Consider the following 72,089-nt stretch of genomic DNA (forward strand, 5'->3'; position numbering starts at 1 on the left):
AGTTAGTAATTTTCATAGTTTTATGTAACTTAGTTGCCGTCTCAATTATTGTAGTCCCATTCATTAGTAACCGTGTAAGAACAATCAGCAAGAGTTTAATTCTTTGTGTTCATTGTAGCCTTTATCTAAAAGATTCTGTATCTGAACACCTCTCACTAAAAACTTATTTTCGCTTCAGAATTCCCTAAAACTCCCCTATTAATTGCGTTAGAGAAATTTTCCGTTCATGTAGATATCTACAAAAGACACATACAATTATTTTAATTGTACTTTCTATTTGTATCAATGTAGGATATATAGGCGTCTACTCTAGATACCAAAACACTGTCCAGCCTAGCCTAGGCTAGTTGTAGTAGCAGTAGTTCTACTAGGTTGGTGGGAGCCTAGTACTTGTACTACGCCTATGTTATGGCTATATGTTGTTTTTTGGTTTTTTTTTCCTCCAAGTCCAAGCCAAAAAAAAAAGGACAAAAATCCACTCATATTAATCAGATTTTAGAACTGAAATGGCTCTTCTTGGGACCTTGCCTCAACAAGCAATAAAAAGAAATGCTGTTCGCTGTCACGTGGAAATCTGATGGAGGCATTTGAAAACGTGCAAAGTCTATGGTAGAGTGATTTTTGCGAAGCTGATATCTGGTGTGTGCATTACTATACTAACAAGAGAGGGAGAGAGAGAGAGAGAGAACAGTGCGTGTAAAAGAAATGTATCTCTAGTCATGGTGAGTGGTTATTGCAAAAAACCACTCACCATGACTAGAGATTGTTCAGATTCTAGAGTTATCAAGTTGTATGAAAAGATAGATGGTCTGGTTGGACCTTAAAATCAATCAGGGTATTGTCATTTAACTTGTTTGCGTTCAAGATCATACATTTTTTAAATACAGAGGTCCATTTGAATAAGAAATATGTAGATTACAACTTCAGTGTCATTGCAGTTCATACAGTCAAATAATTTTATGTAGGAAGCAAATATCAACAATCAGAATTTGATTTAGTAATGGGTTTTATCTTAATGATGATGTTAGGTATTTATCTTTAGATATCTTGAGCTGTTCTAGTGTCAGTATACTTACATAAATGGATATAGATTATTACAAAACTTGTACTCTTAGGTATGAATTCACGAAGGTGGTTTAAATTTAGACCATGGTTTATGCAATTCCCTCTGCGTAAATGCATGTGACAGCTTGCATACACTGGCAGATGCTCAATAACATTAACAATCGCTCGTTGATCAGCACTTGTCAAAGGTACACCCATTTTACGCTTATTTTGTACCATGGTCTAAATTTAAACCACCTTGGTGAATTTGGGCCTTAGAGCCAAAAATCAACTTTTCTATCAAAATGAAAGACCACTTGACTAACCACTTTCAGAAAGCAGGGGGAATAATTGCTACCCAAAACATATGTCAGTCAAGTTGATGGAATGTGTTGTTTTCATTTTTTTAATGATTTTTTGTAGTAATCCCTTTATATTTTCTTGATATTGTTATCCACGTACATCATAAATTACATGTACATGTATAACATTCAGGCTCTTCTGCATGGGATTATACTATTTGTACAGCTTGTGCAAGCCGAACAGACCAGGGGCAGAGCAGCCAGTCAGAGGCAACAACAGCACCAATCGGCAACTGCCATGGCACTGGTTTTCAAGACCACAGTGCTCCTTCAATACCAACACTTGGTCCCCACCGTGATACTTGTCTGCAAGGGCACAGCACCCCGTCAATGGCAGGAACAGTGCCACTTGCTCCCTACCATGGTACTCTGCAAGGGCACAGCACCCCTCCACTGGCAGTGACAATGCCACTTGTTCCCAAGCAATTAGTCTTCAAGGGCAGAGCACCCCTTCAATGACAGCGACAGCATCATCATGTAATTTCCACTATGGCACTGGTCTACAAGGGCAGAGCACCCCTTCAATTTCAGGAATAGTACCACAAAAGGTATCCACCCAGATTCTATGGCAACAACTGCAGATAAGAAAAAAAAATGGTTTAGTGCTTCAAAAGAATTCTTAAATGTGAGCTAGGGATGAAAATCATGAACCTTAAATGTTTATCTGTATTTATTTCATGGTAAGTATTGGGTATTGCAAAATCTAAAAAATGTGGACAATAGTTTTATCAAAATTGTTACTAGAATAAACCATCACTGGGACAATATTGCAAACTATTTAAATGCTGTGTTTTGCAGTGCAACTGAAGCATACATGTGCATCAAATGTGATGATTTTAGCATATTTTTAATCACTGCGCCCAATGTTAAAAAGTGACTTTAATTGTCCCACTCAAGGTACTGGTCTTCATGTGGAGAGAACCCCTTCAATGGCAGCTACAGCACCACTTGGTCCCCACCACGGCACTGGTCTGCAAGGGCAGAGCACCCCTTCAATGACAGGAACAGTACCACTTGGTATCCACCCAGGTACTGTTTTTTCAAGTGCAGAGCACCTCTTCAATGGCACTTACAGCAACACTTAGAACACCTTGCTAACATTTGCAGATGAAGAAAACAAACTGTTGTCGTGCTTCAAAGTAGTTTCTAACTATGTGTTAGGGATAAAAAAATCACCAACGTGAAAATATTAATCTCTATTCAATCAGTGTTAAGTACAGGGTATTGTAAGATAAACAAACAGTTAACAATAGTTGAATAAAAACCGTTTCTAGAATAAACCATCACTGTGACAGTTTAATGAGAAAATTAGTACTATCTCCTGTTTGTGGTTTTGTTGCAAAATTTTTGTTGCTAAGGTGTTTCGTGACACAAATAAACCATACTTGTGCGATAATATGAGCATTTCTTTTTGATCACTACTCCCAATGTTAATAAAGTGGCTGTAATTGTCCCTCCAAAGGAACTGCAAGGGTACCACTCTACCCAAGGATACCACATTGTCAGGTGTCATCTGTTCCTGCATTTACTTTTTTTTCATGTTATAGGTCAATTGCAATTATAGTGAGAATGGACAAATATGACATTGCCAAGATATGATGTGTAGCAGATGTGAACAGCAGGGCTTAATTGGCAGATTCACAAGAATGCACTCATCATGAATCCATGTCAATATTCTTATGATCAATGCAGTGATATTCTTTATTAGCCTTATTCTTCATTCAAATTTTTGTATTTTGTATTTCCCTCACAGCATAAGCATTTTGTTTATCTGCCATAAATCTCAGAAACCAAAAAATAAGTTGAGAATATCAAACCAGCCCTTGAGTTGTCTTTAATGATTCTCATCTTCATCTATTCCATGCCTGTCAATTTACCATTTCAGCATAACACACCTGACTTTTTTCCCCAAAACTTCATCCATGCTTTTAATTTCTCATTTGCTGCATAGCTGCCAGCTTTCCAGAATTTTCTTTAATTAGTAGTGCTGAGCCTGGAAACATAATTCTGGTTCTCCTTTACTGTAAATATCATAATGTTGTTTTAAATAGGAAATGTACGTTGTAATTGAAAGTGTACAAGTGGATTTCTACCTAGAATTTGGTACAGTGTTGTTTTGATTGGTTCATGTTGACGGCTGCGCTATTGTACAAATGTCAATGTTGCTAAGATACAATATAACCCAACAGTCTTGCTTTCTTTTCCTTTCCCTACCCTTGCCTTGTTGAACTTATTGTGGCTCGTCATGTTTTTTTTTTTATTCATTTTTGTTTTGTGTGTGAAATTTCCCTATTCCCCACATGCACACAGCCAAATACTAGTAAGGCTAAGAACACACGTAAAATGCATTGCAACGCAGTACTGTAAAAATTTCTAAGAAATCCATGTAGGAATTAGAAGCTTTAGTAATTCATTTCTTGTGACTCTGTGGCCATCAAGGAATACATTCCACTGGTGGATTTTTCAGTTGAGTGCATTATGTTCTCTTGAAAGATTTGTGTGTTATCAAATTCATTCTGGAAGGGAAGCTAGTGTGTTTTTGCTCCCTGGACATGAATGTTCTAATTACCAGGGGCCCATTGCATAAAAGTTACTATTGTGGTAACTTTGCCATCCAATGGTAACTACCATGGCAACAATACTCAACAGCCAATCAAAATCAAGAATTCCATGGGAGTTTCCACTGGATGGCAAAGTTACCATAATAGTAACTTTTATGCAATGGGGCCCAGCAGTGGTGGTGGTTGTTGTTGTTGTTTTTGTTTTTGTCTTTCCTGCGTAGCGGAAGCAAGACATAGGTGTCACTGTAGTTGTTGTCATCGTCGTCAACTCATTAAAGGTCAAAGGTCCATAAACTTATGTTGAAATGTACTCAACTCACAAACTGCAGCATGCAGGTGAGATGTTGCTTGGCATTTGCCTTTTTATTTTTTTAGTCGAAATATGCCATGATACCACATGTTGAAATGGACACTTCTATTTGACTCTACCGCATGCTTTTGTTGTGACATGCTGTTGAACTGTGGCTAAGACTTGCTTTTGCAATGCAATGATGCTGCATTTGCTGGATTTCTACTGCTTGACAGACTTATTGCACATTTTTCTTATTTTAAATGCAGTTGTGATTTTCTCCATTTTTCTACTCTGCTTGTCATACTCTTTGCTACTGTATTCATTTTAGCTACTGTAACAGTAGATACATGCTGCTCACACTATTGCTATCCCATGTTAATGGTAATGTTTTCAGATTACGAACATAATCACGTTATATCATCACTCTTGTTTGTACAAATTAATTTGTCATGTATTTGTGCTGTAAGCTCATTGTAGTGTCCTCTAACAAAATTCTGTTTATACATGTACTTCATCTACCAACTTATATTTTAATTTCAATTGAAGGTCAGTCATGTTTCTGTATTGTATGTTCTGATGATAGTAAGTCCTAAGTAATATTGTTGACACACAATTTGTACTATGTATACAACTTTGTATTAGTATCTACCGGCTACTGTTAATAAAAGTGTTCAAAAAAAAAGAAGATAATAATTGTACAGTGTTTCATGTGTAAAGATGTGTGTGATGGATGAGCGCACGTGTTGTCATGTGGAGATTTTATTCTCATTTTGATTCACTAATATCCAGATTGCTAGATAAACAATAAGACAGTTTCAGTATTGCAAACTGGTTGTAAATCTTGATTTGTCAGAGGCACCATCTTGTTTTAAAGATGAGATCAAGTAATACATATCTTGACCACTATACATGTTTAATGTGAAATGATTTTGAATGTAAAAAAAAAGTGAGTTTGCTTTTGTGTTGTCTCTATCAATTTTTCCATACTGTTAGCAGTGATAACGTACAAGAGATCACTTAAGAAATGAAGTAAATGGTGTGGTAACTGAATGCTCACCATAACTTGTAAGTATTATACATGTTTTGTTTTTTTCTAATTTTAGAAAATTTTCTAATTGTTTAAGAAAAAAAATGTCACTCCACTTTTATCATTATTATTTTTTTTTTAAATTTGGACGATGCATAGGAATACATGTACATAGGGTGTCACAACTATGCCTCTACTTTTTTTCTCTTTTTTCTCTTTTTCTTTTTACCACGGTAGTGGAACTAGAAAAAAGATGAAACCCAAAGTATGAGCGTGATAAGTCCCTTTTTTTTCCCCGCTGAAGGCCTTTTGATTATTACTATTATTTTTTTTTTTTGCATGTTAGTTGATGTAACACGGAAGTGGCAACAAAAGAATAAAGTGTCCCCTTTTTTATTTTATCATCATTATATATTTATTTTTTATTTATTTATTTTTTTTTTTTTGGGGGGGGGGGAGCTGGGCACCGGCGATGTAAAATCCCGAAATTGGCGTAATTTGGCACTACTTTACAAGGTTGATAGCAGCAAGAAATAAGAGATGCATAATTTTCTTTACAATGTTGACAAAATTCCAGTACACACTGGTACAAGTCACCTCACATAAGCACTTTAAAAATAAAGATCAATACTGTATTGCATATAAAAAGTAAAAGTAATCGTTTGCTTCATTTAGCGATGTCACTATATACATTCGCTTGCCAGAGCAATCTGTCAAATTCTTAGTGTAATTTGTTTGGCACTAAGTGAACTGTAATAAAATATGAAAAGTCATAGGTATATACACCGTACATTAAAATCACAAACATGTTGAATTTTTCAGTTAGAAAACAGTAAATATTGTAATACGCAAAGACCCAACCAACGTGTGCCTTCGAGTCTGCAGAAAAGTTCGTTGACCCATATTGAGCGCCTGTGTAAGCATACCCATACGAGACGGTGCTTACGCTACGCGTTCACCTACTGTGCGCGGATGAAGCGACGTATCTAAGCGTATACGTCTGTTTACAACCAGACGCGCAATAGACTTGATGGCATGAACCGACGCAAACCTCCTCGCGCGCTGTAACGGGCAGAAAAACACTGTCCGAAATTTCAACCTAATTTTCCCCACGTCAATACTCACTGCATGCAGATAATCATGTTATAAATTTACAATGGTTAGAAAGAACAGGTCTTGGGCGTTCTTGTGGTGTAACGTTTGTCTAGATTAACAGTCGATAACTACGTGATTTCATCCGTTGAAAAAGTCCATATTTTCAAACGCGTTTTTCTCCGATTCACATTTGCGCACTTGCGGGTCGGAAACGTCGGTTCATGTTTTCACCGACGAAATACAACGTTCGTTGAAAGAAAATGATAATAACTTTTGCCTTAAAAATGTTACGATATCATCCTGTCTGTTTCGTCATTGTTTGTAAAATACACTTTTTTTTTCTAGTTCCTTTGTCCTATACTGTATAAGGTGCTGTAAAGTATTGAGAAAATCATAAAAGGAAACTCCGCTTTGTGTTCAGAATTAGCTTAATGAGAAAAACAGAATCAACAAACATAACAACTAAAAGGTGTCTTTAATATCAGGGCAACAACAAGAACGTCATGTACACATTGCATAAAGCTTGACATATTTACGTCATACAGTGATATCGATCACAATCACGTGTGAAAATTAGAAAAGGTTGAACAGCAAATTTAGATGATGACATCTTCTCACGTGTTCACATTTGTTTGCACATCAAGTTATTATCATAAATGAAATAGTAAAGGGAATTGGTTTTGAGTTTGTTTACTTTTTGACGAATTCAAAACTGTGCATTCCACTATACGATGATTTCTCAACATCCGGAAACCACAGTTCATCGCATCCTCCAAAGACGACAGTACGAGATGCGGTGCAAGACATCTTCACGTTTCACTATCTTCGGAATCATCACTCTCGTCAAAAGCAGACTGACAATCAACTTGCCATCGCCTGAGCTGCCTGCGCTCCTTTGCGGAGCCGGGGACCTCTTTCAGGATAAACTCCCTGAAAGTGTCCTCTGCGGCCGCCAGCTTGTAATACGTCATAAAGACGGACTGCGTTCTTCGCGCCATCGCTTCGGCTTCCCTAGCAACGCTATCGGCTGCCAGACACGTCTGGGCAGCGTCGTCGCTTGGTCCTGCGCGATGCAGTGCCGCCCTCAGGCGGGAGTCCGTCATACCCAAGTAGCGGATGATGAGCCTAGCTGCCGCCACGGCATCCTCCATAGCAACGAAGGCGTGGCTGATATCGCGCTTTTGATCCTCATCAACTGTTTCCTCTGGCCGATTTTGACGGCGAACCTCTACGTCGTCCTCAATGACAGGAGGGTAAATAGCACCACTATCAGGCTGTGCCGACTTTGATCTGGCTGTTGCCTGTACTCTCAGCGCGCTGTGATTGACGCTAAAGGGGATGTGGTTGCCCAAGCTGTCATAGCGATGATCTGTTATCTCCTCGTTGGTCAGAGTGAACAATGACAGTGAGGAAAGAAAAGTCTCTTCAGACTTTGAGATATGCGGTTGAGTATTGGGATCTTCATGAACGAGTGTCACGTTGCACTCCGTGATCGGCCCTACTCGGGTAGCAATCAAGTTGTCTATAAGGCCCTGAACATCCGTGTTATCTCCGACAGTTTTAGGACGCTCCGTTGGTGAATTGGTAACCACGTGTTTTCCCGGTTGATCCTCTATGACTTCTGAGAAACCTTCGGAACTACTTCCAGGTTGTGATGAAACAATGGCGACAGGTGTCGAGGTAACGGCTCTCAATTGGTCTCCTTGCCCCAGAGTGTTAATCGACACTTGGGACTTCGTCGGAGAAGCTGTCAGATTGTCACCTCCACTGTCCTCGATCAATAGATTTTCATCTTCCCCACGTAGCCGAGGTGACGCCAGATCATTTCCGCTTCCAGGACGCTGTGGATGCGGTGACGACACTTCGGCGACATCAGCACCGTCGTTTTCGTCTTGTGCGTCGTGCATTTCTCTACATGCATATGATATGAATTGATGTGATGAATGCTCGTCATTTGTTTCCAGGTGATCAGGGTGTGGTCCGTCGATCTTTTCTTCACATGGAGCTTCTGAGTCCTCCTCAATTCCCATGGTCTCCCATTCTTCTGCAGTCGGAGTCATCGTTCCTTTCGATGTTGCTTCGTGAAGGCTGCTGGCAGAATATGACTGTACTGGTTGTTCGCCAACGACGGATTCCCGATGGCTTGATTCATCCCTTCGCAAGTCATTTTCAGCACACCGATCAAATGCCACTGCCTCTAGATCCTTCTCTCTCGATGATGTGCGGCAGCTACGGCCAGGGTGCCCCTCATTGCTTAGTCTCTTTGAGTCCTCCAACCCGACAGAAAGTTTATCTGAGCATTTCGTATCAAAGAGTAACTCTTCTCCTGTTTGTACTCCGACCGAGACGCTCCCAACTCGGGTGTTTTCGGATGTTGTAACCTTGTCTGTGCAGTCTTCGTTCTCACGTGGGCAGCTAGATTCTTGAAGATGTAGATCCTCTTCAGCCACTGTGACGCAAGAGGAGTCAAAGGAAACGTGTGACACAGGAGTTTCCATCATCTTTTCTATCGAGCCGTAAACCTTGATGCCTACCGGCGATTCAGACTCTTGTTTAGCATCCTCAGTTGAAAGACTTCTTGCGTCTCCTTCCATCTTTGACTCTGAGTCAACCTCAATGATCGGGGTCATTATCCCATTTTCATTGCCAGTTTCGTCTACATGAGCTTCTGCAGCTTCAAGTCTTTCTGTCGAGAGTTTTTTGATGTTCGCATTTTCGGGTTCAGACCTCTCGGTGACCTCGTTCATCGGATGGGCTAGGTCATTTTCTTCTTGATGGCCGATTGGTGTTGGCTTATGATCTTCCTGTTTCTTTCCTATATTTGGTGTGTCCTCTTGGTTGTGGAATTTCTTTATTTTGACCTTGGGATCACCTCCGCATGCTGGTTTCTTAATCGGAGGAATGGGACTCAATCGTCTCTGCCAGTGATTCTTTTGTTTTGTTCGGACATCGCCGCTGTCTGTATCTCGCCGGAAGTCGAACCCTTGACCTTTGCCTACGGGCACCCAGAAGGCCTGTGTCCTTGGCGCCTTTTTCGTCTGGTTCCGCGTGACCAATGTCGTAGTCTTCTTGAGAACCTCTTCGAGTCGGTTCCGCTCAAGAGTAGCGATGCCTGGATGAAAGAACGTTCTCGGAGCGAGGCGGGGTGCGGGTTTCGATGGCGGTCCGTCAAAAAGGGAGCAGCAGTGCTTCTTGTGGTTACTACCTGCTGGTGGTTCTATGGGTTTCTTCCTTCTTGGCGATGGGCAGCGGAACATGTGATTAGTGTGGATGTCGTCGGATGTTGGCGATATTTTTCCAGCTGGGGGCTCTGTTTGTGTTCGCTGAAATAAAAAAATAAAGATACTTTCTAGACCGGAGTAATATAGCGTTATTTATCATTTGATGTTTAGTGTCATCTCCCGCACAAGCCATCTCCACCAAGATCCATATACCAAACATTACTTTTGTAAAAGACTTTTGACATTACTTTCCTGTGAGCCGCAATAAGCGGAAACCTCTCCGGCGATCTTTAACTTTATGAGCATGTTTTGAATCGGCACTTGCCATCAGACAACAAGTGCACATTGGATAGTCTGGCAAATTTCTAGAATACTCATTTTCACATTTCATTTTTTTTAATGTCACGCTTTTCGTGCCCATTTGAAAGCACAAAAAAAAAAGTTTTACCCTATCTTTATAGCATAATTGAAAACTGCTGGATATGAAACACAAAGTTATATAAATTATTTCTACAATGTATTTGCAGTATAAGACATGATAAAATCATCATCATATTTTATGTTCAATTATATTTGTATTTTTTAATTTGAATCTGAAATATTCATGGAGAAATCTGTCCAGTATTGTAAAAATATCCCTTTATGTATAAATGATCGCTGTCTGAAGGTAATGAAACTTTCGATTGAACTCCCAAAGCTTTTGCACTTTGCTTCCATGTTTTTTTTTCTACGATGGAGTATGTGACAACTTTACACACACAAAAAAAAATGCAAACCACGATACTGTAAAATTATTTTTAAAAAGTTTTTTTCTCAGCTCACTCACTGTTCAATATCTAATGCTTTTGCTCTCTGAACACAACATTCAGGTAGCTCATGGCCTTGTGGCTAAACAGTTTAGCCTCATAAGCCACATTGCTTTGAGCAACATAACTTCAAGGCCTTTTTGAAGTCAAAGATATTATCTCTATTTATGATAAGTCACGTTATAGAATGACCATCTGAAAACTTATACTTGTGCAGACCGTTGTGCAATTCGTTACTCCTTGCGGTAAAGGCTCTTTTTGCATAACATTAATTGGTCACAGTTTATGTTTTCAGTGCATTCCGGATAATCTCCGAGAACGGTCAGTGAATCATGAACAACAACACACACTTGCGACGATCTTGCTTGCATAAAACATGGTAATCTTCAGTTTGATAAATATGAGTATATCAGTTATATTATATTCTTTGTTTTATACTCCAGTTAACGAAGTGCCAAATAAGTAACCATTTTCAAAATATGATGCCGATAATGATATAGGGTCTAAATAATAATGATCATCATCTTCATCATGTAAGAAGACGATATATTGGCTTGTTCTGCTCTTACCCTTTCCACACGCGTGTACATCTTCGGCCTCCGGAAAGGGTTCTGAATTGGAGGAAGATCTGCACGCGTGCCGGCGATGACGTCATAGTGACGATCATCGTTGTGGGGTTTCTTTTCCTCAACCGTTTTGTGAATCTGTGCGAGACAAACATCAAAGACAAACATCATCATTAATGAGTTAATTATTTCGGGGTCAGCAGCAAGGCAGGATGAGAAACGTGTAGGACCGACTGTTTGCAGGATATGGTAAGGGTACCACTTATCGGCAGGGTACCTTGACATCGCCACCCTGCCTATCATGGCTGTTTTTCGTATAGAACGAAAAAGGTATGCGCGGGATTAAGTGCAACTGAAAACAATAAAAAAGAAGAAACGAAAATCAAACTCGTAAACAAACTAACAAACCAAACTAAACATGTTTCAATTACACATCCGCTCAGTAATGACACATGACTGTGAAATTAACGTGTATTACCTATGGAGGGAGGGGGTGCCGATCGTGAGGTACCCTTTTAAGCCGCGCGAAGAAAATGGATCGCATGCACTAAAATTGCGTTATTTTACAATGGAGATTCAGAATCAACAGGACGGTTGATATTCGAAACTGCAGTATTTATGGCATATTTGAGGTAAAGATTAGGCGAATTTGATTTACACTTTTGGAATAAACAAGCTACAGATCCTTAGCCCTTACAAAAATCGTCAATGGTAATTGAATGGTAATGAAAGGTAACTGTCAATGGCGAAGGGTAATTGAAAGGTAATGAAAGGTAACAGTCAATGTTGAAGGGTAATTGAATGGTTTACGTTTCCAGTGGTCAGTGGTAACTGTCAATGGTGAAGGGTATTTGAATGGTAGGTTTCCAGTGGTCAGTGGTAACTGTCAATGGTGAAGGGTATTTGAATGGTAGGTTACCAGTGGTCAGTGGTAACTGTTAATTGTGAAGGGTGTTTGAATGGTAGGTTTCCAGTGGTCAGTGGTAACTGCCAATGGTATAGGGTATTTGAATGTTAGGTTTCCAGTGGTCAATGGTAACTGTCAATGGTGAAGGGTATTTGAATGGTAGGTTTCCAAACTGTCAATGGTGAAGGGTATTTGAATGCTAGGTTTCCAGTGATCAGTGGTAACTGTCAATAATGAAGGGTATTTGAATGGTAGGTTTCCAGTGGTCAGTGGTAACTGCCAATTGTGAAGGGTATTTGAATGCTAGGTTTCCAGTGATCAGTGGTAACTGTCAATAATGAAGGGTATTTGAATGGTAGGTTTCCAGTGGTCAGTGGTAACTACCAATGGTGAAGGGTATTTGAATGGTAGGTTCCAGTGGTCATTGGTAATTGTCAGTGGTGAATTCTTAAGGGTATTTGAAGCTATCTTTCCAGTGGTCAGTGGTAACTATCAATAGTGAAGGGTATTTGAATGGTAGGTTTCCAGTGGTCAATGGTAACTGTCAAAGGTGAAGGGTATTTGAATGGTAGGTTTCCAGTGGTCTTGACAACTGTCAATGTTGAAGGGTAATTGAATGGTAGGTTTCCAGTGGTCAGTGGTAACTGTCAATGGTGAAGGGTATTTGAATGGTAGGTTCCAGTGGTCATTGGTAATTGTCAGTGGTGAATTCTTAGGGTATTTGAATGTTATCTTTCCAGTGGTCAGTGGTAACTATCAATAGTGACTTCAAAGGGTATTTGAATGGTAGGTTTCCAGTGGTCTTGACAACTGTCAATGTTGAAGGGTAATTGAATGGTAGGTTTCCAGTGGTCTTGGTAACTGTCAATGGTGAAGGGTATTTGAATGGTAGGTTTCCAGTGGTCCATGGCAACTGTAAAAGGTGAAGGGTATATGAATGGTAGGTTTCCAGTGGTCTTGACAACTGTCAATGTTGAAGGGTAATTGAATGGTATAGTTTCCAGTGGTCAGTGATAACTGTCAATGGTGAAGGGTATTTGAATGGTAGGTTTCCAGTGGTCAGTGGTAACTGTTAATGGTGAAGGGTATTTGAATGGTAGGTTTCCAGTGGTCAGTGGTAACTGTTAATGGTGAAGGGTATATGAATGGTAAGTTTCTAGTGGTCAGTGGTAACTGTTAATGGTGAAGGGTATTTGAATGGTAGGCTTTCAGTGGTGAGTGGTAACTGCCAAAGGTGAAGGGTATTTGAATGGTAGGCTTCCAGCAGTCAGTGGTAACTTCAATGGTGAAGCGTTTTTGAATGATAGGTTTCTAGCAGTCATAGGTAAACTGTTAACCGAAGGGTTTTTCAGTGGTCAGTGGTCAGAGGTAAATTGAAAATGGTGAAGGTCTTTGAATAGTAGTTTTCCAGTGGTCAGTGGTAACTATATGGTGAATTGGCTTCGGATGATAGACTTCTAGTTGTCAGTGGTAATTCATGGATGAAGGGTACATTTGAATGGTAGTTGGCCAGTGGTAACTCAAAGGTGAAGGGTATTAATTGAATGGTATAGGTTTCCAGTGGTCAGTGGCAATTGTCAATGGTGAAGGGTACTTCAATGGTAAGGTTTCCATCAGTGGTTAGTGGTAACAGTCAATGGTGACTGTTATTTGAATTGTAGGGCCTACATTTGTAGTTGTCAAGTGGTCAGTAGTGACTTTCAACTATATATGAAGGGGATTTCAATGGTAGCTTTCAGTGCATTGTCAGTGGTATTTGTTACTATGATCATTTCATTACCTGTGGAATTTCGCCTCCCGTTATCTATTGCCTTACTCATAAGCGTGTGATAGTGTTAAGAAACTTTTTTTTTTCACTGATCAGTGCAGTCAGATTGATATCCTTCAACCGTCTTAACAACATACTTATAAAGACCATGCTCTAAGTTTTAAGATCTAAATCGATTTACTTCAAGTATTACAAAGTGTAGACATGCGTCCACGTATCATGTAGTGGTGAAAGGAGTTTCAACGAGCTTTGCAGTGGTTACTGGTAACTCTAATGGTGAAAGTTATTTCAGTAGGAGGTTTCGAGTGATCAGTGGTAACCACTGTCAATGGTGAAATATATTTGAATGGTTGGTCTGTGATAACTGTTAATGGTCAAAAATATTTCAATGGTTGGTTCTAGATACATGCTGAGAGTCATGCTGCTATTCTGTAGGTTCTTTATACCGCTGGTTCTCTGTTAGTATTTATTGGATTAGTATTAGAATGCATGAAGATGACACATGTTATAGATAGAGCTCTAAATTTTAGTGATTTGTTTTCTTCTTGTGGTTGTTTTTATTTTCCCCCAACCCCCAACTGTTTTAATGAACACTTTTATATGCAAACTATATTTTCATTTGATATGAATGCCCGTTTTGGAATCATTGTTATCTCTTTTGAGGTTGGCATTCTTTGAGCAATTCAGTCTATGATTACAGTGGGACATTAATATCTCACATCTATAATCATTTATCTATTTATGAAATACATACTGTCTCTATGAATATGGTATGGTGTATACGGCTCCATTGGGTCTGTGGCCGCTATAGACAGGTTAAAATCTTCCGCGAAAAATAATTAGTGGCCGCTGCATGGCAACGTTAGAAAGGTGGCTGGCCCGTTGCATAAAACTTACCGTTGAATTTCAATGGTAACTACCGTCAAAATTAGGCGTCACAGCCAATCAGCATCAAGGATTATAAAATTTACCGCTAATTTGAAGACTTACCGCTAGAAAGGAGCGGTAAGTCCAGCGGTAAGGGTTTTATGCAACAGGGCACATGACTTTTCTCTCGGGGGATTTTTCAGTGGCCGCGAGAGGCAGGTGGCCGCTATAGACAGGTGGCCGCTAAGGCAGGTTTGACTGTATCATTGAAATATATAACGGGTACATTTTTATATCCGTTACATGATATGCCCCTGTATAAATGAACACGAGACCAATGGTAGATGAAAGGTAAATGAATGGTAAATGAATGGTAACAATCATGAACATTCAAATTAGTTAAAATCCAAATTTCGAAAACTTAAGGAAATCGATGAAAACATTGTCATTTTTCATATTCATGCTGGAACTGAGCTTTAACATTGTTAGGAATTGTGTATGCATTATGTTTCATCACAAACTGTGATTAAGCAGCACTTGTGGATATTAATAATAAGAGCATAATGAATATCGTTAGTAACCATGCACAAAAATAATATGACTATTCTCCCATTATAAGAGTGCGATGCGTGATAGAGGGTGAGTGGTAGGCCTAATCCAATGGTACATTGTATACCATTGGGATACCCTTCAAAGATGCTGAATGGTTAAAGTCAATGGTATCTGGTAAGTCAGTGGTGGACACATGATGACGGCCGAGTGAAAGGTGAAAATGTTGAATGGTAAGTTCCAGTGGTAAATGGAAGGGTGGACCAATGGTGAATGATGAAGGGTATATCAAAGGTATGCTGAATGGTAAGTTCAATGGTATATGAATGGTAGACCTTGAATGGTAGTTCTAAATGGTGAATGGTAAATGAATGGTAGAGAAAATCAGTTTGAATGGTATTTCTGAAGGGTAAATGAATGGTATACTGAGTGGTATTTTGTAAATGGTCAATGGTATGCAAATTAGATGTTCCAATTATTTGAATTAGTTTCAATGGTAGTTGTGAAGGGTAAATGAAGGGTAAATGAATGGTATGCAAATTAGATGTTCTAATTATTTAAATTAGTTTCAGTGGTAGTTCTGGGGCCCATTGCATAAAAGTTACTATTATGGTAACTTTGCCATCCAATGGTAACTTCCATGGAATTCTTGATTTTGATTGGCTGTTGAATATTGTTGCCATGGTAGTTACCATTGGATGGCAAAGATACCACAATAGTAACTTTTATGCAACAGCCCCTGAATGGTAAATGAAGGGTAAATGAATGGTATGCAAATTAGATGTTCCAATTATTTAAATCAGTGTCAATGGTAGTTCAGAATGGTAAATGAAGGGTAAATGAATGGTGTGCAAATTAGATGTTCCAATTATTTAAATTAGTTTCAATGGTTATCTGAATGGTAAATGATCGAAGGGTGAATGTTGAATGAAGGGTGAATGGTAAATGAAGCGTTAACTTCTGAAAGGTAAATGAATGGTAGACTGAATGGTATACTTATACCATTCAAAACCAGAATATTTCAAATGGTAGATACTGAAGGGTAAATGAATGGTAACGGGGCTTCAATGGTACACCATTCAACTTTTTTTGTAAGGGACGATAGGTGGTACCCTCAATCACACACCGTACACGACTACCTGGGGGGCGTTTCATCAACGAGTTCGTCGGAGTTTTCACCGACAAATTTGCCATCAGCCAATCAGACGCAAGGATTTACACTGACAACTGTTAAAGCTAATGAAATCCTTGCGTCTGATTGGCTGATAGCAAATTTGTCGGTGAAAACTCCGACGAACTCGTTGATGAAACGCCCCCCAGGTGCTGAGATTTTTCTAGTCTGTATATAGGAGAGATTATGTTTAACGGTTTTACGTTATCCCACAGTCATTTACGCAGTTTCGCGGCCCTCGAATATCTCACGAGTTATTCTGTAAGTATTCACTGAAGACGACTGCCCTTCATCGCATTATGTATACGCAGTTCCAACGACAACGCAGGCACATATAGGCCTACCATATCCACTCCAAGAGTTCGAAAGCTATAATAACCGGACATCAACCAGTATTAGGGAGCTTTAGATTTTAGACGCGCGGACGTTCAAAGGAAAAAAACATGTTCTGAGCTTGCGCAGTAGCGCGCGTAAAGTCAATCTATTTTTAGCTTGCGTCGCCTGAGTTGTTTACTACGCGTACTGGGCTATTTTCACGTCCGCACAGTTTACGACGTAGAGAGCTTCTTCATGCACTGATCATATGGGGGCGCGATTTTATTTTTTATACGTTGCGTCCCAGCGTAATCTAAAGCTACCTTTCCACACGACGCAGGGAGAGGAGAACGTCCAGCGCAAGCGTCGGCTCAAACGTCCGAGCGTCAAAATCTAAAGCTCCCTATTATCACAATAACCAACTCCACCGCAACGGTATTTCTTGAAAAGAGACATCTACAAAGTGAAAACGTCCTAAAAAGGATATGAACTAAACGAAAAGGGGCCTTACCCGATCCTCCATCTGAGTGTGTGATAGTCGAATTAGTGTGTGATAGTCGAATTACACACCTAATTTGGAAGAAATCATCTACGTCCGGAAGTCAGCAATTCAGTCAGTTTGAAGACATCGCTGGCTTTTGTAGGATTGTCCTACAACAACACTGTCTCCAGCCGCTTTGTTTACATTTTTGCGCACTTACCCCATCCTAGCTTGCGCTCTTGAACAATTTTTGTACGCGCAGCAATAAACGCGCAGCGTCATCATCGCTACTATTGTGACGCAACCTGGTGACCGTTGCATGATGACGTAACAATAATGATTTAATTTTCTGAGGAGCTGCGCCCCTCAGAAAAAAATAGTGCAATGCCAGCCACCTACAATCCATTGAATTTCAACCGGAACCTCTCAGTGTCGATGGTATATTTGATTACTACTGTTAGTCATGATGGTAGGATATAATACATTTTGACCTACACGTCTGTATGGGATCGAGCAATTTGTTTGATTAATTACTGAATCATGATACAGTTATCAATCTCTTTGTTAGAAGGGAGGGAGGGGAGGGGATAGTGAGTATTCCATCACCTTATCATTTCTTTCTTGATGACACAAAGTAAGGCCTACGTAGTGTACTTTGTCATTTTCTTTGCTTTCCAAAGAAATACGAAATGTTACTAGCCAAAGTTCAGTAAACGACTAAAAAAATAACAAGCAAAACATATACGCGCGCACATTCCTGAGAGAATGTCAAACAAAAACAGATTGGAGGTCAGATTGATATCTTCATGAGTTAAGGTGAAAATCGAATTCATGTTCTTTCTCTTGTCTTTTTTTTTTAGGATCAGAAAACAATTTGATTGCATAAAAAATGTTTAAACGTTCATGATTTGACTCTCGGTTATTCAACACAATATTTATTCATGTATGAAGTTAGATTATAATTAAAGACACAGCCAGCCTTTTAGGCCTATACTTACATTGTTATTTATGTTGGCTCTAGCTGTCAAGAAATGCAGAATGTCTTTACAACGTCATATTCGTTGAACAAGAGGCACCCAATTTTAAAAGTACCTATACTAAAGATGTAAATAATGTACGGAAATGGAAATAGAAAATGTAAAATATCTATGACAGAAATATCAGTTGCAGAAAAGTCAGTCAAACCTGTTATATTTCCTGCATGCACCATGTTCCTGGGATAAAATAGGTTTGGCTGAGACGGCGATTCAACTATAGTTATCTCGCAAAAAGTTGAAATCGAAATTCCCCATCTAAACCTTTGGACGAACATCGGCATGAATGTAGCGCCGTGCGTGTGGGTGTGCGACGTGTGCACGGTGCAGCCGCGAAGTTACCGTCTTCAGTTTTGTTTATGTGCGCTCAACCACTCACAGGGCGCACCACACACCTCCCTTCGCTTCGAGCCCAAGCGTGCGCTGTCCATGCACATCGTGTACCTACGTACGTACGTACACATGCACGTACAGTACAAGTACGTACACACGCGATTACGTACGATTCGATAGTCTAGTCACAGCCCAGCAGTGCATAGTGGCTAGTGGCCTACTACACGCAAGGCAGGAAAAACCCGGATAAACAACGTGATTCTCTTATAGTTACACCAACATCTGAACATACGGATTGCTACTTTCCACTTTACTTGCAGATACGTTACACTAAAAGGATTATGAACATGTGGTAAGTACTTGTGTGTTTACTAAAGTGAACACTTGTTGCCGTCCAGCTGTATTCCGTAACCCTACGGCTACGACTGGGTTATCGTGTTAGTGTTACGTCGTCGGACATGCCCACCGTTTCCATGTTGATGACCGCGGGTCTCGTTTAACTGCGTGTGCCGTACGTGGTATATAGTAGTACGTGTAAAGCCAATGGAGACTGCCTTTTTTTCAGTTGTACAGTCGATTGCGGAATCTACTTTGTACCAGTCGAGTATTTACTGATGAGTGACGTCTTTTTGGCGTTATACATTGTACATATACATGTAAGCCTACTACGTACTAGGCCTAGTATAGGTCTATACAGTATTAAGTCAGTAAAATTACTGTCAGTAGCTCCATCATCATCACCAGGGGCCGTATTCTGAGAGCTAATTAAGTGTCTGATTAGCACTTAATTACCGAATTGGTATTCTGAGAGCATGATTAAGTAGGGGGTATATTAACTACCATAGCAACAAGCGTTTTGGCGGGAAGGACCTACGCGTTTGCGCGTATCAATGCGCGTGCACCTCTGAGAGGACTTAATCACAGAGTTAATTACGAATCGGTATTCTGAGGGTGTAATTAAGTATGAAAGTTAATGGAAAACTTAATGATACCAAAGAGTGTCATTAACTACTCCGATATCACGCATTACATCGTGTTTTCTCTGCCACAACGATGCTTACCGTCTTCCTTAACCGAGGAGCGGTTGAATCTTGTTATCATGGTATCCGTAGAATTCAGAGAAAAAAAGAAATATAGCCGATCTTCGAGGAATTTTGTCATTTTATGTGAGCAAAGAGGTTGAGATCTTCGCGTGCGTAGGTGAGGGGTTGTAATCAAATACCGGAGTGTGCGCACGGAGCTCTTGGGTTGTAATGACAGGGGGCGTGGAGGAGCGCGCATTGAGGGCATATTTGCGCGTGTAATCATCATTTTGGCTTCTAACAACGCGTCTGATTGGATGGAATAACAATTAGATGGGAGGGACCTAAGATAATTACAGGGGACTTAATCATACCTTAATTACGTCCTCAGAATACCGATTTTGCCCATGATTAAGGGCCTATTAACTTCACGACTTAATCACGAAGTTAATTACAGACTTAATTACGACCTCAGAATACCACCCCAGCTGATCACCGCACCGCACCGTCATCCCCAAAACACATCTGCCCACCCAAATTAGCACAACCGGATCGGAGCTGAGCTAGAGCAACTCGAACTTCAAGAGAGGGCGTGGGGAGGGATAGCCCCGGAGACCGCGCCGCCAGGCGCGGTCCTGGCGGCTTCCCCGCAGTTTCGCTTATGTTATAGTTCAAGTATTCTGTGCGCTTGTGCAAGTGATTGTGAATTCTGTGAACATCGGTGAGCTGCTTATAAGACATCATTTTGTGCATCACAAGCAATGAAATGCATCAAACAGTCGCCGATGATAGTCATTTAGGTTTCATCGACCCATGTAAGTATTCCTAGTAGTTTCTGTTGAAAAATTAAGGAAATATAGCGCCGCAAAGGCACCCGTTTGTTCAACATGAAGATCTTTTATGGGAGCACGGCGCAGCCGCCACACTGCGTGTGGCGGCTGTCGCAGTTAGGGGAGGGAGAGATAATGCAAGGTGTATTAGCCCAATTACCGTATGGTCGCCACTTGTGCGTAAGTTTTATGCACGTCCGGGCTGGCGAACTAATATCGGCACTGAATTAGTTCGCCGCCCATAGCCTGCCACATATTATTACAGCGTGTGTGTTATACATACGCTTCAATGAAGGAGGCATTGTCGGTCACCGCGTTCGAAAATCTCCCTTAATCTGCCACCTGAAATCCATTCTAAATCAAAAACATCCTCGTATTAAAAATGGTTTTATCACCTGTTACATATGGTAAAATATATTTGGGTATCAGTATAGGGTAAGCTAACTATGCACAGCCCAGTCGCTGTAAGTAGCGACAGCGTACTAACCAAAGAGAATAGAAGCTACGCTAAGAGGGCTTACTCTCACGATATCGCGTAGTATGCTCATGGGCGAAAAAGTGACGCCATTATTAGCTGAATGACCGATAGAGGGCATATTTTATGTGATCATAACCCAGATTTTATAGTAGTGACGTTTGTCTGCCTTTCATTTTCCCCCTTTTTAGGGGGCATACATGTACACACTTTGTACAGGGGAAAAGATGTAATTAGGACTTCGCTTTGTCATACAGAAGTATCATTCCTGTCTAACCATGTGCAATTGAAGAAATGTCATTTATTTTCCAATATGCAGTCCCACAAAGTTTGAGCTAAAGAAAGTAGACCGAGAGAGAAAGAGATAGACGGCATTTGTCAGCTCAAATACGATCTTTGAAGGACTACAGATTAAAAAGTAATGACATTTCTTCAAATTTTTTTGAACGTATCGACAGAAAATATACTTCTGCTGATATTTTGAGGCCTGAAAAACAATTCTACCGCTGTGTTTTTTCTTAAAATGAAGAAAATGCATGGAAGGTAGGGTTTTCTCCATAGGCTCACGTGTCGCGGTTTTGTTACTAAAATGGCCGCCGTTGGGCTCCATGCGGGGCACGCGGGGCTCCATGGTGTACTACACCCGTTTGCGTGCGAAATCGCGAGAGTACACCCTCTAATCTTAGCTTCTATACTCTTTGGTACTAACACAGTAACAGTATTTGGTAAACACAACAGCGTCTGGTCTGGCTAAGGGTAAGCCTACCAGCAGTAGGCTAGATCTGCTTCGGTCACCTACCAAAATTCAGTCACCCATATCACTAATCACGAGCCATATAGCCAGCAAGTTCTACTGTCACAACATACGCAAATCACATAATTTCACGACTGGCACTGTCATTTACAACAAGGAAAGTCCCTGCCTTTAATAGGCCCTTACATCTTAGAGTTATACATTAGAGTTAGACATGAGACCCCTCCAAAAACCCATGTAAAATCCCAAATTTCACCGTCAAAAATGCAGAATCGATGCAACTTTTCCAAAGCGTGGGCGCGAATTTAATAAGCCCAGTTTTAAGAGCAGGGGTCACCAAAAAGCGCTTAAAATCAAGAAATACGGCGTTCTCTTGCGAGACTTATTGCTTATCGCAAGCTCACCCCAGGCCTCGCTAGATACCCCCGTCACACTTACAATATGTATTTGGAATCAACACGAATCGAGCAGAACCAGCCGGAATTAAAGATTTTCCAAATTCGGGCCACATTCGGGAGAAAAATTCAAATTCTAACAATTTGATAGGGAATGCTGTTCGAATACTTGGAATGCACTTCGTACCCGTCTCGAATCATTCTTGCACATTCCGAATGAATTAGCTCTCGAATGCTGCTCGAATGTACTTGGAACGCTGTAGGAATATTCAGAATACTGTTAGAATGCGGTCAGAATGTTTAGAAAACACTTCGAATGCTGCATGATCGCGGTTCGATTGCTGCCCGAAGTCTGATGGTCGGAAAGCACCTCACATGCAGTACAAACTCATTTCGAATGCGGTCAGAACGTTCCCGGAATGGCTACCAAATTATCTTTGAATGTTCACGAAGTCAAACAGAATGCAGCCCGAAAAATTAGAATACACTTAGAATGTACTTAGAATGCAACACGAATGTCCCGTGTGTGTCAAGAATGTCGCGGGAATGGTCTCCGATAGCGTATAAAACGATGATTTTCATCAGTCTCAACCCGATCATCCTTGGACCATATTGCTTTGCTATAGATTGCTGTCCTCCGGCAAGACCTCCTTGAAAGAGAGTGTTTAGGCCAGTTACCCCCCGAGCAATTACCCCAGACCCTTCCCGTGTCCCTAACCCTACTCCTAATACTGAACCTAATCCTAACCCTAACCCAAACTCTTATCTTTACTCTAACCTTTTCACTCACCAGTATTTAACTGGAGGTAATTGTATGAGCATTTGAGCATTTGAGATATTTTGGCAGAATTTGAGGTGCAACACCGTTTTGATTCTCCCTCAAATGAGGTCAGATTGTTTCAAATGCTGTTAGAATCCCGTCGGAATATTTAGAATGCCGTAGGAGTATTTAGAAAGCAGTTAGAGTCCAGTAAGAATACCCTTCGAATAATAATCGTTATTTCTCCACTTCGAATGCTCCTCGAATGTTTTAAGCATGCTTAAAACATTCAGGCTGGCCACAAGAATGGGCCCGAATGCTTGGAACACACTCAAAATGTCGTCAGAATTTTTAGAATGCACTTTGAATATGCAGGAATGCAGGAAGAATTTTCATTCCAACGGCATTCCGACTCATTCCGCCTCTAGTGTGACGGGGGTGTTAATAGCCGGAGTGTGATGGTATCCGCAATTTAACAGAAAAGAAAAACACAATTTCCGTGCGTGGCAATGCAGCAGTGACTCACAATGTACAAGAGTTGAATGCAAGTGCCGACTTGCCAGTATTCGGTCACCAATGGACGTCGCAACGTCACCGGTGAAATTACATGTACATTTTACATGTACACTGTATATGTGCCAACAAGGTTATTGCGCGGCGCACATTTCAGCAGCCTTGAACACGTATTGACTTTGAACACGCATAAACCCCTGAATCGTATGGAGCTTGTTGGAAAATAGTGTCCTACTACCTAGTGGACACCTGTGTCAGAGACTCCAACCCCAATCACCTTCTGATCTGGAGATTCTCCTGCCTGAAACCCCAAGCAAACGGGAGATTCAAACTTGATGTGCGCGAAATGCACATTACGAGCGCAAAGCGCGAAGTTCCTTGCTGCCCGTGTCCATGGCTTGCTTAAAGAAGAAATTTATAGGAAATAATGTCATATAAATTGACTATTTTCCATCATTTAATGTGATTTTGATTAATTTCTGACATAAATCGTGCAATAAAGTTGTCTCTGCTTTGAATATAAGAATCTTTATTTTTACCAAATTTGAGCACTGGAAAAAGTTCGATGCGGCTACGAAAAGTGCCAAATCTGCGACGTCACTAAATGTGTATTCTACCCAGTGGAATTTACGTATCTATAGGCAAACTGTGTGCACTTTTCAGGAAATTAGTGTGTAATTTGTCGTCAATCTAGAATAAATCGTCTGCCAAAACTATATATTCACGTCGTGAAATTGTTTGTTTGTTTGTGTTCATTGGAATCATTTTTTACACCCATAAATTTACGGAAAAACAAAGTTTTAAAAGCACAAAACCTATCGTCAGCTCAAGATTCACGATTGCCGTGATCAGCTGTTCCTTCTTACAGCCACAATTTGCTGTTATTATTGACACAACAAATCGATCATTGTGGGGGAATTGCGTATAGCTGAGGTAATCTTACATACTCATGAAGGATGATACAATGTAACTAAAGTCAAAGAGCTGTAATTGATTGGAAATCATTTTTACACCCATAAATTTACGGAAATACAACGTTTGAAAAGCACAAAACCTTCCGTAATCAGCTCAAGATTCGCGATTGCCGTGATCAGGTGTACGCACAACAGTACAAGCAGAATCGGCAGTGAAGAGGTATTCCTTGATGCCGTGATTTCAGCTTGATTCTTCTTCGAAATGGCATGATGAAGGTTTGATAGATAAATGTGACCTTCTTTTTCTCTTGTGTGTTGGTTTAAATTCTAATTTCTACTTCAGCTTGCTAAAAAACAGTCTAACAAAGCGGGAAACTGCAACATTTCCGTGCTGAGCAGCAGTCACGATACACGTGTTGCATGCAAGCATGCACCGCTGCCGCAGCGATCCCCATAGTATAACACGTAGATTGCTTGTAAACAAGGGGGTTCGCGGCGCAGTTGACCAATCGTGAACACGTATTTCGATCACGTGTCTTGGTAAAAGCAACAAGGCTGTTTACGCGTCTGGGAGACGATTTGCATATTACAAAACTTACGCATGTTTCAGACGAATTCATGAATGAAAGTGAGTAGCATGACATCATGCCATGACCATATTTGGAATAAGCAGAGGTAGAGCTTTCTGTAGGTACCAAATGTGTTGGGGTTCAACGCAGAATATCTAAGACACGATCGCCAAAAGAACAGTCATTTTCGCCGTAAGCGAAGGCGATTTGGTCTTTAGACGTAAGATTTTGGCCAACTTTTGAGAATGACATTCCACTTTTCTCTTCAAAATTTCACATTTTGTAGGTTGTATTTCGAAATGTTGTTGATATCAATCAGAAACTAGAAAATTTCCCCTACAACATGATACCAAAATGTCAATTTGGTCCCTGAGGTAGGTCATTTTTTGACCTTTTTCGGGCTGTAGCGCGAAATCACATTTGCCGAGAAGTTTCGGGTTTTGCCAGAGCGGGTCTCAATAGCCGTACGGCATGTCAGCTCATACACATTTGGTGACGTCGCTCAAATCCGATGTTTCTTGTAGCGAACGGAGCTACGTGGTCATGGAAATTGGGTGTTTTTTCAATCTCAAAAACAGTTTGGGGGTAAAGTTACATCGTCTAAAAGATATCCAGTTTTGTTAACTAGCTTCTTAGCTTTCCATAGATATCAAACTTGTCATATTTCTAGATTCTTTATAAATTTCTGCTTTAAGGGCCCTGGACACGCAAAAATGGGTTTTCGGCGGGAGATCTCCCGTCGAAAGCGGGAGAGTTTGAGTCTGTGCTGTGTCCTAGGGTGATGCAGACCCTACTGTCTTAGCGCTAATATTGGCTAGAGCTACAAATTGTACAATGTATAATGGATCAGTTCTACTGTGCGGTAGGTGGCTGTCTCAAAAGGACGTCTTTCTGGAAAACATTGCTAGGGCACGATCGATCAGCATGTTGCATTCTACCTGTGTACAGTGTAACACAAAACCTACACGTCGCACTGTGATTAGATCATAACAGGTCAAAATTGTAATTTGGGTGTTTTGCTAAATTTTCTATGTTGAAGAAACCAGCTGTAGTGATACGAGATACAGCACAATCAGTGCTCGATATTAGCAGTGGCCCATGGCCACTGGAAATTAATATCAGGCCACCAAATTTCCAAAAAGGCTATCTTTTGTGGCCTGATAGGGCAGCGGTATTCAGAATGAAGTTTTATAATTCCTTTTATTTTGGGCCACTACATTTCTCTGTCAGGCTACCAGAATTTTAAAGTAAAAGATTTTATTGGCCCAAAGGGGTCACCTGGTGAAAATGTTGGAGTCAAGCCCTGCACAGTCTGAGCACTGTACACAATGTCTAGTTGAAATGTCCTCTTTCAATTGCCAAATGAAAGGATAAAATTTGTCACAGACACTATCCTCAATTTATCAAAAGTATACAGTGTAGGGCCTATACAAATTGTCTACTAACTCAAGGGGTTCACTAGATACTGATATTTTTGGGACAGCTTTAAATCAAGTGACATGTCTTCACCCTTCACTCTATGTATGGGAGCTGGTGTGTTGCTTTCAAAGTCCACTTGGGCTTCAGATTCTCTAGGGAAAGTTTGAGATCAAAAGATTGTGGTCAGAAACACAGTTGCAGATAAGTCTCAGTTTGCCCCCCCCCCCCCCCATTACTGTACACAAAAAAAAAAACCCAAGCAAACAAACAAGCAAACAAAACAAAACAATGAAAACCCAACACTTACAAAAAATAGCATGAAAACTGAAATGAATATTAAAGGACCAAGTCTTTTGTTTCCTTCAACTTTAGATCTACAATGTAGACTTTATTTTTTTTTTTATGCTTCTGTTATGAAGTGTTATGAGGTTATTGTTGGGCTGTGAGTAAAGTGAACATAATTGGAACTGACTACTGGTATACTCTGTTTAGGGATCAACTTATTTTTTCCATGGCACCTTTGTGTATGGTACGTTGTACTATCTGATTGCATCAAGCTACATGTAGTAATGTACTCATGAATACTTTCATAGCAATGCCATAATAGCTTATCAGCATTCAGGGTTTTTGCTTGTTTGCTAGGGCAGCTTGTACTATGAACATTGACGATACTGTACCTCTGAAGATACTGTACACTAGTTGGACCTACAATGGACAGTACAATTGTACAGTGTACGTATCACAAGTACACTGTACAGGGTGCAAAGATCCTGTATACTACAGGCCATTTAAGCAAAGACACTCGCCCTTTTAGTCCAGGCTAGAAGGCACCCAACCTTGTTTTTTGATATATACAATGTTTTTTGATGGTTTCTTGTCAATTCGAGGGTGCTGATTCCAAATCCGATTGATGCCACTCGCGTAACCTTGAGCATTTTCGGCAAAATGCAAAAATCCAAAATGGCCGCCAGATATGCTAATTCGGCCGTGATAAACACAATAATGTGCCTTATATGACCAATTATTCCACCAAACTTTATACATTTTTGTTCCTAGAGTTACTCCATCTGCATTTGCAAGAGAATTTTCATTTCACATAGGTTCATATAGTATTTAAAGGTCATTTCTTATTCAAAATGGCCGCCATTCCTATGCTTATGTGCTATATGAATGGCAAAACATATGCATGGAAATGTAGAACAAATTTACTGTATTTCCAGTCCCGTATACCTACGCTGGCATGAAGTGTTGCATGTGTATACAAATATGTTGGGTGTCACTTACAATATAGAGGGCCTTCATGTATATTTGAGCATTTAATATTCATAAACCTTACGATGTTTAACACAATTTCTTATATACTTCATTTTGTCTCAACAACGAATTCAAGTTCACTAAACGTCTCGCAAGAAATCAATATACCATCACATTCTACATGCAGGTTGAATATAGAAATGTAATACTAACACAATATAATAAGAAGTCTACATGAATGGTATTTATCAAATAATGTTGAAAATGGAGGGGAAGCTAGAAAACAAAGCTTCTAATATGCATTCCCCTAAAACCATATCAACAAAGTACAGAAAAATCCTATACAGTAAGTGCAGAGATACATGGTTGCAGACAAAAACACATCGGACATTAATGACCCAACTAAAAACCCTTTCCATCGTACATTTGTTTTTACCAGCAAGGAGTTGGGGGGGGGGGGGGGGAGGGAGGAGTCCTGAGGCGAGTTTGAAATGGATCATAACCTCCATCACTTTGATATGATATAATGTAGAAGTACCGCCTTGATATTATCGAGCAAACTTGATTTTCTTCTTGAATTAAAACAACAAAAACTGGTGAAGGCATAAACTAAACTGTCCAAACGCAATACGGTACAAATTATTAATTAAACATCAACCAAGGAGCAATGTAAATACTCTTTCAGTTCTCTCACAGTTCCCAGGAGTTGATAATATACACTTTGACATCATGATCTCCTTCAGTCTTGTCTTAAAAATAAAACTGTCATTTTTATTGTCTTTAAAGAACCCTGCAATTGGATGTTTGGTAGCAGGCGACATCAGCCCCATATTTGAAGAATTCTCAGGCTAAAGATGCATATTAGTCCTGCAATTGCTTTAATTGCAACCACATCTGGTGATGTTCAGCACTTCCTCAGGAGTCAGAGGGCAATTTTGCCATAGAAACTAAATGAAGACATGAAGACTTGCTTGATCACCACCCGTTGAAGCCCTATGGCTTTGTTGCCAGGCCAGAGACAGTTGTAGGTAACTTGGGTGGTATCAGAGATGACATCAGACCAGCATCTGCACCAACCTGTTTTGGGGTCAAAGCTTTCAAGTTACGGGAGGGAAATCTAGGTTTGTGGGATTTCAGACGCATTGATGGCAGGTTGTTCAAGGGGGCATTTCACACTCTAAAAAAAATCCGAGTCAGAACTGACCCGGAACTGGGTCCGTTGTGGTCACACACCGTTCCGGGTCAGAAATGACAAGGAATGGGGTCAGATATGACCCCATCCAGAGTCATGATTGGATCAGGGTGATCCCATTCCGGGTCTTCATGACCAAATTCCAAGTCATCAGGTGTGTGACCCCAACGGACCCAGTTCCGGGTCAGTTTTGACCCAGATTTTTTTTAGAGTGCATGAAGCGCTTTGTCAGATCTTTTCTTTTTGACAGTTGTTATAAGCTACTAAAATCCTTGCATCTTATTGGCCGAGAGCAAATTTGTCAGACAAATTTGTCAGACAAAACGCTTCATGAAATGCCCCTATGCTATCGTGTTTAGAAGGTCAGGGTATGCGTTGACGGCACTGGTGAGGTGGTGACACTTGTCTTGTCATCCTTTCCTTCCAGCGTGAGGGAGAGTGATCGAGAGCCAGTGAAGAAGGGTGGACTTCCTTAGCCCATGCTTGGAAGGCTTGCCACAGAGGGCTACCTTGAACATAGCGTTGGCAAGATGGTTATTGAGATGGAAGGCATGGGTCTGATGATAATCTTATAAAGGTTGGGGCAAAGTCGCCAGAAGGTGAAGTACTCCTCTATTGTCTTGAGATGGGTCAGTACTTGGCTGAAGTCATCCAAGGACTTTCTATGAGACGTAAAGGCGAGATCATCTGCAAACTTCCTACGTGAAGCGAATGTTATGTCACCATGTATATGTTAAAAAGAGCTCTAGTGGAGTTAGTTTACAGCCACCATTAAGGAGGCCATCATTCAGAGTCCTAACACAGCCGGTCTGGTTACCTAGAGCAATCCTGAATCTGCAAGTGCTGAAGATTAAAGACAAGCAGTGTGAAGTTGTTATAACACTGCTTTCAGAATGAGGCAGCACTGCACAGATCTCAGAGTCTCTCTTGACATCATATACGCAAACACATTCACTTCGAAAAAAATGGTGATAAAATTCATCTACCATATACAATTCATCTGGGTTAACATGAAAAACTTCGGGGCATTGTTTTCATTTCAGAGATTTGACGACAGGAAGTGAGGTGGTCCGTTTTTTCCTTTTTCCCCTGCCTCATATTCTTTCTCGCATGAGGGGACTGAAAGGTTTGTATAATATCGCTTTTAGATAATGTAGAACAGGACAGGTAATTGGAATTTTCATTTGTGTGATCATCTAGGATTCAGCCTTTTAATTTAGTAAATGAGAGTGAATATTATACTGTCAAACATCTCAAGGCAAGTAAGTGTCAAATGTTCATATCTAATAATTCCTGATAAACAATCTTGATGTTGGCGTCAATTCAAGCTTTGGTGGATTTTTTCCAAATTCCTAGGGAAAAATTCAGATTGAGGTACGCAGCAAATTCAGATGTTTGCATCAAACAATAAAACAGCTTTTGTTACTAACAACCTTCTGATTTATAATCAGCACACAAATTGATAAACAGTGTACCTGAGTGACAGAAAAAAAGAAAATGTGTTTATTTCCATGTACACTTTGCCGTTCATATTGTGCAGGGGTATATGAGTGGCATCCATTTTGAAGTTTTGTATTAAGAAGAATATAATAAGCCTAAAAACAATAGGTTTTCTGTTTGTTTCCTTGTTTTGCTATTGGCACTCATCAGATTTGCATTGCACATGCAAAACTTGATAAAAGTGAAGGTATGTGACTAAAGATTCGTCTTCTATTTCTATGCATATTTTTTGCCATTCATATAGTACATGAGTATAGGAGTGGCGGCCATTTTGAATTGAAAATAAGCTTAAAATACTAAATGTGCCTCTCCAAATGAAAAATTTCTTGTATGTGTAAGTAGAATTACTCAAGGAACAAAAATTTAAAAAACTTTCATGGAATAATCGGTCATAAAATTGACATAACTGGGATTATCATGGCCAAATTAGCATATATGGCGGCCATTTTGGATTTTTGCATTTTGCCGAAAATGCTCAAGGTTACGCGAGTGGCATCAATCGGATTTGGAATCAGCACCCTCGAATTGACAAGAAACCATCAAAAAACATTGTATATATAAAAAAACAAGGTTAGGTGCACTTTCTATGGAGCCTAGCCTGGACTATTTGTAGAAATTATTGCAAGGGAAGCAGACCAGTATAATGGTAACCTTCCTTGCTCTCACGTAAAAGGAAACACCATTGTTGTGCCTCCAATGAAAGTCCTTTGAAATTCAAAGGATTTGTCCACTTATTACAGTGTTTTGTTTTGTTTTGTATCGCTTTTTGTTTGTTTTTCTGTGAGGGCTTCTGCAGAGCTTCATTCTGTGCAGGCATCTTGAGGATCATTTTTATGAATGCGAAGACAAAGAATACATACGAGTATAAACTCGCTGAGCAACATCGCTTTAAAAGGAGCGGCTCCTTTTGTAAGAAAGCGATGTTGCTCGTGGTCTCTGCGTCTGCCTCACAATCAACTGACTCTGGTTTGATTCCCAAATTACAAGTCTATTCAAGCATTGTTGGATGTTCCCTTTGGTACAGTAAGAAGCAAAATGCTCTATCTGTGGGAGAGGACATTACTTGTTGAACTTGTACTGTAAATGGAGGTCCTGTGTGTGTGTGTGTGTGTGTGTGTGTGTGTGTGTGTGTGTGTGTGTGAGAGGGAATCATGACATGTGCACATAACACTGTGCATGTGTGTTCATGTATGTAAAAGATCCTTCTTCGTTCATTCATCGCAGAGAGCAGGGTATTAATCCTGCAAAGTGATCTTCTGCCTGAGGTGACCAGCAATACAGTGTAGTTACACTGTAGCATATGGTGCCATTCTCTAGGCAAATAGTGTCATTTACAATTTGTAACAAAATAGAAGAAGAAAGAGTTCTAAGAAGACCCATTTTGTAATTGGTTTCGGCTATATGGTATGCACAGCTGTAGAGTTATGCCTTATATACTGTACTGTGTATACTAGTTTATAAAGTGTTTTTTTTTTAAATCTAAATTTTGGTAAATTTTTGGTCATCCATTCCCAGTGCCCACAATGCCCAATAATTGGATGTTTGTCAGAGCAAATCTTCAGAAAGAAACATTTGTTGGTGATATGAATTGCATGAAAAATGAGGCTTCTTGCCAACCATAGTTCTACCATTTTGCAAAATTAATATCTTTATTTGAGATTATGAGCTCAAGTCAAAGGTCAGGTTTGTGTACAATGTGCATAATTTGTTTACAAGTGTGTGGGGTTACAATGTACACTGTGTACTGAGATCAGTCAAATGAACACTATTGGGGATACATTGTACACTGGTACTGGGTGTTGGGTTACTGTTTTTGTAGTCTTTAGTGACTAGAGTTGCGTTGTAAATGTCACCACTGCAGTACAATGCACACTGTATGTTTTGTTAAATGCAAGTTTATGATACTATCCCCAGTACTAACCCAAGCCTTTAGCTTGTAAATTTAATCATTTAAGTACATACATTTCAGTCAGATGAGATTTTTTGTTTTATTAAAGATCCGTCACTAATCCAGCAGTTCGGCCTCTGGATTTCCCACTACACCATTGTCAAGCCTGTACAGAACCAAGAAGTCCTAGAATATGAAAAAAATGGTACCATGGTCTGGTACTTGTAGTAAGGCATTTGTTGTGTACAGTACTCTCATACTGTATTGTCTCAGGAGCCATAGACTTCAACAAAAAAAGCATACAGTAATGCATTAGACACAGTGAACATTTGATAGGAAAGCCAGTAATGGGGAAAACACAGGGCACGTCTTTTTTGCACAGTGATTATGATGGAAGGCATACACCGTATAGTGTACAACATAGAGGTCATCACTGCCACTTAGCAGGATTAAACAGTATGCTTTGTTGAATAAACAATGATAAGGCAGAACTCCAGGAAGATAGATACAATGTACAAATGTATGATCTGCTTGTGTCATCATACACTGTGCAATATTTGTACAATCTGTGAACACTGTGATTATGTACTGTACATGTACAACATGTATGTAAGAATTCAATTTGATCTTACTTCTTGTTTAATAGCGGGAGGTCATGACTTGGGATTAACTCTTTGCTTGCCAAAGTCGTAATTTCGCCCCATGTTATAGACACAGTTACATTGTATATTGTATTTAATCTACAGTATGCAGGTCCCCTGCTTCTCCTTCAGATTATGGATACACTTTGGTACATACAATGTATATAGTGAGGTGCCCGCAGCTTGTCAGGGGCCCGAATACCGTCACCCAGCCAGAATTGTTTTAAGCGCACTAAACAAAAATTTATGCCCGGGACTGTCTTCAGTACGCTTGAAACTTAGCAGGGCTACCACAACCAAGCAAATTGTGTTGGAAACCGAACAGTTTTCGCGAAAATCTGAAATTCTAATAGGAATACGTGTTACTGTAAAACGAGAAATGTTCGCGTGCATTTTAATTTCGCGAATTTCGCGAGCACCAAGATTCGCGAAATTAAAATGCACGCAAAATTTCTTATCTACACTATATACATTGAACGCAAGAGGCAATTCGCGAAAATTTCTTGCCACGAAAAAGGCCGTCGGCTCCAATTCGCGAAAATTTCGTGCCGCGAATATATCATGTTTTACAGTATATAGTACAAACTGTAAGTATCATCACTGTCACCCGCAACATCTTTTACACGTATGTCTATGGGAGCATCACGGTCACCCGAGCACGTCTTTTACATGCTAAGTCTATGGGAGCGTGGTGATGAGTTGCGAGCCCCTTCCTTAACGCACAACTATTCTGCATCGTTCGCGTTTGACGACGATAGCTGCGAATTTTCGATATCGATCAGTAAACTTGTGATTCCATTGGAATTTTCAGCATTTTTCCTGTATGTGATTTGGATTTCAGAGAATGTCAGTGGCGAAATGTGATTCAAATATGCACAAATATTAGCCAAGACGAGGTGCGGGTCACCCAAGTATACTAATACATACAGTAGCTTTGCATCAGTTTCCTTGTAGTGTTATGCTATCCGTATCCCCATACACAAACAAAAGCTAACATCATTTTCAACTGGCTACATTGTACATAACAATAATGTACATGTGTACTACATGTATACTGTATGTGACTGACTTCGGCAATGCCAGGGAAGATATCTCACTATATTATGGTGAAAAATTGTCATAACACTATTTGAAAAGTCAGTTTTAAAGCAGTATAGAGAACAGTAGAGAATGTTCCATCCAACAGGTTTGAAATCATATTGATGGAAACACACAGTGCATGTCTATTTTGAAACCAAGTTAGGGTGTTTTTGTAGTGTACATTGTACAAGCTGCCTTGTAATTGTATTTCAAAACCTGTGGTTTGAACACTCTGTTTGTTCCCAGCAATGATAGTAATCATTTGTCATTAAAAATATGCAACAGTCATATTACAGTACTTTGAAGGAAACACAGTCACAGTACAGTGTACATTAAATTGTATCTTCAATTTGAATTTTATGTGGTAGCCATTTACACAACATCATACCAGGCCCTCAGCATTCACAAAACAGCTTTGATGTCATAGTGCCTCATGCATGTTGTGCATTCTCAAATTTGTCTATCTTCATTTATTACTCACTGTTTCCTTCCTCACATTTTGTATGTGTCACAAATCATTGGACACTTGCATTGTGGGTTGTAGCATTGTGTACTGTATTGTAAGAAAAATTGATTTTATTGATTGGACTGAAAATATCATAGTTTTGTCACTTGGTATCATACAGCATTGTACAGCTGTATCTATTTCTTTACCATGGGTTTTAATACAAAAGTGTCCTGCCATGGTCTGGAAAAACATTACAAATGGTCCACTATTTATGTTTATGGTTGTACAATGTAATGCACATAAAATATATACATTTTTTAGACTTAAAACATTAATTTTCTGTTGCCCTGTGTGCTGGTGTCAAAAATAAAAGGGGAATTCTCTTCTGAAGCAATGATGATAGTGGATAAATTTATGCATTCTTTATTTCTTTTTTTGCAGGGCCCATGTACAGTATTACACCTGAAACCATGAAGGACTCATTGGTAGCCATGTTTTGTTTATCATACTCTGCAGATAACCTTGTAGTGTTCTCACCGCATTCATCCCCTTTCACCATCATCCTTGACCATCACACATCTACGAATGTCCTTCCATCTGTGGCCATAACTCATTCAAGTTCTGCATTCCATGGGTTCAGGAGCGGGCAAGCCGGTGGTAAGTCCTGCAGCAACTCCGGTCTACACCTTCTGCTACACCTCGTCGCCCGAGCCCCCCAGTAGAAACGGCAGCGCGCGGCCAGAGGGAAGGGCTGCAGCTGGTGGCGGTGTGAATCAAGCGGGAGCCAGTGGTACCGGTGGCGAAAGCGGTCACTGGGTCGGCAGCAGTGGTGGCGCCGGAGGCAACCGACGACCGTCCAGCAGGCAAAATTACTACGGGGAAGCGGTCGATGAAAACGACAACATGGTGTGTGAGGCGTGCTCGGCATCATTTAACCTATTCAAAAGGAAGGTGAGCTCAAACTACTCTGTAGAAGATGTTAACCAATCAAGTGCTTGTAGAGTTTTACTGTGGAAGCTATCACATTTTGCTGTCAGTAAATTGGTGTCTGTGTATTTCACTGTGTTTCTTATATTGGATATTAAAATGAAAAGATGGAACCTTACATGTACTGTAGTGTAAAGACCTAGTATCACGGGAATGCCATGGAGTGGGAATGCTGGCGGTATATTAAAAAATTGGCGGTACCGGTATATTAAAAAATCCCAGTGACAAATTGTGCCCAGCTCTTTCTCTGACCTCTATGTATAAAGGTGGCCTCACACTATGCGTTTTTTTCGATCGCAGTGCTTGCGATCTGTTGCGGTTGCCAGATCGCAATCATCGAGTCGCATAGTGTGAGCGCAACAACCGCAAGGCTTGCGAAATTTCAGCCAGTCGCAAGGGTTCGCAGAGGCAACCGCAGATGATCGCAAGGTCTCGAACATGTTCAAAATTTGACAGCAGCCGCAAGGAGGTCGCAAGGCTTGCGGATGCCTCCAAGTCACGAGAAGTCGCATGCAGTCGAGAACCGCGTGCAACTTCTTGAAACCGCAAGCAGTCGCAAGAAAGAACCACATAGTGTGAGGCCACCTTTATTCAGCCGAAGAATCTCAACTGGAGTCAACCTTTCCCAATTTAAGAATCACTTACAGGTTTAGCAGTTAAGAGACTTTTGAAGATATGCCATAAAGAAAACTAGTTTCTGTATGAGCAACAAAGGGTTACAGATTTTTTTCTTCTTCTCTACCTCTTGAAATCCTGTCTTTGAATATTGAAAATTATGATTAAAAAGCTATAGTACCAAAGCTGTGAAAACTGGTTTTCTTGGACGTGGTAGGTTAATTTTCCACTGTTGCGCTTTATTTTAGTCTTTGAGCTCTGATATTTTTGAAGTACTTACTATACAGCATACAATTAAGTGCATGATTTGTTCTGAAGTGTGAGACAATGGTACAATTTATAAACTATCAAACAAAACTGTGGTTTCAATTGGAGTGTGAAATCTGATTATGGGACAAAGGTCAACATATCAACGAAGACATTGTCCATACTAAAAAGGGATTGGAATTGATGCTTTTGATATCCCAAGTGGCGTGCTTATAGAGTAATGTGAAGTTATGAATGCTGATACACTGAGCCAAGCCTGTATTGTACATGTACATGTATACCACCAAAGGTAGTTTTACGTACACACATAAACCATGCAGCACAAATTTTGACAAGTGTTCATGGGTATTCATAATGGGTTGAGTCATATACGGGGCAATCATTTTATAGCCTACACATGTCCTGTGTCAAGGGTACAAATAACAAGATGATAACAGTCCATCTCAACTTTGGTATATGTACTCTGTACTATTGAGTAGTTGATGTGTAAAACAAGCTCATATGAAAGAAAATATGAGGTACACAAGCACGTACAATTGTATGTGCCCTGTAGGTGAATTGCATTTTGTCCTCAACTTCATTGATACACAATCGAACAATAACAAAGGGAAGTGTGATAATCACCTACATAGAATCGGATGGTAGCATAGTGTTTAATATTAAATGGGTTAGTCAAATACCGGTTAGTGGTTGGCTAAACAGAGTCACGTGATGGAGGTACAGTACATTTGTTATGTTCGCCCATGGGCGAACATTCTTGGTAATGTTCTCCCATGGGAAAACATTTTCACGTAACAAATGACAGAAGGCCTAGGACCGCGCGCGCACAATGAATTTGGCTCAGCGCGAGCGAGCGATCGAGTGCGTTGTGCTGCATGCATGCTGGCATGGTGGTTGCAAAGATCGTACACTGAATCTCTACGATCTTTGGTGGTTGACGTTGACGTATTTGACTAACCCACATAATATAACAGATGATGACTTTTGTTGTCGGAAACATGTACCAAACGTTCCACCCTCAGGGTTTGAATGCTATTTCGGGAGGCTATAAGTCCCTCAATAGCATTTCAAACCCTTTGGGTGGAGCATTCGGTATGTCCCCTCCCCCGCCAGTCATCATCAATGTACTGTTTGTGCTATGTAAACATTACAAAAAAACTCAACTTCAATGTTCTTGGATCTGCAGTATCGATGCATGGATTGCGACAGATATTACTGTGCCGACTGTTACATCAAGAGTCCCAGGAAATGCTGTCGCACATGCAGTGAAATAGCGCTGCACCCCTCGCGGGCAGAACTAATGAACTTGAAAGTCAAGGACCTGAGGCTGTACCTGAAGTCTCACAGTGTTTCCACCCAAGCCTGCACTGAAAAGGACGATCTGGTAGACCTCATAGTGGAGTATGTGGAGGCGCATCCCTCCGCTTTCAACCGTCCGGCTGGGAGCGGATCTAGCAGGACCTCGTTTTCTAGCAATAGGAGTAGCACCTCGCATCCTCAGAGCTCCACGTCAAGCCAGCAACAGCACCAGCCGCCGCCGCAGCAGCAGCAGCCATCAGCAGGGCAACGAGCAACTCAACGACTGGAGGAGGTCTTTAACGACCTATTCAGGGGGCTCTCGAACGCGCAGTCGGAGAGCAGCGTGGACCCACCAAACTTTCGGGCGGAGACCATCTATAGGGCTGCCACCACACCCAGTGGGAATTTCAACACCCACACAGCATTCAACAGTACTGCATCATCCTCTGTAAGTGTCTCTGTGGTGCCAAGCATGCTCATCATTTCTCTGCATTCTGGGAAAGATACTGGTAGAGCAGGTGTTTCATCTGTTCAGTTAAACAGTACTAGGCTCGTCTAGATAGATATTAAAAGTCCTTCAAGCAAGAAGTGGCCCTTGAGTTGAAATGAGAAGTTGCAGAGAATGTGAAGTGTTAATGTAACTTGTTTCCAACTTGATTTTATATTTATTTCCATTTAGAGTTATTGGGCGAAGTGTGGACTTGGAAAACTTTCAAGCTGTAAACTTAATGCATGTGGCCCAAATCAATGAATTTGGCAGACCTTTGTTATTGAATATTCCATATTTTTAGGAGGTGTCTTGCTTGTTAAAACTGCTATTATACCATATAATTTTGAAGGACCTCAAAAAGAAATTGAAACACACAAAAAGTTTTGTTTGATTCTATAGCTTTAAGGTCTTTTAAAACTTGTATCATATATATAACTGGATGATGATGGTTATCAGTTCAATATTGCTAATCATGCAAGGGAAGATGGAATTCACTATCAAAAGCTGAATGAAATAAAGGGAGCATGCAGTCTCTGCATTAAAATGATACAAACTCATCCGAGTTTGGTGTTCATGACATGCCAAACTAAATGATGGAAATCAGGCTGTAGGAATTCTTCTGACCAAAAAAAAGAAAAAAATGCTAGAATTAATTGTCTATTGAAATCACTAAATCATTCATTGTTGCATGTGGAACTTGGGACAGAATGGTTAGAGCAGAGATATCCCTCGTTTATGTTGTCTATCCCTGTGTAAGAATGCTAATACGTATAATCTTTTGTTAATACATTTGTAGGGAACTAGCCAAAGACCCCAATCGAGGCAAGCATGGCAGACTCAGCCGCCTCCAGATCTCACTCCGACGACAGAGGCTTCGACATCGGCCACGACGTCAGATGATGTCCATACACATACAGAGACAGCACCATCACAAGCCCAGAGGGCCGAGGTAGAAGAGCCTTCACTGTATTCTGAAATCTAATAACGACATTAACGACAGTCTCTTCGCTAAACTCGGTGATATGGGAACACCATGATTTCCATTATGGCCTCTTCATTTCGATACTAGGCATCTCCTACAGTGTCATCGATCACTGCACGGAAAGAGTATTAAACTTTTTCCATTGAAACTCTATTGTGCTGTGCTTCCCACGATCAAATCATCATCTTGAGCACAACATTTACATATGACAATTGATGATGATTTCTCAGCAAGTACAGAAACCAATGAGTCTGTGTTTAAAGGAAACTAATGTTGCTTGAGTTGATTTACTAGACCCAAGCAGTAAAGTGCTCTTCCTGTCAAATGCTGTTTCACAAAGCCACGCTGGTTCCAAGTTATGTTGGTACAGTATTCATCGCATAATCGGGACAGGTTGGGAGTAGCAAACACGGCCCCTTTAAGCGAGGTGCCCGATTTCGCGATGAGTACTCACCACACACTAACGGCATACGACATGTACATGTAGTGCACACACACACACACGCACACACACATGCATACTGACGTACTGTACGTGTACATGAATACACAACACGCTACCCCTCGGCGCGACCCTCCAGCTCTCCCTGCATTCTCGCAATGATGTCGAGTAATCGCAACCGGGTTCGATTCTTCTGTCAAACACGCGTGTACACGTAATCAATGTCAGCTCATAGTCTAGATTCATAAAACGTTACGTATTCGCACATGCATTGAACCCTTCTCATCTTTCACGCTCTCCCTCCCACTCTCTCCCCCATTTCACTGAATACGTAACTGTTCATAGCCCTCATTTCAATCACGTAACTTTTGCCCAGTCACAACTGAGGAAGATTGTGACGTACACACAGATCACAGTGTACAGCTGTATTGAAAGTTGAAACCAAAGACAGTAGATAACAAGATACGAAGGCGCGCGATAACAATGGACTTTGCCCTCAGAGTGTATGACTGAGATTAAACAACGCACACAACCTGGGCTGTATGAGCGAGGCATGTTTTTTATTGGATGTGAGTCGAGTAGGAATTGCAAGCGAGCACATGGCTTTGCTTATGTAGGGGAGAAGAATGTTCGCGAAGGCATGTGCTTTGCAATGGCATGGATACTTATACACGGCGCTTTCGTGGCTATGCATGTACATGTACTGGATGGACGGAGGTCAAAACACACCAATCCGAAGCTTGCTTTGTAAGTTTGTTGTAAACGACAACTGATACGGAATCTCTGAAATGTTGTTGTGGTATTTTGGTAGATTTTTTGTGTAAAATATTAACAAAATCAAAGATCGCTTGAAGAAAAATTGTCCCGTTTATCAGAGGTCCCCGCCCGATTATCCAGTGAAAATAACGTGCGTTGGAAATGTTTCTGGGAAGCGTATATCATTTAAACGAGGATCCCGATTATCAGATGCCCGATTATGCGATGAATACTGTATATCATTTAGAGATGCATCGTAGTATTTCTTGCACACATCCTGAAACTCTGCACTAGTCTCCCTCTCACATTTTGTTGGTTTGTGTGTTGGTTTGTTTTTTGCAGCAAACACCTGTCCAGCCAATCAGGCGGCGGGCCTCACTGAGCGACATCGAGACGGCCGAGGGCATCGACTCCCTGTCAAACAAGCAACTCAAGGAGATTCTCACCAAGAACTTTGTGGACTTCAAGGGGTGTGTGGAGCGGTGGGAACTGCAGGAGCGCGTCAGGAGGCTGTACAACGAGAAACAGGAGAGGAAGAAAAGAGGTGAGTCAAATGACAGCGATCGTTAACCCACTGGAACACCCGAGCCTCATTCTTTGATTGAATTAATTGAATAGCAGCGACGATAGAAGAATTTGAGTAAATTTCCATTTATAAATTTTATTAATTGATTTTCATTATCTTCTCAAAATCCATGATCTGATTTTGACCACGTTTGGGAGGGAATCATTTTTAGGTGAGGTTTCAGATTAGGAGTCAAAGTATCTGTTGGCTCTAATTATTGAGCAAAAAATGTTTTCCCTCAGGTGCACGTATCGATTCTAACCAAACCAACAGTTGTAACTATAATAGTAATGACTGCCTTCAACTCCTCAAGATATGCTGCTTATAAAAAGCAAAAGAATCATTTCTAGGGGTGGAGAATGTAAAGCTCTTGACAGGGTTCACTTGGCCACCATGGAGGCCCAGAAGCAAGGTCCCAGAAGAAAGCCCCACAGAGCTATTAAAAGCATAACCCACTTTGTGGTGTAGAATAATAATCATGTGCACATTCGTGGAACAGACTACAGTGTATAAGGCTCGTCAACAATGAATGCTTTGTTTCACCTTGTAATCAGGAATTCTAGTACAGAGGCAGAAATGTATGATGCTCGTAATCATGGCCATGTTTTCAAAATCCTGGCAGTTCAGGAATAATTTCCTCCCCCCCCCCCCCCACCATACCATATCAATTCCTGCGTCCTTCATTTGCCACCAAAGTCCCAGTTCGTGAAGTGACTCTGTATTGAAGTTTGTAGGCAGGTGCTGTGTCTCTTGCTATTGGCCTGAATAGTATGGCATGTGACAGTGTATGTGTCTCCTATAACACCCCTGCCTGCTGCATTCCTGGCGGCTGCACCTTGTCAACCCCTTGTTAACAGTGAGTCAATCCAAAGCCACGCACCATCAGGGATTAAAGTGTCTAGCCACAGAGGATGTGGTTGCTTGGGTGTTTTGCAGTGCTCACAACAAAGGCCCCTTGAATTACAGCAGATAGCAGCCTACAATGATTTTACACTATGTATTGAAGCATCAGCTGGGCAGCAACTAAAACACCTTTAATAAAGATAGCATTAAAGATGCTGTGAATTTTTGTTTTTGTCTTTGTTTGTAGCCGCAATTAGTAGAGCTAGCATTTATAGCTAAGTGCTTTATGGTACTGGGCTCAGATGTCCTACAAGAATCAGAGTGCTTTTCACTCAGAAAACTTGATTTAATAGTACAAGTAGCACCTCTAGGAAAATCTCACTTGAAGTAGTGGTCTCATGCATCAAAAGAGCTTTTCATTCTCTGTAGAGCTACTGATGTTTAGCAACATGACATCATCTCCCGAGAATGAAATCAAACCTTGAAGCAAAACTTAGTACACATGATATATCACAGTTCCCTGAACTCTGGGATTGAAGTCTGTGAATAGACAGCAGTGCTGTGATTTCAGTACTGCCCAAAAAGCAGCCTTAGATCTGTGATGCGAACGCTATTCAAAGACAATGTTTCTTAGGCCAAAAATGGCATTTTGCACATGTGTGAGACAGCTGTCTCCATTGTCCAATCCGGGAGGGTGAGTTGTCTTAACGTTTGCGTCGTAGATCTAAAGCTAAAGAATGCTGAGAAGTTCTTCAGTCAGTACATGGATCAAAGCCATTTCTTCTTCATGACAAAGTATTTGCTTGTGCTGGAAAGAGTAAAAAAAAGAAAAATTAAATGATACAGTACATTTGCCCTAGATTTGTGTTCATAAATCACCATCACGGATGTTTATCAAACCCAGTGCCGTATATTAAGAGAGTCTGGCTAACTCTGTTTTCGACTTATGTGTTTTGAAGCCTGTGATTGGTCAAAAGCTGGTCCCGTGATCTACAGGCGCCATGTCGTTACCAAAGTCAATCACGCGGGCGTGAGCAGAGTTCATACGCAGTGCCCATTGTTGAACATGCGCAGCTACGCGTTAATATTGCTTGCCTTTGGGACATCCCTAATTATATCAGTCACGGTGCAGTGTCCTTGCCGTTGTCTATTTTATTGAAGTACACGAAAGATATTTTCATATCTTACTGCGATAAACTGAAAATTCGTCGTGCCTTTCCTGCGCAGCATCGCATGGCGTTGCGCTAACCGACCTGGCTCAAGTGTAATGATGCACCGCTTTCCGACAGATCCAAAACGAAGGAAAGAAGTGGGAAATTAGAGTGTGACGGGAAAATTATATGATTTTTTTTTCTTTGGATTCCTCGCGGTGTCTTTCAGACTATCCAAGTTTTGATTCAGATTAAGATTGTATGTCACCGCTATAACGTACGAAGTGTCGCCTGAGGCATTTGTCTGTCCTTCATTCGTAATCAATTTTGTTGAAACCGTTGGCCATGAAACTTGACATGAATGTGTGCATGTGGGAGTGGACAAAGTTTGTTTTAGCATATAACATTTGTGTAAACATGCTGAAAGTGAACGGTCAAAATCATAATGGTTAAAATCTTAAAATACTGCCATTTCCCCCATATCTGTATACAATTTCTGAAGGTGAGTATTTCCAGACGAAACTTACTGCCCGACCGTGATTCTCTTGTGATTTTTTTTTTTTTTTTTGGGGGGGGGGTTGGGGTTGGGGATCATGGGAGGTGGCAAAGGTCAAGGATCGATGTCAGGTAAAATGTTAAAATTCTACTATCTAATTGTTGAAATATTATTACCCAGTTCATCCATACCTTGGAGATTATACCCAATGCACAAACTTAAAACCAAACGCGATATTTGCATGCCACCATTACTACACAATGACGCATAGGGAAAGATTTTGGCCATGATGGTCAAAGGTCAAGTGAAAATATTAAAATGACAGTAATTTCAGCAGATTTGTAAAATAACCGCTCAAAGTATTGCCATGAAAATAGATTGGTCAACTTACGAGTAAAAAATGCTCAAATTCCTTAATACTTCTCTTTTAACTAAAACTCATCCATTTACACCTAGTTCAAGGAAAGTAAAATTAGCTAAAGTAGCTAGTAGTAGCTAGAAGCAGCTAGAATTGTAAGTATATATACATTGTATCATTTTGTTATACAATATTCTTGTTCCCTGGACAACTTGTTAAATATACAATATAGCACAGGGGCCTACAGTCTAGTGAAAGTTTACGACACGACATACTGTGAATTCTTCTTATATTTATACAGCAATAATTTATCATATTTATATTCAGGAATTATGTCCTTTAAACAGCTTCCCTATTGTTTATATACCTGTGTGCTTGTGTCTATTTGAATGTGTAAAAATGATTGATTGTTGGCTTTGTCCAACATGGATGGAATGAATGAATGTCCCTCCCCCAACCTACACCCTTTCTCTCTCTCTCTCTCTCTCTCTCTCTCTAAAAAAAAAAGTCAAGCAACACAGTGCCTTGCGCCTTTGGGACGCCTGCGCTAACCCCAAAGCGCACACGCTAAAACCATAAGCGCACTGTACACTGGGTAACGACATGGCGTTCAATTTATGAGTTGGCCAGACTCTCTTAATATACGGCACTGATCAAACCCATTCCACAGTCGAATGTTGTTAATATCATTATGATGTCATAAAATGTTAATTGTACAATACAATTGTTTTTCCCCCATCATGGCACACAAGCTTCCTTTACATTACTGTTCTTATATTGTGGTTCTGGTTGCCGTGACAACAGACTGTGTGTATCAGTGACTGAATAGACAATGCTTTGCATTATCTTGTTTTCCTAGAGTTTTGTTGTTGTTGTTTGTTTTTAACGTGCCAGCATCTTTACATTGGGCATAAACTGATGTACAAGGGGGCATTTCATGAAGCACTTTGACAAATTGGTCAGACATATTTGCTCTCAGCCAATCAGATGCAAGGATTTCCATAGCTTGTAACAGTATGTCATAAAATTATCTGACAAAAAGCTTCATGAAATCCTCCAGGAATCCCTAATTGTTGCAATCAATTGCTGTCATTCATGTAACCTCCACAATACGGGAGTTGTAATGACCCTGTGCAGGTTATGAATATCTGGAGATTCCTTCTAATGTGCAAGGGGTGCTATGCAGGTAGACAGTGCTGCAGTCTGTACATGAAAAGCCTATAACTTATTACAAAGGGCACATGGTCTCGGTGGTTTAGTCAAATGCGTACGAGGGCGCACGGCTCAAGTTTCCTATAGAGATCTATGCTATCGACTCCTCTTTAGCGCTTATGCTGTGACCCATTTCCCCGAGTGCGAAGAAGGCTGATCCACTGTATTCGGCTCATGATTCGGCTGAGGGGGATTACAGCTTTAGCAAACTTCTTTGGTGATGTCATAATAAGAAGCACATATGCACGCACCCTGGCATTACTACAGACTGCGTGACGCGCAGAGAAGACAACGAAGGCAACGTTACTAAGCAACACCTACGCACTTTACTCTTGATGACAACTCAACTTTGGCAATCTTCGTATCAATGCTAACGGTGATCGGCAGTATCATCAACAGTGCCCTCTACACTACCGGGACTATGCGCCTTTAAAGTAGACCACCCCAGTAGGCAATTATGATATGGGTAGCCTTGGGATATGTATGAAAACCATGCAAAATTAGAATATATGCATTGTTGGTATGAAATCCCAATAATGTGTGTGCATATGTAGAGCACATACTGTAGCATGGTGTAATATTAAATGCTCATCGTATGGTTCATCAATGGTAATGTGATGGAGCAATTCTTTTTGGCATGTGTTTTCAGTCAGACCGCAACGCTGCTGTTAATGAGCTCAAATCAAAAATTTATCGTACGCGCAGGTTTTTGCGCATGTCCTTCTCAGCACCCGAGATTTTGCGAGATAATTCAGAGACAAAGTGCATGGTCTACGAGATTCACTTATTGGCGACATGAAGATCTACTATCCGTGACTAATGGACATGGTTTGTGAATATTTTAAATAAATGACACCTTTTAATGCTTACATTATATAAAATGAGCTTATGATACCATCACTCATATCTCTGCATTATATCGATATTTTCCAAACGACCCTGAGACAAATTAGAACAAGGCTTTCTATTTATTGCCAACCCGACCCGTTCATAGGTTGAATCACCAAATGAATGATGGTCAACGTTTTAGATATACTTGTTATAATAGCACAATAAGAACTGAATTGGTCCCTCGCTTGGAAAACAACAAAAATTGAAAGTCTCGTCAAGTAAAAATCATAGTGTGGCAATTTGAGATACATGAATGATCATGCGCTCCCAGGGTATCATTAAATAAATCACTCAGCGATGTATACAGCGGATTAATAAGGAATAATTATTATAATACCAAATAGAGAGCCCCAAAGAACTCATTTGCGCAAACTTAGTGCTAAATCTTTTATTATTCGTTTGTATGCTATCTATTGATACACGCTACTCTATCTAGTTGTGCAAACAAAGTTCAAGCCAAAGTTGAGCTGTCGATCAGAGTGGAGTGTTGTTCTTGTTGTTTACGTGGAGATCTTTTGCTGCTACAGTTGCCTGAACCTGAGCGCGTATATACATTGTGTGCGCGCGCACACACACACCATAGGGTCCTACACTGTCATCTACACACAGCGTATTACTGTTATGTAGAGTACACATTTACTGTCATTGCGCGAGGTTCGTTCAACTCTCCACTCAGAGGGAATTAACCAATCAGAAACGCGTATTCGCGGCAAACTGAAATCTCGTCAAAAATTAACTGTACAACGCAATGATTTATTCGCCAACCTGACCCGTTCATAGGATCAGCCCACATAAAGTCATCATGTTTTCATAGAATGATATTTTCTCTTTCATTTTATACCTTTTCCATTTTGGTCCACCTTAATTTCATTGGTCTAGTGTACCCCTTAAGAAAAATGAAAAATATGCAAATTTTGTGTTTCATAATTTCCTTGTTCAGTATATTCTATATGTCATAACCTTTTAAGTGGTCAAATTTCATCAAAGTACAACTCTTGAGCTTTTTATCGATGTATAAGTCATGAAGATTGATAATGTCGTTTAGATTTACAGACACTCTGAAAATGTGGTCTCCCAGCTCATTACGTATTCATGTCCGTAAGGTCCATGCATACGCGTACGATAAATGCGAAGGCTTTTCAGGACGTTGCGGTCTGACTGTTTTGTAGTAGCAAGAGCTGGTTTCTCTTATCCTGTTCTGGACAGGGGTATGCCTGCAGTATCTTAGTGTGGAACACATTGGGTGTGCCCCTTAACTGAGTCATTTATATTTAGACTTCAGAACTTTGCACTGTGACCATTTTATTTGCTTGTAGGTGCAAGTATAGATGGCAAGATTACCACACGACCAACAAAAATCCAAAAAGACAACTGATTGACAAATTGCAATAAAAACAACTTGACAGAAGAATTTCAACAACATAGGAAGAATTTCGTGCATTCGGACATTATGGCTATTGCTACTGTCATTGATTCCCATAGTTTGTTAAGTGCAGGAGAACTTCTTTTCACTTTGATAATGGAAGTGCGCACATTCATCAGTACTTAACTGCATCATAAAGTTGATCGAATGTATATTTCTGCAACCCTTTCTCCAACCCTTTCTGTATTTTTCTCTATGTCTCTACAGTGGAAGAAAAAGCCAAAGACGCTGAAGGAAAAGGTAAAGACGATAAGGAGGCTGATTACATTTAAATACATTCTGACATATTTATGTCAAAATTTTTCCCCACAGCTCTGAGTCAAAAAATAAAAGAGGAATAAATACATGTAAATAGATATGTGTTAGAAACTGAAGATAAGTTTAAAGGGCAGTTCACGCAGTATTAAAGTTGACTTGAATAGATTTGAATTGGCTATGTAGTGATGACTGGTTTACCTAAGTTAGTGGGAGAGTGAGTAGTTCATCACTTCATGTAATTTGTGTATTTGGTTGCTTCTAATATCAGTGCTAGATGAAATTATGTGAGAGTTTGACATTCTGTAACTTTCTTATTCTAAGTCCAATCCTGATGGAGCTGGTAACATTTTTTGTGTTCTATCTTATTCTTTGTATTGTGGCCAACCTGAAGATGGTGTTGAATCCTTAGTTTGAAGCCATACCATAGCTTTAGAAAGACATCACAGGAATACTGGGAGCGAAGGCTCTCTCTCCACTGTGTACAATTGGGCGTGAAGAGGCCATAGATAATGTGTGCGCTGTCTGGAGGAAGAAGTAAGGTTGCAGAGAATATTTTTTTCACAAAAGAAAATGTGAGACTTGGAAGAGCATATAAAGTCAGGAATGCTGAATACGCATCCACAAGAACCACTGACCAAGATAAACTGTCATGGAAATTGATATGTAACTGGACTTTGCATATCGTCGCTGGGGCGACAAGACCTCTTATCTCAAAATGTCAAATGTTCAGGAGAGCACAAAAACATGGCAGCCAAAGCACTATATCCAATGGGATAGCCTTTCCTTTAAAGTGCCGTGATGGCCTCATTTTTTGAGTAAGACAGGTAGGATTTGGACAGGACATCACTTAACTGATTATCTGGCCATTAATCTAAAAAAGTCAATTTCACCAAAATTTCAGATACAAGGTTTTGTCACCCCAGCGATGATATACTTGTATGTGCAACTTTGCATTACATGTTTGTGTTTGTGTATGAATTTGTGTTTGTGTATGAATTTGTGTTTGTGTATGAATTTGTGACACTCAAGAAGTGTGTGTATTTCTCTCTTTTATTTTTGCATCTTGCACAGGCCAAGGTGTGCTGGACGAGGACGATAGTTCGCTGTGTAAGATCTGCATGGATGCAGAGATAGACTGCGTGCTCCTGGAGTGCGGTCACATGGTCACGTGCACGACGTGCGGCAAACAAATGAACGAGTGCCCAATCTGCCGGCAGTACGTTATACGAGCGGTGCACATATTCCGCGCCTGATGAAAGACTCAAGAACCTGGACAATTGCGCGCATCGTATCTGCGTAACGTTGTGCCCTGCGCTGGCGCCCTGTAGAGAATTTGACGAAGTGCACTTGTTGGAACGACAGATGATAGTGTACTCTCATTCCGTACATCTGTGGAGTGGAAACTTTTGTACCCATGATGATGTAAAAGTCTGTGTATTTTTAAAGACATTTTATGAAGTGCTTCTAGTCTTCATTGTAGTTTATTTTCCTCGGTAAAATTATGTTGCAAAAACTGCAAAAGATGGTACATGGCTTGTAGATTATCTCTTCACAATACTGTACATGTGAATTTTTATGGCACTTTTGCTCGAAAGATATTCCCGATGGCAATGGTGTATAGATTTAGCAAAGTTTGAAGATGTCCATACTTAGCCAAGTGAGGCAGTAATGTCAGTCATATGTGATTAGTGTCTAAATACTTTTAGACACTATTCTAGGTCTAATGCCTAGTTTCCAGGTGTGAATTGTCCCAAAGATGCCATGTGTGTAGTTTGTATGAAGTTGTGATTTGCCTTGTTTTATGCCGTCGGGTCTCTACAGATTGTAACACTCAACGCACAGAAGTGGGTAATTTTATTGCCTGGAGCATGAAAATATCTTTACTCGCCCCTGTATTTTCGATGTGTCATGTGAAAATCGGCTGTATTCTTCTGTGACTTGATGGATTGAAGGCATGAGGCACCATAGCTTTGCTTCATGGGGTCTTATTTTAGTGTTTTCTCTCTCTTTAAATAGTGTACATTTGAATGTTGCCCTCTTTGTAGATTTCCTTCCTTTGCTGCATGTTTTCATGTCCTCCCATCCTCCCCCATGTAATCATGCAAATAATGACCACAATATGTGAGGTCATCATCCAGGAAAAATGACTGACCACTCACGCAGTCGGCCCTGCAGGTGGATTGATGTACATGTTCAGTGTACGAGACCTCACCCGAATGCAGATCAGACCTCTATGATTCTCTGCCCGACTTTTAAGGGTTGGAATCAGCAGCACTACTGGAAGTGTCTCAGCTGGACTGAAGCACCATCCAATGAGATAACAAGCTCCGTTTGCTACCACTTGTATCTGCTCATAATGCTTTTGTTCCTCCATCGATGTTGGTCAAAGTACAGTCAAACCTGTCTCTAGCAGTCACCCTGTGGAGATGAAAAAAAAAGAAAGAGTGGCCTTCGATAGACAGGTGGCCGCTATAGACAAGCTTGACTGTAGCACCAAAATCATTATCTGGTACTTTTTTTGGTAAGCAGGTCAGAAGCAGATTGTCAATATTTTTCTAAATCCATTGGCAAGGGTATTCATTCATATAATTTGGATGAGTATTTGGATGGAAGCACTACTCTGTAGAGTCAGAAAATACCAAAATTGCATCATAGCAGGTAGCATATTGTAGCTTGCAATTAGTGAATTACTGTGTAAAAAGAGGGGGTCTTTTCTATTCTGCCGCAGTCTATTGTATTCTATCTTTTTTTCTCTGGTACGTAATGTATGTGGAAAATCATGTTCATACTTAATTCTAAGAGTCTCTGGCAGTTGTGGCAGTTGAACATACCTGTAAGATTGATGTCACAATGGGAGTTCTATCATTCGGAAGCCAGCTGAAGTATAAAATAGGAAAAAATATTAAAAGAAAAAAAGGAAAAAAATCAAAGGAAGACTGGCAAAATCGGGCACAGGATAATTAGATGCTAAGTTCACTCTGTTTGACTTGGTTTTACATTATGCAATGCATTTTCAAGTAGATTACTCTCTTTCTCTATCATGTAAGAGTTCCTGCCCTGTGTTTGCCAAGTGGACGGTGGTTATCAGTTCTTACTAATTACAAAGGGAGTATAGGCTTGACCTACAAAGGTTTCACAGGTGATTCAGCATTAGTAAGGGCACCTCCACGGTTCAGAACAAGGCCCAGTACACAGTAGTCGAAAAAATACGTGTGGTAGGCACCTTGAGGAAGGATGGAACGTTTGCTGGAGGAGGAGGAGCTAACCTTAATATTTCTCCAAAACTGGGAGGAGACTATTGTGAAGAATTGAAATAACATTTCAAATGTTGTGATTCCATCCAGTTCATAGTAGGCTTGGTATTAAGGATACTGGTTGTTATTGACTAATAGTGACGGCGATGCCTTGCACGGATGGGACAGAACCCAGCCTCAATAGCCCAAAAGAGCATCAATGGGTGATCTTCATCTCAATATCTGGAAGCCATTGATGTAAGATCCTTGCCTCTATACAATGCACTACCCGTGTAACAAAGTCCTTGGGAACGGCAGTTTTCTTTCGTTATATCAAAATTTTGTCATAACCAAACAGTAAAGTACATGTAGATAAAGACAATACAGATGATAATTTTGAGACCGAAATTTTTGCTTTGTTTTAAAAAGAATTTCATTATAACCATGTTCATTGTAAGGGGAATGCACTGTAGCAGAAAGCCATGAACATGAATTCAAATTTCATGAGAATCAGAAGAGCACATCATGACGATCCGAAACCCACCTCCTTTTACTAAACAGGTCATTGCACGTAACAGGGCAAGAATCTTGGTGTTGTTTGTGTCATGTCTCTCATAGTGCACATGGCTTCCAGCTTTCATCTGTGCAGCACATCAGCCTAAGACTAGCTTAATGACAGCAACTGTCTGTTTGGCTTCATGGGACTAGTCATTTATGCAATCAGTTGATATTGTTTGGCTTCCCTCTTGCTGCTACCTTTTCACTTTTAACAAACAAACTTAGCTAGAACCTAGAAGAAAAAGTTAAAACAACATGTACTTTCTGCAAATCATAATGTCCTATACATCCAGTGTATCGTGGTTCCCTCTTTAGAATGGATATTCGTAGAATCAGAGACTCCAACCCCAAGCACCTTCTGATCCGGAGATTCTCCCGCCAGAAACCCCTGGCACATGGGAGACTCACGAGTGCGAAGTGCGAAGTTCCTTGCGGTTGGGGTCCAGGGCCCACTTAAGGGCCCTGGAAGCTCTAGGGTTGTAGATGCTCTCTCGTGCTATCTAAGGTTTATTTTGCAACATCGATGACAATAAGTAAGAAATCATTTCAAGCGTGAGACACAGAGGCAGGGCGGGAGAAATTAAATCTCAAGCGGGAGAACGAGAGATTTTGCAAAAATGGGCTTTTGGCGGAAGATCTCCCGTCGAAAGTGGAGAGTTGGAGTTTCTGTAGAATGGTAGAAGATTTACTTACTGAAAGAGCATTTCTCTTATTAAAGCAAAAAGGTTTTTTTTTTTTAATGCAGCAGTGAAACTGATTGTATTTTGATAAGTCGATTATATTTTCTTTCAAGTTTCTTTAAGACATTTTTAAGCACACTTTTTTTTTCACAATGTTTAGCACACACCTGTAGCCTACTCAAAATATGGAAAATCACCATGTTAGTTAATTTCATATTTCTGTGATAGTGCCTACATACAGCGTACATGGCATGTAACAGTAAGTGCAAACTATTTGGGAAGTGAGGTTTATGTCACCCTAGAGAAAGTTTACAATTTTTTTTTTATTTTGTATTTTTCAATTATAAGTATCAGTCAGAAGAGGAGGGAGTCTTCTGTTCTGATGTACGGACAAGTTTGAATACGCAGGAGATATTACTGTAGGATGCCTGCACAACTACACATTGTAAACCTTCAATATCTAAATGGCTTGAAGATTTCCCATACATCTTGCACCACACTGAACTTGCACTAAAATCATCGTGCCCAAATATGTTGCTCGTCTCAATGCTCTTAAATATGCGGGAAGAGGCACTGTACCGTGCTGCTACGAATTCTCGCTTCAAGTATGGGATTCCGTTGGCAGCTGTGAACTGCACACGTTTCACAATGAGGATATCCTCTACTATCCAGAAATTGACAGTGTATGACATTCATCACCCTCGGCCGAGCATCACAGATAGATTCATGCAGAAATGGCCACTCAAATAATATAAAATTCACAAATCCAATCTGGAGGTTGGCAATCATTGAAATGTGAGCTTGTTGAAATAGCTGCAGTGACTTCCTCAATAGATCTAACAAGTCCAATTAGATCTTGTGCTGGCAGTGAGATCGTTCTTACAATTAAAAAGCAATCATGTCTGCATTTGAAGTGAATTTTGGACTACTGTATATTTGATGGATAAATTTATCAGTACATCATGGTCCTGGTTAATTAGCTGCTCCCAAGCTCTGTTGTAGTGCTGGTGGCATGCAGTGTTCACTTGGAAGCTGCATCAAAGCTCTCTATCCAACCCAGCTGGGTTATCAGTCAAATGCCACACTTTCCAGTGAGCAATTGGACAAACTCGCTCAAGTGGTAATGGAACATTTTGTTATGTTCTCCTTGGGAGAACTTTCTCAAACATTCGTAAATGGCCTTGATACTAATGATACATGTAGAATGATACTTTTAGCACATCCGGGGGAAGAGACTTTGTATTCTTTGCAATGCTAAGAACTGAAAAAAAGCAGCACAACATGCATCATGATCCGGAGATCTTTTTGTGTTCAAATTTGATGCTGCCAAGTTCCAATTCTTTGGATAGTTTATGCGATTGTTGTTTTGTTTTGTTCTTTTCATCTTCAGAATGCCTAAAGACAAATTGATTGTTTAGCTGGTAAGAATATTCCTGACAACATTTTGACTATTGAATGTAAGATAGGAGAGGATGAATTCTGTCATTAGGAGTATAGGGTGCCAAAGTGTGATGTCATAGCCATTTGTTGCCATGGAAACTGGCTCTAAACAACCTCACCTGGCCTGAGTGTTTATATGCACACCTGGTTCCAACCCAAGCTGTAGCACAAGACTGTGATGCCGTCACTTTGTGTAGATACTCCAGAAGAAATCTTCACACTCGTTGGATGGGACATGCCGTATGTCATTTTAGATGTTCCCCTCCTCACCAGCCGTTGTTTTCTGGAATGATGTAGAGATATCGTGTTGTAAAACTGATATCCTTTTATCTTAGCCATCCTGTTCAATGTGACACTTGATGTACATGTAGCAGTGAAAGCTCTTGGAGTAGGTCACAGTTTGTATGCATAAATATGTACAGTAACTACAGTGACAGTGTATATGTAAAATACAGGTTGATGTGTTTGTGGCAGCTGCTCATCTTCTTCTCTGGATACACTGGAAAGATCTGCAGTGTATACCAATATATTATTGTTTCTATTATCATTATTGGTGTGCCTTAAGAAGCAATACATTCTACGATTCACAGACATTCTTTGCAGTCAGCTTTAAAGGGTTCATTACCATATGATAGGAGTATGTTTTATGATTCTTTCTGAGTGTGAAAAGAAATGGAAAAAAGAAGTGAAAAATCCTGTTGATCTGCACTGTGCTGCACTCGTCTATAGTAATCAGGCTTTGATGTGATTTTGGCTGTGGCTTCTTCGTATTTAGGGGTGGCACATTTCCTTGTATTGCTGTTCTATGAATGCCAGATTTCAACTGTGAAATGTTAGTGTGTAAGCCATGGAGGGAGAAAGAGAGACAGATATGAACAAGACGTATAGAAAGAGAAGGGAGGGTAGAAGTGAAAGCTAATAAAAAAATAAGCAATATAGTTTTTGTAAGGCAAGATACCTGCAGTCATATTCTACTTTTTCTCTGAGCAGACCACACCATGCTAGTATTAGCTCTCAGTTGCATGTTTGAGGCTTTTAATTCTTCATTTTGGTTTTGTCATGCTTTCTTGATTTCTTTGTTCTATTTCATTTCTTTCTAGTCTCGAGTTTGGGCAGTATGTAGTTGATTGTCATCCATGTGAATGTCGAGCAGAGTTTCGGGTTTTTTTTAATCACTTTGTTATTATTTTTGTTTTTGCCTTGTCATTGTCAAGACAAAATACAAGTATTCCAAAGATTCCAAACAATCTGATTGGACAGATGTTGAGCACTCCAGGATCATGTGCAGTGTGTGCAAGTCTTGATACTACAGTGTATAAGTATTTCTGTAATTGCCATGGGAACTGACTCTCTGTGGCTCTGGGCTGCCATGGAGATGGCTGGAAACGGAAGGACAGAAGTATGTAGCCAGCATTGTAAAGAAATTAGATACTGAAAAGAATCTAGGCCGCATTCTAGTATTCTAGTGCAGTTATGGGTCACTGTTGATTGTTTTTTAGTTATTAAAAATGGGATACAAAATGCATTTTGTAGTTGAAGTGGTAGAAAAAAAAAACAATTAAATTTACTGACAGCACACTGGTGGCTCATACTCTTACTATTTATTTCAATAGTTTTTTAAATCAGGACCTTAAGAAATTAAGATTCAATTCTTCGCACAAAGACAATAATCCTAAGGGACTGCCTGATTCTGCTCTACATGTCTTTTTGACTGGTATTGGTAGATTTACCAAGTTTTAGAGGAAATCATGTTTCTTGTTAGTTATTGTTGCTAATGAAAGCTGTATGGTGATATCAGAGTTCTGTTTTCCAGACACAGAGTGGTTCGTCGTGTGTGTATAATGGTATAAGGAGTATCATGTGCTATGTCTTTTGGATGATCTCAAAGTTGATGTTAGTATAATGGAGGTTGCACATCTGGATATGTTTTGGGTGAGATAATGATGGGAAGGGTAGAAATAGTGAAAGGGGGGAGGGGGTGCTAAGGGGAGGGGGGAAAACCGGTGGTGGGAGACAGGAAAATGTAGGAGTGGAGGTAATGAGAAGAGGCGGGACTAGGAGGAGGAGGAGATGGAAGGAGAAAACTAATGGAGGGAGGATTTTACATTGAAGGGAAAGGGTGAGATCCTTGTTCAAAATCATACTTCTTGTGTGTGTTGGAGTTGAATCAGAGTGGCTTTCTTTAACAGATAGAGAAAGAGATAAGAGGAGAGATAGCAGAGCCAGTCATAGACTTAATGCATAATCTACAGTGCTGGTGTATGGAAAATGTTCAGATTTATATTTGTATGGAATATTTTTATGCAGGAGTCATTCTTCATTTTTTTTCTCCACATGCTCCTTTCAGAAAAGTTTGACAGCCCTGCAAAGGTTGTATGTTAGGAGAATGTTGGTCATCGTTGTCTGTTAGTAGCACAGGATGTTCTTTTAAGAAATATATCTAGCAAAGCAACATTATGTCATGTAGTATTTCAGGGTATGACATGAATACTGTGTAGGGCCGACACAGACCTGCCCCCCCCCCCCCCAATATCTTGAAGGAGTGGATATGTTTGGTACCAAATTATGTGTGGTTTGATCATTATGTAAAGGTTGTGGGTTGAATGAAAATGCATTGCTATTGATGTAACGACAGTTTGTGTAATATCCATATTTGAATAATACTATTATGCACTCCGAGACTCAAAAATTCCTTACATTAAGTTTTATATCCATAACTTCTTGTATGCTGATAGACCGCCTGTGTTATGTCGGAACGGATACAAATAAGTACATGAATAGATGTACAGTATTGAAGGATTAACAGCACGTAGACAGATGTGTAGATAGTGAGCTGGAAAATTATATAAGTATAGGTACTGATAGTGGAAAGAAAGGCAGATATGTTTGTACATATGTCAATTGAGAGATGCATATGCATCTCTAGATATAAAAGATATTTAGAGATATTGATATATTTTGCAGTATTGCTTCTATTTTGTGGTTAAACATCTATATATATATATGCATTATTTTCTTGTCTTAGAAAGATTTTAAATCACCGTGCCATAGTCCCATCTCTTGGTTGTTGTGTCCCATCTCTTGGTATGGCATAATGCCACCAGGATATTTACCTTTAAAGTCTTGCAATATTGCTGTAGTTTCCTCCTTGTATAGGCATTTCCGAACCCCATATCATGAGTTTGAAGTGAATACATCAAATGTTTGCTTTTTTTTTTTTTTTTTTTGATTGCTTTAATGTTACATGATAAAATATCAGTTTACTACATTGACTGCCATCTGAACAAGGATTTAAGTCTCCTGAGATATATTTCATTTTTCACTCCCAAAGAATGCATGTCAGGTCTAACTTGCCCAGCTGTTTCATTTCCATAGCATGTGTACTTGCCTTGCCCCCCATTTAAAAGAAAGCATAGCACACCAATCCTAACCAAACATTTCAAAATGAAGCAAAGCAACGACGACAGCAAATATTGTAGATGCAGTGTAAATCAAACATGTTTAAAAATGCAACAGTTTCGCACAAAGGAAATTGTGATGTAATGATAAGGACTCGGAGAATGGCATGATCCTTATACTCAGGGCTCGACACTAACAGTGGCCCGATGGCCCGGGGCCACCAAAAATGAAAGTCGGGCCACCAAATTTCAAAAAAGGGCAAATTTGGTGGCCCACCTCGGGCCACCAAAGTTTTTTTGAAAAGTATGTCAGTAAATACGTAACTTTTGCGCCGGAAATTAGCAGTTAAATTTGTTTAAAGGATGGATGTAAAGGACTGAATGAGTGCCTGAGAGTGAGTGTTGCAAGTTTGTTGAAGTTTATTTATGAGTAGATATGTCCAACTTCTAATTCTTACTATCATAAAACTTAAATATTTGACTTTTAATGTTTTTTATAGTTTTTTCGGGACACCAAATTTTTCTCTCGGGCCACCAAAAATTTGAAATTTAGGATTTTGGTGGCCCCATCGGGCCACCAAACAAAAAAGTTAGTGTCGAGCCATGCTATACTCATCAAAAAAATTATTTTCAGGACATCTGGGCCAAATGAATGAGGGAAATGACAGTCAGGAGCTCAGGCTGGTGAACTGACAGAATGCACCGAGGATTAAAGTGCAATTATTTCACATCATGTTCAGTTAGACTTTTTATGAGATTAAATATCAGATGAGCATCTGATAAAAGTTTCATAAAAAAGAATGGATGGGATTCTCGAAAAGAAAGAAAGAAAGGTGTGGAATGTAAAGTTAAACCTGCTTTCATGGTACAGTGATGTTCATTGGTTACTACCCTCCATGGCGGTAGAGTTCAGGTTTTTATCATGCCGTTGAAATTTGGTGAGTATATGTATTCAATAACACACACCCAAAAATCATGAGTAGTAAAATCAAGAAATGAAATAATCATATTGTTTGTATACTATCCAGATTTTTTTTTTCTGTATTGTGAAAAAATAGGTAATTATTTTTGTAAATCGAAAATAATGTGTAGTGATGAGAGAATTCTGAGGAATGTGTTCTGTTCAGCATGATGGAAAACCAAATCTTGAGCGTCTATTATTTGTATTTTTCTTTCTGTCTTTTTATGTGTAGGTGCTTTGGCATAACTTGTCGAGTGTTGAATGCACGTATCAACAAGAGACAAGTATGTCAGAGGGAACATTAAGTACTATTTGTATGCTGACTTGATTCGTCATTCACTTTATAATGTTTGCATAGTTTTTAAATGAGTGCAGTTTTAAGTCATGACCAGTATGTGAGCATATTGTGTTGCTTTTGTGAAGCATAGATATATTAAGCAAATTGGTAGATATGAACTCATTTACATCTCAACCCCTTCTGTTTTCTACTTGAAAAATATCTTATATTTTTATTCTATTTTAACCATAAAGATTTTCTCTTTTGGTACCTCACCCAGGATAAGTGTTGTAGATAGCCTTATTTCCTAGTGCTAGCACTTCTAATTGCCCCCAAGGTTCTGTCATGATCCCCATACACTTGTGTATTAAAGGGGAATGAAACCCAATTATTGTTGATTAAGTTAATGCAACAATATTAGTAGTACACATTAGTGAAGGTTGAGGAAAATCATACAATCTGTCCAAAAGTAATTGATTATAAAGTTTTGGTGCCACCATCACTGGATGAGAAGACTTCCACAGATGGTGATGTCACATGGTAAACAACAAAGAAAATGTAAAGAAAATTCAACAAAATTTTATTTTCTATGAAAAGTACACATTCCTTCAACTTGTTACTGACGTAATGTATGGTGAGGGTAATTTTATTTCCCCTCTGTTCTGAAAGAGGCAAGTCAAATGCTTTTTCATTGAGCAAGAAAAGTGAAAGCATGTTGATTTTTCTCAATATATTTTCTTTGTATTGTTTTGCATATGACATCACAAACGTTAGTAGTCTTTTCATACAGCGGTGGGTACACCAAAACTTGGAAAATTCATAATGGATTGTTCGATTTTCCTCAAACTTTCACTAATGTGTTGTAATAACATTGCTGCATTCACTCAATCCACATGGGTATATAGATTTTCCTTCCCCTTTAACTGATTCATTTGGTTCGAAGTAAGCAAAGAAAATGATAAGTACAGCAGCTGTTAACCTCTCTGCTTGCTTGTTTTGGTTTTGGTTTGTTTTGATTAAAAGTTTGACTTTGAGATCTATACACATATTGGAGATGAATTATGGAAATCTGATGTTGGCATATCTAGGAGTAATATTTTAACATCAGCATCTCTACTCTCCGCTGAAACATCTGGTCAGAACTAATGTGGTCATTCTTGCTTTAGATCCAATTAATTCAGACAGTTTTGTTTTTCCAAAAGTCACATTTACCAGTAAATATGCACACTATCTCTGTTTATTCCCAGCTGCAAATGCCATTATGACTACGTATTTGACAATGTTGCTTCAAGAGCAATCAATGTCCTATGAATATCTGTATGCCTAATGTTACATCAACAATGATCTGGATTCATCTCATGATGATAAATAGTTTATGTGCGTGTTCATGTCCTTCATATTAGTAGCAGCTTAAGGATTTCTTTCTGCTTTACTTGTTTGTGTGTTTGTTTAGTGTGTGGTCTTTTTTTTCGTTGAAGGGGTAAATATTTTCATTTTCTGTAATTATTATGATATGTAAACAGCAAGCAAAATGGCTTCTACAGATGTGTACACAGAATATGAGTGTATTTGATGTCGTGTGTAAAGCATGCCACGTGGCCACAATTTTTATATCCTATTTATTTATTTTTTTCGGAGTAATGATTTTTAATAGATAGTACAAGGTTCGTATTTGTGTTAACATTTTGCAAAGGTGCAATGAGGCGTTGGTTGAGGTCCCCAATTACAAAAAGCATTGTTGGAATCAAGTGTGGTTATTTCATTAAAACCAATGCACTTTTTATGATGCGAATGTCGTGTAATTTTGGATGCCTTGTATAGGAGTGTAAGACTAATTATGCAAGACTTGATGTGTGGTGTGAATGTTTGTGTGTGTGTGTGTGTGTGTGTGTGTGTGTTGTTGTTGTTGTTGTTGTTGTTTTTGTCTGGGATTATATACATCTATGCAAAAATCTGAGGTTATATTCCCTAGCAGGTAAGTGCTGAAAACCTGTTGCGCTGTAAAAGTGATGGGAAGATTGAACCAAGTGTGAAAACCAATCATTTGTATTTTGGGTATTTTTGTATCCCCTGAACAGAGTTCAGAGGATACTATGGATTTGGCCTCGTTGCGCGTCCGCGTCCGCGTCCACCGCAGAGATTTTCTTGTGAGCGCTCTACTGGCTGCAGTTCTTCTTAGATCACCTTCAAATTTGGCATGAAGGCGTATTATGGTAAAACGAAGACGCCTATTGTTTTTGGTGATGGCGCCAAGAGTTCGGAGAATACTATGGATTTGGCCTTGTTGCGCCGCCGCGTCCGCCGCAGAGATTTTCTTGTGAGCACTCTATGGCTGCAGTTCTTCTTAGATCACCTTCAAATTTGGCATGAAGGTGTATTATGGTTAGACGAAGATGCCTATTGTTTTTGGTGATGGTGCCCTTGCTTGTTTCCGTCTTTATACATGATAAGGTAAATTTAACAGGGTCTGCCTGTGTGTGCGATACTGGCCTTGTTTCTTGACCAATTTTTTTTTTTTTTTTTTTAAATTTGGTATGTAAATGTATCATAGTCAAGGTACGCCTATACCTATTGATATAGCTGCCCTCACTGTTCCACCTTTTACAGGGTCAAAGGTCACCCTGATCATGACAAAATTTGCAAAAGTGCTTATTTATGCAATAACTTGATTGTTACTCAGCGGATTTTACTCAGATTTGCCAAGGAGGTGTATGGGTGGTCATTCTACATGAAGGACACAACAGTTTGTGGTGACGGCGCCCTCAGTGTTCCGACTCGGATGTCATATCACATTTCTTGTGTGCGCTGTGTCATATCGGCCACATTTCTTATCAGATTTTCTTCAAATTTGGCAAGAAGGTGCATTATAGTGAAATGAAGATGCCTATTGTTTTTGGTGGTGGCGCCCTCGCTTGTTCCATCTTTATACACAAAGTGGTAAATATTTTAGGGTCTGCTTGTGTGTACAATCCTGGCTATTGTGTTTCTTGACTGATTTTTTTTTTCAAATTTGGTATGTATAACATATATAGTCAAATCTAGACACCTTTACTGCTGCCCCCACTGTTCCACCTTTTACAGGGTCAAAGGTCACCCTGATCAGAGCAAAATTTACAGTTTAGCCTGATGTCGGGGGATACATGTGCTCGATTGGGTCCCCTGGCCGATCGAGTGCTCTACTTAAACGTAATGGATTTTATAGATGATTCATTATTCTACAATATCTAAACAATGCTTAGTACAGTATCTATATAACTAAAACAATCCATTCCAAATGAAGCAACCCCTCGGGAAGTGCCCAAAGTTACCCCTTCCCTTATGGTCCCCTGCAAAACATTCATTATACCAACACAAATACAGTTCTTCTTAAAGTGCATGCGTTTAAAAGGGGGTCATCTTTACGAGGCCGACATTGAAATTAGGTGCATGAGTTATACAGCTCACGAGTTATACAGCTCACGAGTTATACAGCCCACGAGTCATACAGCCCATGAGTTCGACACTAGCCAAATAAAGCCCATGATTTCGACACTACGCAAAAGATAAGGCTCACGAGACCGACACTACCCCACCGACACTACGCAAAAAGGCCCAGGAGACCGACACTAAGAAGGGTCTCGAGACCGAACTAGGCAAAGATAGAAGGCCCACGAGACAGACAGGATGAACAGCGCCATCTGTGTCAACTTCAAGTAGGCCTATCTATCTGTACAGGCGCTCACAGAACTCTCGAGTTCTGTGCAGGCGCTGCATAAAAACAGAGAAAGATAAAAAACCTACCCCCGGGTGCACTTAAAGGTTCCCTGAAATACAATTAATGCATGTTGGTTTGTGTTTGATTTATGATACCCTCAACATCACTTTTGCGGTGAAACGAATATCTAGAAACATTCCACCTATTTTTAAATAATTTTTCTTCAGATTACTTGGATATGCCAAAAAAATCCTTCTAAACCAATATTCCTGTTGTGACCTCATCTGTCACAAAAGACATTGGAATGCACCTTCCCCTCGACTCAGCATAACTTGCATGTTCCCTCGACTCAGCATAACTTGCATGTTCCCTCGCCATGTCTTTTGTTAGTCATATTAATAATATCACAGAAACGTGACGTGCACCCGTCGGAAGTGCCCAAAGTTGCACTTTCTAAACGCTCACAGCCCCTATACCCCCCCCCCCCTAAAAAAAAAAAAAAAAAATGTTAGCAGTAAAGCAAATGTGACCCTGCATCACAGAACCACCAACAGTCGCCAGACAAGGATTTTTAGTTAAACCGGCATTCTGAAATAGCAGACTCTCCAAGCTTTAAAATGATGTAAGACTCAGCACGAATTGAATTTCCCAATTTATCTTGTCTAGAACAATGGAAAGAAAGCACACACTGTGAAAGGAGTTCACTCGGAAAAGAGGCTTTCAAGGTAAATAATGGTCTATTCAAGAGTCTAATCTCACATACCTTTGCTCTGTGCAATCAATCGAACAATCAGGTAGTAAAGCCCCTCAGCAGCCACAATAAAAACGATTATCAGATTAAGCTGAAATGTTGCACACTCTCTATGAAAGTAATCTATTCATACTCTATACTAACCTTCAAAATAGCAGCATCTTCCTATCATGTAAGCGTTATGTATATTACTTTGTATTACTTTATAAGGAAATAAAATGATTTTTAATTGAATTGAACTGAATGCAATAGAAAAAAAATACAATGATATACATACACTCTTCTCCTGAGGCTCATTGTGCTTACAAAATTACAAGTATAAAAAAGAAAGAATATTAAAATAAATATTAAGATTACAAAAGATAACACATTGAGCAACCTTAGATCCTTCATTCAGAGGCAATACAATAGGTAAACACTGGCATTGGTCCTACCTAAACATAATGCACACATGAATATACACATACACAATATACCTGTGCAAAGCTGAAGATTGGATTGAGAAAAGATATATAAATGTAAGGGATTCGTAATAAATTGAAACAGCTAACATGTTCTACAAATACACCCAGCAAAAAAAGAAAGTAAACACTTTTTCGAAGTCATATTTTTCATAGCAGATTTTTAGGAAAATCAATGTATTATATACCATGTTAAAGGTAATTAAATTGGCTTTGAAGCTAATGGGTTAATTAAAAAGACAATTTTACGCATGAGTGAACACATGCATTTTTGCCCTCCAAAGCACAAAGTACGCATGAGTCAACACATGCATTTTTGCCCTCCAAAGCACAAAATCAAAACTTGCAAAAATTGACATGTTCTCTTTCATTTGCAAACGCCCTTCACGATTGCATTGGCAACAAAAGACAACTTAAACACAATGAGAGCCATATATGAAATAGGAAAAATGAATTTTTGTTCTCTTTATCTCTTTATAACCTCTAAGAAAAACAAAGTGGGAAACTAAAGGGGAAAAATAAGAATGTTCTGTCAAAAATTTCAAATGACATAGGGAATGATAAACATAAAGATGATTAAATAAGCTGAATTTCTTTATTTATTTCTCTTGTTCTAGTGATTTAAGAGCCCATGTGATAATTTCAAGAACAAAACATTATTTACAATTTCTTAATTTGAAAAGAAAAACTCAAATTTCTACCATTTTTGTTAATTTTTACTTCTTCTCTTATTTCATTTGAATTTAGATTTGACATAAGATGCTCTATTTTCCTCCATTATTTTTAGCCTTCATTAATCTTTTCGGCTTTAGAGATATCACAGAGATCAAAGGCTTATTTTTGCAACTTAAGTCATGTTTCTTTTTGTGTGAAATTTGTTGTTTGTTCTTTGTATTGTTCCATGGAAGAGCACATAGGCATGAATGACAACTTGTTCAGTTTTGCAATTTTTACTTTTGTGCCTTGGAAGAGAAAAACAATGGTGTTCACTCATGCGTAAAGTTTCCCATTTTGTTGACCTACCAGGTTGATAGCCAATTAAATGACCTTCAATATGATATATAGTACATTAGTTTTCAGCCAAATATTCTATGAGACATCAAAACTTGAAAAAGCGTTTACTTTCTTTTTTTGCTGAGTGTATATATATATTATATATATATATATATATATATATATATATATATATATATATATATATATATATATGTGTGTGTAAACATTGTAGTTGTTCCGCGTATTAGCAGTATGGTTGGGTGTTCATAATACCGGACACCTAACGTTTTTCTATCAATAGAAACGTGAAAAATCTCACAATTTGCCTGAAATTTTACTCACGTGTGGAGAAAATACTCCGGATTCACAAGCGCGCACTGAAAATGCGATCTGAGGTACGCGCTGTTAGATGGCGGCTTCGAACGCGTGGGGTGTCATTTTTTCCGCACTCAGTTGCCCTGCTCATTTCAACCGACCACCCTGACAATACGTATAAAGGGCACTTAAATGCGTTTTTTCGACAGGCCGCTGTTTTTTTCTAGCCGTCATTTTTTCCCCAATAATATTTGAATATATTTTGAATCCTTCGATATTACTTTTGAAGGACTGTTTGATGAATTTGACTTGATTTTCATTAGGAAACTTTTCATCGTAATTGAAATGAATTTAATAGATGAGTCGGTTTGTTTTTTTCACATTCATTTCTCGTTTCTGCATCAACTCGTACGGTCGTAGCGGGCGACAAAATGTTTATGTCATGTGTATGTGTAACGTGTGTGCACGATCGTACAAGCGGCGGTGACAATTTTGCGGTCAAAATCGTCAAATTTATTGCGGAAGGATACTCTACATCTAACAACGAGTCAGCAAAGGTAGGCCTAGTTATATGTAGTTACACGATAAACCTTATTCGATTTTGCTAAATTTCGGTAATTTAGAGGGAATACTAGTTGTTTTCGCCACATTTTACTCGGTAGCGTAGCCCAGTGAGGAATCGAACACCGTTGCGCGTAGTCCCATGCGTACATTTTCTTTCTGTACGCGCAATGCCATTATAATGCGCGGTCGCTCGTTATAGACCCGGTCGATGGGTTGAACACCTACCATACTAGAAATAGCAATAATAAAGTCACAACAGAGGAATGCAGGGAATGCATTAATAGCCAATCTTGATTTAATGAATAATCCGAATTTTCGAGGATCCTTCCTCTTCTTCAGGGATGACAGTGCGAATATATTCGCACTGTCCACCATCCCGGCAATCTAAACTTTTCATTAGGGTATTAAAAAGACAAATAATTAGCCTCGTTTCCAGAATATTTAACGTAAAATATTCATGAACATTAAGTTTCTTTGCATCTTTACGGCATTCATAACGTAAAATGAACTCTGAGAAATATGTGGGAAAAATTACAGGTTCATATTTCAAAAACTACATGTTGAAATTACTTATTTATTAAAGAGGTTACAATTTGCTTTGAAACTCTTAAAATATTGTATTTTGCTACTTCAGGTAGGAAACATACCCCTTTAATGTACATACCTGATTTAAATATTTTAATGATATATTCTTCAAAGTATTGTCAAAAATTGAAAAATCCCAAGTGCCCAAAGTGACTTTTGGCGCACTTTAGTATCTCTCTGGCCCACTGTGCGACGCATCCATGGACTGGTTCCCTCCACGAAGAGCCAAAGATGAAAGGATGAAATCAGTGTTAAAAAAACATGACAAATATGAATCCCTGATAGCTTTTACTTTCTTTTTTTTTGCTGAGTGTACTGTATATATATATATATATATATATATATATGTATATATATACTGTATATGTATGTATATATATATATGTATATATATATATATATATATATATATATATGTGTGTGTGTGTGTGTGTGTGTGTGTATATGTTCCAAAAAATCTGCAACAACATCAACAACAACAAAACAATTTCATTTTTTTAATGACCCAATATTTCAGAATTATGTATAGAGGAATTGCTCTTTAAGGAATTATAGAAAAGAAAAGATGAACTTGACTGATCAAGTATACCTATTTTGAGTCCTCAGTTTAAATCTTGGCGAGCGACTGTTTTGTTAGTTTTGTGATGCGTGTACGTCACATTACACTTTATTTCCATGAAATGTCATGGCAATGATATAAGAGGCATTGCTTTATGATATCTTTGCAGTGAAGAGTGTGCACATTCAAGTTTAACCCTGTGGGAGGTGCCTAAAATTACCCCACCCTCATGACAATTAAAAAAAAAGACATGCAATCTACCAACGCGAATGTAGTTGGTCTACTCTTAAAGAGTCCTTCTTGCCGTATAGCGCGTGTACTTTTATTTTCAAGAAATGTAATGGAAGTGACAAAGGAGATAGTGTTCCACAATATAAGGTGAAAAGGTTGCACATTCAAAGGCAGCCCCGTGGGAAGTGCCAAAACTTCCTCCCTCATACAGTCCAGTACAATGTATTAACAACCGACGAGAATGCAATATACTGCTCTCAACGTATGCTTTTCAAATGTCGTTCAGACCGTATTGCCAAGACACTTTAATTTTCAAGAAATGTAATGGAGTTAATAGAGGAAACATTCCTCTACAATAGCTATCTATAAAGGTACATTAGGTTTTGAAGGCAAGTTCATACTGGGAGGTGCCCATTAATCCCCATCCCCACGTCCCCATGCAAGACACGTACTATGCCAACGCGAATCGCTTTCAAGCGTACATGATTTTCCTCAATCTTACATCGAGTGTTTCACAAGTATTTCCGCATTCTCTGAATATTTACCTTTCGCAGAGACTCCAACCCAAAGTACCTTCTGATCTGGAGATTCTCCCGCATGAAATCCCTAGCAAACGGGAGACTCAAAGTTGATGTGTGCGAAGCGCAAAATTCCCAGGGTTCTAGATGCTCTCTGGTGCTATCTAAGGCTTATTTTTTTCAACATACGATAGAAATATGTAAGAAATCCTTTCCAACGGGAGACAAAGAGCCAGGGCGGGAGAAATTAAATCTCAAACGGGAGAACGGGAGATTTTGCAAAAATGGGTTTTCGGCGGGAGATCTCCCGTCGAAAACGGGAGAGTTGGAGTCTCTGCTTTCGGGCCGTTCTCTTTTCCAGGTCACTCATTTGCATATTTGGCTGTGATGATCTACATGATCTACGATGAGTAACTGGAATATAAGGCAAACCATATCATAACACATGGCCTTGTTAACCATGTTAACTAAACAATGCTAAAGGTTTTCTCTGCCAATTTCGCACTTTTGTCATTCCATTTGACAAGGGATTCATTCAGTTTAGCATAAATCCTCCTTATCGCAGAGTCTGTCTTTCAAAATTGCAACTTGTGCGTTCTAATTAGAATTTATATCAATGAAATTTGCATATGTGTCTTTCGAATTCGAAGAAAGGGCATTCAAATTGGTACTCTACGTTCATTCAAATTCGCCAGCACTGGTCGAAAAGAGTATTTATGTCATTCAATTCGGCGGATGACCAGTCAAATTAAAAATAAACTCATTCAAATTTACATCATGTAATTTCTATTTTGAAAAGGGGAGAACGTTTAAACGAGTAATTCAAGTATTATGCTTTTGACCCCAAATGACTCGAGTTTGTTGTTCTGTAACGCGTCTTTTCTTTTATGCATGTCATTTAGAGGCCTACATGCACCAGAAATACAGATCCAATTATCTTCTTACATTCATGGCAGCACAAGTTAAATACAGACGTATATCTCAAGAAGACAGCTGTCTTCTTGAGATATACGTCTGTAAAAGAAAGATATACGTCTGTAAAAGAAAGATATACGTCTGTAAAAAGAAAGGTAAACTTAAATTACCATGACTCACAAGTCTTAGACCCCACAACCCGTTAAATGTGGCAAAATCTGTACGTGTTCACAAGAGTTGCCCTTAAAGCCGCTTCCGCGGAGGCTTGCCCTTCCCAGCAACAATTTAATAGGCCTAAGTGAATAATTCTGAAACTTATTGGGAGGAAGCAGGTGAGTGAAATGCTTTGTTTCTTGGCTGTATGAAGAGAAAGATCCATTTATTGTGAAACATTACAGAAACGTTTTTTTTTTTTGTATTGAATTGAATTGTAGAAAACTTTAGGGTTGGAGCTGAAGCCTCTACTTCACCGAGTGAATGGTATTTTATAGTGCCTATTAATTCTTTGAAGTCGGTCGTGGGAATATCGTTTATGTTTATTCACTCTTTCATTTACTTTATCATGAGATTTCTTCTTCTTCTTCTTCTTCTTCTTCTTCTTCTTCTTCTTCAGGTTCAGTATGCCTCCTTCAAACTTCAAGGTTCTTGCAAACTTTGGATGTGTATAAGTGTGTGTGTGAAACGCAGTGGTTGAAGTGCATGGTGCAGAGTAAATTCAAGGTGCGAGTAAAAGCAGTCCAGGGTCTTACCCACTGCCTTCCGTCAGTCGATAGTGGAAGGCTTCCAGGGATGGAAGGGTTACAGTGCTCAGTAGGAGGATGTAAGAATTCCATGTTCATGATGTTCTTCGCTCGTGTCCTGCTATGGGGAAGACGGACATTTTGTGATGTTCTGTTCTGGATGGTGAGATGACATAACCTTGTGCATTGAGAGCTCTTGTAGGTGCGCGGCAACTGGAGTGATGTAGGACTGGGTTGAGAAATTTAAATGCAGTGGTGCTTTGATATCAAACATGCGTGAATGGGACCAGACGATGGACGACAGAGGAGATCATTATTGTGTCTACGTCTAATTACCATAGTTATAGAAATATTACATTTTGGATGACAGAAGAATAATTTACGTGATTGCTTTGCTTTCATTGCAATCAAAACGTTGACTTGTTTTGCATACATTTTCATGTTGTTATTGAATAATCTTGAATTTCCTTGAATGTCCGTTTGATTGATTACAAAAAACAAAAACTCTCACAGTACTAGAATCATGTCACAGTACTAGAATCTGTTTTGCAGATTGATATAGGCCTATTTAGCACATTTACCGGTAATTAGCTCTGGAATTATTTTCCTGTCAGTCTAAAGGTTACTATAACTACTAGGTGGGAATTAAAAGGAAAAGATTATAGGAAGAGCATCATTCAATATAATTACTATCTTACCACCCTTTCGTTATCATTCTTTTGTTCTCTTTCCGGAAATATTGAGTGCATTGACTTTGTGCCCATTTATCTCACATTTTCATGGATGTAATAGATCTAGATCTAAAGCATCGAGTAAAGGCGTTTGTATTTACCATATCACATCAACTTCTATCACAAATACAGAATGACCACAAGTGATAGTCTGCACAAGTGATAGAATGACCACAAGTGACGACTAATAATAGACTAATGGCGAGTTTATTATGCGATATAGTTTAAGTCTATAAATCAACCATTCGGCAAGAATGTCGTGCGAATTCGTGTAATCTGTATAAGCTTCTAGGGCAGAGCTGATATTTTTATTACTCAACTTCAAGAGTGTTGATGAGGACTTTAGTTTGGACTTGATAGAACAGGCCAGTTCAAATTTAGCTCATGGTCACATGTAAGACTGACCTTTCTTTTTTTTCAGTCGCTTAGGGGCACTTCACTTGTCTTCAAAGGGACATTTAATAATGCATAAGCTTCGCTTAACAATATGAGGGATTCATCAGTCCTGTTCAAATAAAGAATGAACTTGCGTAGACCAGATGACCAGAATGATCCGTCAATTAACACTTGGGAAAGCATCCATTTCTTTATTTTGCATTGGATGTATTATCAATTTCTTTCTATACTGCCAAATACCACTTATGATGTTAGGTGGATATGCTGGCAAGCAGCATTTATAAGGATTAGGCCCACATGAAAATTCATTACATCGCAGATGTATCTGGCTTATCCCATTCATATCGACCAACATGTCTGTTGGTACGAATGGCTTATACCCAACGCATGACGACGCACTGACAGATCAGTCTGTGTTGTCCAAAGAGATTTTTCTCCTCCCCGCGGTAAATCTCTTTGGTGTTGTCTCGCCATAGCTTTTGAAAAAAAACGTAAGAAAACCTTGTCACCACTCACTCATTCACTGAAAATGCATTATACAACGACATGCGCGAACGAGCTTTACAAGTCTGCTAAACCCACGTATTTCAAGTATTCACTGATCTAACGTATTGTGTATGATACGTTTTGCAAAACACCTATCTGCGTGTGGAATAACTGTCTTGTTCCGCAATGATGAGGTTTGGACTGTTGCAACCAAGGAGCTTCAAACACAATTCTGAAGCTCCTTGGTTCAACCGACGTTTAATACCAGCAAGTTTACAAAACTAATATTGTTTAAAGACAAATGCCTTTTGTTACCTATTACTATATATTGGAGATTTAAAACGAACGAACGGTACTAAAGCAGAATCTACAAAATATCCTTGATTTCACAATTGACTTTCATTGATCATAAAGGAATTAATTCTGGGAATTCCATTACACACATTGTACACTCTTTCGCATTTACAAGTATGTCGCTCTGTTGTATACAAACGTCTTGACTGTTGTATTCCTCAGTCAAAACGTCTTTGGCTTTGTAATTCCTTTCATTTCCTTTTTTTACTTTTATTTTGTGTAGGTTGATTTCTTGCACTTTTCTTCCGATCTAGCTACGATCAAAATTTCCTTTTGTTTAGTGACATTACTTGTCAGCCTACGAAACTAGACGATACGACAGTTGATAGGCATGGTTCGTAATTGAAGTGCTGTACTGACGGTAGATGGACACTTTTGCGTACTGTCGGTCTCGTGGGCTTTCTTTGCTTAATGCAGGGCTGCCAACTCTCACTCATTGAGAGTGAGACTCACTCATTTTGGTCCTATCTCACTCTAAAACTTTATTTCATTTGCATGCATTTCTGTTGATCTCACTCATTTTGACTCCTAAATTATAGCATTGGCCTATGGGGGTCTCACTCTCAGAACTAGTTTCCAATGTTGGCAGCCCCTGTTATTGTCGAACCCGTGAGCCTTTTGTGCGCAGTATCGAACTCATGGACTGCATGACTCATGGACCTATTTTTGATGTCGGTCTCATGGACCTAATGACTCGTGGGTGTCGGTCTCGTGGGATGACCCCATAATTAGGCACTGCACTCGTGTTCAAAGCGACATAACGCATGAGGTTGCCCGACGTATAGAACATCATAAAATTCGTGCTCAAACAAAGAATAAATTTTCGTTTAGACCAGGTGACCAACATAGTCTGTCAGTTCAGTTGACATTACATCAGGCATCTATTTTTCGTTGTCTTGTATTGAATGCAATGGCAACCGTTATATTTTTAATATTGCCAAGTAGGCTTACCAGGCTTGCTGTCAGGAGGATGTGCTGGTAATCAGCACCATTTTAGATATAAGGATCATGTCATCGCAGATGCCTAGATTAACAAACCTAAATAAGTTAACAATCCTAATGGTACAAATTACCTTTTCCTGCTCATGCGCAAAGTGGCATTACGAACTGTTGTATGTGGATTATCTAACGATCTTCTCAGATAGAACGTGAAGCAGACAAACCCTTGTGCTTTGTTCGCCGATTGCTATATAGATATGTGGAAATTATATTGTATATTGACAAGGATTATAAATTTCCTCTTATCCCTATTGTACACCATGGTGTGTTGAGCCAGTTAGCTATACACCTCAGAGGGTTTGCTATTTTTACCGATTACTAAATGCCAATGAAAAAGCTTGGCAAGTTAAGATCATCTACTCATGCCCCAGTCACATAGACATCCCGGACCACCCCGGACCGGGGAGAGATCCGTGTTGACGCCGGGAGGCCAACACGACAACTTTTGGAAGTCAAAACATCCGGCGTCATTCGGGGACTGCCGTGTTGGCAGAGCAATCCGGGATGGAGTTTTATGCAACGGGCCCCTGATCTGGTCGATGTGGCGGCGGACCACTCTCCCATCATCAAGCTCAACGTTAGACATGACGGAATTGATGATACATGTATCAGCGACTTTTCCGATTAATTTCCGATGGATTATTTTCCTCTCTTTTTTTTTCTCTCCCACTAGAAATGAATAAGATTAGCAGGAAACATTGAAGCATTCGCACACGATGTTTACATTTCCCGTCACCAAGGTTTTGCCGTTGGAATCTTTATGTACACCTTTTACCTGGAATGAATTGCCAACAATTTATTTCAACACAATGCGTGTTTAAAAAGAAACCATACTGACCCTAACGTATCTCACTCTGAAGTGCGATCATATCACCTTCCACTTGAATAGTTTTCTCTAATAAACACCATTATGTTTACAAGAGTCAAACAGTATAGAATGATTTGCCCCTTGAAACAACTACTTTATGCAAATCATGCAATTTTACATGTTGATAATTATTCCGAATAAGGAAATGTTAATTCATTTCTCGTCTGTCCTAATTGTTAAAATTAAGTAAAATCGGCTGGTGTCTAAATTCATCTGGCAGTCTCGTCATATTGATGATCATTAATGGGACCTCAAAGTAGGCGGAGCCATTTCAGGTGGGCAGGCCCTACT

At 39.6% G+C, this 72,089-nt stretch overlaps 1 protein-coding gene across 1 annotated transcript; it reads left to right on the top strand.

Moving 5' to 3' along the window:
- The first annotated feature begins 18,617 nt into the window (after window positions 1-18,617).
- On the top strand, window positions 18,618-49,041 carry LOC139729839 (E3 ubiquitin-protein ligase RNF34-like). Its single transcript, XM_071640764.1, has 7 exons — window positions 18,618-18,751; window positions 34,570-35,004; window positions 37,109-37,669; window positions 38,508-38,660; window positions 40,234-40,435; window positions 47,038-47,070; window positions 48,160-49,041. The coding sequence occupies exons 2-7, from the start codon at window positions 34,684-34,686 to the stop codon at window positions 48,339-48,341; spliced, it is 1,452 nt and encodes a 483-aa protein (XP_071496865.1). The 5' UTR covers window positions 18,618-18,751; window positions 34,570-34,683; the 3' UTR covers window positions 48,342-49,041.
- The last annotated feature ends 23,048 nt before the right edge of the window (window positions 49,042-72,089 follow it).

Source organism: Diadema antillarum, unplaced genomic scaffold, assembly GCF_040938485.1.
Source record: "Diadema antillarum isolate AM-2024a unplaced genomic scaffold, OU_Dant_1.0 seq00000266_RagTag, whole genome shotgun sequence".
NCBI lineage: Eukaryota > Metazoa > Echinodermata > Echinoidea > Diadematoida > Diadematidae > Diadema > Diadema antillarum.

What these genes read in the sequence shown, in the direction of transcription:
- LOC139729839 (XM_071640764.1), top strand. Translation starts at nt 34,684, where the DNA reads ATGGGTTCAGGAGCGGGCAAGCCGGTGGTAAGTCCTGCAGCAACTCCG. An exon ending in ACAGTACTGCATCATCCTCT is followed by an intron (nt 37,670 to 38,507) that starts GTAAGTGTCTCT and finishes ATACATTTGTAG; the next exon opens with GGAACTAGCCAAAGACCCCA. An exon ending in CAAAGACGCTGAAGGAAAAG is followed by an intron (nt 47,071 to 48,159) that starts GTAAAGACGATA and finishes CATCTTGCACAG; the next exon opens with GCCAAGGTGTGCTGGACGAG.